The following is a 72,089-nucleotide window of genomic DNA, read 5'->3' on the forward strand; positions in this document are numbered from 1 at the left end:
AGCTTTTCCATTCTTTGAACCTACAGAACTTAAAATAATTCAGAAGGGGCTGAAGCTTTATGAAGCTACGAATCAGGGTGAATTTTGGTATTGAAATTGAAATGTGGTGTTGAAAATTAAATATGAACTAAAACAGGAAACACTGAAGGATTGAATAAAATAATAATTTATGTTGGTCTGTCAGGAAATGTACTTTTTGAAATTGTTTAGTTATTTTAGTAGTTGCTGAAATTGTTATGCACAGATGAAAAAACTAAGTGAATATACTGTATATATATATCATGTAATTGTTTCCGGTTTGCTAGATACACATTATAAAAACCAATTCATGAGTATACGACTACGATTTTATGTTCTACATATGTAAATAGCAAAATCCACCAACCATTTCATTACATAGAGGTTGGGTCTTAATAAAGAAACAACAGTTTTACTGAAGACAACTTCATCTGAGACTAATTTTAAGATATTAAACTTTAAAAAATTGTCTAATCATATGGCCTCCTCAGTACATAAGAAACTTGTGTACACTTAATAGTTTTTATGTGCCTAACAAAAAACTTGTGGGATGAAATTTTTTAATATTTTTTTTTAATCTCAATTGACAGATTGTAGATTTGATTGTATGTCAAACATTAACATACAGAATTAACATAACATTAACATATATATTATGGTAATAATATGTAATAGCAGCAGTGAACCAGCACACAGTATACGGTACAGCTGCCCACACCCGCAAAAACCATTCTGTCAAGCTGCTCACTGTGTCAAGTCGCACTCGCACTAATACCTACAAAAGCTGCATCCTCTTCACATGAATATAATCCTTTACTGAATCACTATCTTTACTGCATGGTGGTAATCTCATTTTGAATGAGTTAATCTTGTCATACATACATTATGCATTACACACAGCCCCTTCAAACCAATATATCACTCATAATACCATGTCAATGTCACCTGACATTTTATGTGACGTGTGTGTAGAGGCAAAATGGCAATAGTTAAGTTCAAGCTACAAAAATGTTTGAGGTAGTGAGCACACAAAAAAATAGTCTCGTTTTGATTGAATTACAATACGAGCATTTAATCCGACTTACTTTGTGGCAGCTCACCTTATCAATGAAGACAAAAGCCATCCGTGTTTCAAACACCAAGCAGCATTCAGCACCATGTTTGTGAAGAAATGGAGTTTCCAACTTACACCATGACATGCAAGCTTCTGTGCAACTCGTAAAAGCATTGTGATTGTGCAGTGTTCTGTGAGAAAACAAATGAAAGTTCAAAATTATTTTTCTAGAACTATAAATTGTAATTCCATCGATGGAGAAAAAGAAATAGATCCAAGATGAGTCCTTTATATCTTTGATATTGATTTTAATTATTGACCGATGATCAGTCGAACTTATTCTTTGATTTATCGGGATTTTACACAGTAATTCCAAGATTTCATTGCCTCAACACACCATTATGGACATTATCTTCTTCTGACCATCTAGTAATTTAGTTTATTTTGTGGAGAAATAACTATGAAAACTTTTTTCCCAATTGTATTAAAAATTCATCTGTCACTCTACACTATATGTGATTTACTGATCATTGGTCCAGAATAGTCATCAGTGAGGTCTGTATGTGTTGTCATAGTAATGAAAAAAAAAGACTAAATTCACTCTGGTTATAAAACAAAAAACACATTTATTGTCTAGATATTTCAATCACCTTAGATTAGCTAGCATTAGGACCATTTAGTATTTCTACATGTTTCTTTTCCATGTAAAACACCAAAAACATACAAAAACAGTGTCATTCTAAAGCATGTCCCGTACAAAAAAAAAACCCCATATATACATTTTTACAAACATTCAACAGACAAGTATAGATTTAAAAATTTTAAAAATAACAACGCAAGTCAGTGAATTTAGAACGGTTGAAACTAACTCAAGGAGCTGAAATACGACTGCATGTTTTCCAGCCTGTTTAAAACCAAAACCTTGACAAGTAATTTAATCTTCCTTTAGTCGTAAATCTTGGTCAAGTGAAAGGACATGATAGTTGTACATTTAAAGGTGATGTCACACAAACATTCAGGAACATTAGTAGAATGAACAACATTAAAAGACTCGGTTTAGTGAATATGGTAGAAAGGGCGGTCCACGTTTTAAACGCATGCTTAATTTACTTGTCAAGGTTTAACAGTTGGTCCCCGTGTCTGAAGCGTGGTTAACCGTCTAATGCGGTAAGACATCATGTGCTATGAAGAGTGACGGAGGCAGGGTCAGGGTAAATCTACAACATTAACCGAAGACTAATTGCAATTTAAGGGAAATAATTTAATTTGGGACCATTCATTTGAATCAGCTTGACTCTGACCAATGTGACCACAAGCAGATGAATTGCATTATGATCAAGCACAGGGCCAGACTTCAACAAGGCCATTTGTTTGTAAATCTGACTCCAGACCCAGCTGAGACTCATGAATGTTTCCAGGTCCAACCAGTAACAGCGTGACTAAAGCGGACATGTAAAGTTCATGGCACGCCACTGTGGCTAATCACCATAAAGGCTAAATAGGAGTGATTCCAGGCTGAAAGCTTGTATTGCTTTTGTAGTACAGCAATGTAGATATATTTTGAAACCAAATGATGATCCATTTAATTTGATGACTAACTGAAATAATGAAATATTTTCACCTAACTGGTCCCAGGATCACAAAATCCTTGAAGCTGATGAAGGAAACAACCCTAGTTCTGCCTTCTCTTACATCATACAGTATAGCATTTATTCTGCTCTGGAAGCTTAAATAGTTTTGAGAGCAGATTCCTCACCAAATTGTTCTAAAGCCTGTAGTGTTTTCCTGTAATCAGTATAAATTATAGAAACAGACTCCACTTCATGAATATCGAAATCACCAATGATGCGTGTGATTCTAGATAAGTCAGGGTGGCCTTCAGTATGTCTAAAACTGCCATTGTGTGTGTGCCAACATGTAGGTGGACCGCTACAGCTACAGCGCAGTTACTGAGAATAAGACTTACTATTCAGACAGAAAAGATACTTTTCAGACAGCGTAGGCATATCAGAACAGCAAGCTGAGGTTCTAAGGTCAGAGAGTCAGGACTGAGATATCAAGAAGCTGTGAGCATTGTTTGACTGGAACAAAATTCAACAAACATGTCCTGAATTTGCTGCAAAATTTCTCCCTTGTCTCCCCAAGGGTGTCAGTTTGTGTCCATAGTTTCTTCTTTCTGTCTCCAGAAGGTTTTTTTCTGTTCGAATCAATGCAGAGCCCATTTTGTTCAGTCACTGTCTGGTCCCTATATCTGATCCCAGTGTAACCCGTGGTAGAAAGCCAAAAAAAACAAAAAAACAAAAATCCAATCTCCTCCTTTAACATCGAGCTGCTCCAGTTACTTCCCAGTTGGTATAGAGTGACACACACAGCGACAAAAGATGCGTCCATGCGTAATGCTTGTCTCCTTTCTGCATGAGCTCACAGATGGAACAGAAAAAACAAAAACAAGTACCATCAAGGTCACTCCCTTTTTCCAAGGTCACTCCTTTTTCGTGTCTCCAGAATCCTGGAAACTAACGGGTCTGTGGGAAAGACCACATGTCCATGCTTTCTTTCTCTCTACAGTTTTAGTAGATGACTTCGTAAACAGTGGCCTTCTTGTCCCCTGAACCAGTGACTATGTACTTGTCGTCCACAGATATATCGCAGCTCAGCACAGAGGAGGATTCTTTAGACTGCAAAGACATTTGCAAAACATGAAAATAAGTCAGTCGTATACATAGAATGTCTTATAAAAATACACTAAAAGAGTGTGACATGATACAGTAAATGTTTAAAACTATTCTGTCAGAAAATTAGTATTACTATGGTTCAAAATCACAAAAATGATTTTGGCATTTCAAGCGGCTTTTTGGGAGGTTTTATACCAATTTGCCTTTTCCTATATGAAGAACAATGACAAAGGTAGGTAGCTCAATCAGGAATGGAACTACTGGTTGCTCACATTAAGATAAAGAAACTGTAGTACTGACATTTAGCCACGTTATAATTTATAAGAAACACAGTGTCCTTTTGACCAACCTGGAATATGCTGGCTCCATATGGTGTTCTCCACGCATTCAACAAGTTATCCTTACCCGTGCTCACAAACCATTTACCTGGGTAGAGAAGAATACACAAAAACTGTAAGCATTCTCAGAGTGAATAAAGCAGTCGTCAGAGGCATTATCAGCAAGACAAGATTGAGAAACACCATTTTTATGGAACAGGGGAAAAAAAGTGAAATTTAAAGCACGTTGCATGTCATACCCCTCTCTCTCTGTTTTGAATAGCTTCATATTACCCAATTTAATCAAATCCAGACTACAAAAGACCGTAAAGCCTTTTTTGAACATGAAAAATCTAGACATCCAATTTATAACTCCTGTTGGGGAACGCACAGCCAAGATGAGTAAAACTGCATGGGTCCTAGAGGGCCCTTCTGCTGCTACAAAAGGCTGCAAAGGACACAAAATGCATGCAGATGTGCCGAGTGTAGAGTTGCTACATGTCAGATGTCTAAAATTAAGACTTCAGAGAAACTGAAGTTGCTGACATTATTTAATGAAAAACAAAAATGACCAACAACCCAAAAGAGAGGAGGCACAGATAGAGGTGTGAGGGGAGGAAGAACCAAAGCAAAAAAAAAAGAAAAGAAAAAGGATTTGTGCCAACCTAAGAATGGTGCTGATAAATCTGCTTCATCCAGCATCTTTTACACCGTTACACTTTAGAAAAACATGGACAATATGGAGGGTAACGACCATAACAGAAACCTAGCTGGGATGAAACATCACAAACTTATCCATGGAGCTAGCAGACCTCACACATTGGAACATTGTTGTTGATAAGATAAAAAAGATTTTATTACATGACATAAATCAAACGCAGACACCAAGGAAACATTTGATTTCAAGACAGGAACATGAGATTTTCAGAAGCTTGTGTCTCCATGTTAAGTGATTTCTAAACTCAGGTCAACACAAAGAAAACCCTTCATTCAATTTTCCTTTGATGGTGTCATTCTTTTATTGACCAAAAGGATTTAATATATGATGCAAATTTAGAGATTAAGACTTTGTCACACTTGGTTTTCCATATTTGTTCTGAATAGCCACTGGATTTACCAATATGAGTTGGTCAATTACTTAATGTCTTCATCAAAGCAACCTAGAAGACACACTTAGATCGATTAGATGTGCCAGAAATGTTCCTGCAAAGCAACTATTACATTTCAACATGTGAGTAAAAATGTGAACAAAGTTGATCTTTTCTATCTTGCAAAAAAACACAAGACCATAATTGAATGTGTTAAACTGATCAGCCTTCAACTAGAGAGGATTGACTTAATGGCTGACATGCAATTTTGATTGAAGTCCAATTTAGGATCACTAGTTTTTAAAGGAAATGGTTTTAAAATGAGTGCAAAGTCAGAGGTGTACTGAACAGACTGTTGCGTATGAAACCAACTGCTTACCACAGTAGGCAAACTGGAGGGAGAGGACACAGCTCTCATGTAGATGGAGCTGGTATTTATCAGGCTTGGTGACATGAAGGACTTCAACGTTGCTGCTCTCCATTCCCACAGCGAGCCACTCTCCTGTTGGACAATAGCCTAGAGAGAAGATCTGGACAGAAGGTATTGCAAATTAAATCTCTCTGGAGCATTGTTTCTTTAAATGCCACATTTCACACAGTTTCAAAGACAAGTGATTGAATGAACACCGACTGCTGATAGGGGAGTGTGTACCTGTGATGTGAAATCATGTTGCTGCAGCTGCCGTCCCTCTCGCAGATCCCAAGAGCGCACCGTGTTGTCGAGGCCTCCAGTCCACAGCTTGGTGCCATCGTTGGAGATGTCGATGCAGCTGGCCCCATCTGTGTGGCCCTGGAACTGCCTGCAGGATAAGGCACATACATTTGGAATTCGATTGGAGCATTTAAAACAAAAAACATATTTGCATCACAGCATATAAGACGTGAATGACTTACAGCAGTTTTGCAACGCCATTGCTAAATATTCCACTCTGTCCAGCAACTTGTAATCATACAATTAAACTTGGTTCAAAAATGACTCTCTTAATCAAGGAGAGTCAATACTGTGGCTGTCAGGTGATTAGAGCATCCTGGCATGAAGAAACTGGAGATACCCAAAGTATTCACTTGACCCATACGTGTACTTTTGCGAATCCTATACAAAGAACCAACGATGTTTAAACTAAAAGCACGGTGACATGTCTGTCTTACCTTACGAGTGTCTGGTTGTGTAAGTCCCAGACTGCAATGTTGCCATCGCTGCAACAGGAGAAGCAGACCTTGGAATCCGGGCTGATGGCCAGAGCGTAACATGCTGGTGCTGATGATGTTAACTCGGCCTTAATTCTGGGAGTGGGTGTCGCCAAATCCCAGATGGACAGCGTGCTCGCCTCACCTCCCACAATCAGTGTCCGACCATCAGGGAGGAGACGACAGGAGCGGATGTAGTTGTCACGATTCTGATGTGGCAGAAAGATTACATAAATGTCACCTTTGTGTGTGTGTTCATACACACACATGCACACACACAGGAATGAAAAAGTTTGGGCACCCCTCAGATTTCAAATTTTCCTTTATAAATAACTGGTGGTTTGGATCAACAATTTCAGTTAAATACATCATATAGCAGATGAACACTGTGATGTTTGACAATTGAAATGACCTTTATAGGATTTGCAAAAAGTGTGCAATAATTACTAAGAAAATTAGGCAGGTACATAAATTGGGCATCCCAACACAAAAATTACATCAGTATTCAGTAGAGCCTGTTTTTGAAGAAATAACAGCCTCTAAATGCTTTCTAAAGCTTCCAAGGAGGGTCTGGATTTTGGTTGGTTATTTTTGACTGTTTGTCTTCACAACACTTCTCCAGTTCAGTTAGTTTGATGGTTGCCACAAAAACAAAATATTTTGACAATATTCAAGTCCAGGAGAGATGGCTGTTCCAGAACATTGTACTTGTTCCTCTACATGAATGCCTTAGTAACATTTGAACAGCGTTTAGGGTCGCTGTCCTGTTACCGTATCCAGCCCCAGCGTATCTGCTGATACAGACTAGAATCCATGTGACCTCCAACTTTAACAAGTTTGCCAGTACCTGCACTGGAGACACAGCCTAACAGCATGAGGGAACCACCAGCAAATTTTAATGTGGGCAGCGTTTGTTTTGGAACACTGTTTTCTTCATCTGCCATGCATACCGCCCCTTATGATCTCCAAATAACTCAATTTTAGTGCTAACAGTCCAGAGCATCTCATTGCAAAATGAAGCTGGCTTGTCAAAATATGCTTTAGCATAACTCAGCGGCTCTGTTCGTGGCACGTGTGCAGACAAAGCTTCTTCCGCATCGCTCTTCCATGGAGCATCCCTTTGTGCAAGGTGTGCTGAACAGTTGAACGATGCACAGTGACACCATCTGCAGCAAGATGATGTTGTAGGTTTTTGTAGCTGATCTGTGGGATGAATGACTGTTTTCACCATCCGTCCCCTCCGCTTATCTCACTTTTTCTTGGCTTACCACTGCGGGCCTTAACTGTGCCTGTGTTCTTCCATTTCTTCACTACGTTCCTTACAGTGGAAACTGAGATACCGTTTTGCATCCTTCCCTTAAACCATGATGTCGAACAATCTTTGTTTTCAGGTTGAGGCTCCTCTGTTGCCACTCTTCATAGAAAATGCAAAGAGGAAAACAACTTACAATTGGCCACTGTAAATACCCTTTCTCATGATTGGCTTCACCTTTGTATGTAGGACAATGAGCTTACTAAACAAATTTTGTGTTCCAATAATTAGTGCTATAGGTATTCAAATCAATCAAACAACAAGGGTGCCCAAATTTAAGCAACTGCCTACTTTTGTTTAAATGATTACTGTACACTTTTTGTAAATCCTATAAACTTCACTTCACTTCTCAAATATTACTCTGTCTGTTATATGATATATTTAACTGAAATTGTTGATCCGAGCAACCAGTGATCGCGGATTTTTGGTAGGCGGTCATGTGATACAGTATGCGCACTTGGCAGATGGCATCCACAAGTGCGCTACGTTCTGTGAGTCGCGAACTCACGTGAGACACAGAAGTGCTTTAAACAGTCTATATGAGTATGGTAAACGGTAATACAGCTAGAAGGTGGTTAAATATCAGTATGGGGAGGGTTCATAAACGTTTAAAATTCCGTAAATAAGATAATTCAGAGAATTCTTTAATCGTGTGTTTCCTGGAACGCATAAACCGTGAGGAACTAGGCCGCACTGTACTATACATTAATATATACAGTTGTGTTCAAAATAAAAGCAGTCCCATATCACTAGCAAGATGAATCTGTTTTTGTTAGAACTTCAACTTCTACAAGGTTTAGTGAAGATATATAAAACCAACAAGCTCAACAGGAATGACGTGCATGCTGCAGATTCTGTGAAACTGAATCATTAACTGAAAGGGTTGTGCTAAAAAAAAATCAAAGCGCCGAGTTCAATTAGTGAGGTTGTTATTACATGCAAAAATAGGTGTTAAACAGGTGACCTTTATTTAAGGATCAAGAAAACTGATGCTGTATATGCTGGCTGTGCATTTGTCCTTGAGAAACAGAGCAAATGGCTCGTACAAGGCATTGTTCAGAAGAAGAGTGTTCTTTGAATAAGAAGTTAATAAAAGAGGGGGAAATCTATAACGAACTAGAGGTAAGATCGGGCCTAAAAAATCCAGCTCAACCTGACCCAGGCCCGAGGGTATTAAAGCCCGACCCGACCCGAACGTAATTATGAAGACATTTTGAGCCCGACCCCGCCCAAATTTCGGGTCGGGTCGGGCTTGGACTCGGATTCGGGCTTAAGATCTTACCTCTATAATGAAGTGCAAAAAATGAAAGGCTATTCAGCTGAAATTATATCAAATGCTGTTCATGAGGCAAAACCAAGAAATGCATAAAAATTGTGGAACACTGTCCTAGGCTGCAATACCTGTTGACCAGAATTTAGTTGATGTGAAGCAGTTATCAGAAACCATAGTAATGCAAGTAAATACTAGTTTATGAAGACTGAACTTTCCCAGGAAAGTTTCTCTTCAAGCATTTCTTAGTTTATACAGAGAATTTTTGAGTTTGTAAATAAAGATATGAAGACTAATATTTTTTTTAATATCTCTATAATATTATCAAATTCAGTTACTTTTTCCAATTTTCATATTTGAAATAGAATGCATAGTATCTCCATTGCATTTGTGTGCATTAGAATATTATTTGTTTTAAGAATTTTGAGGTTTACTCACCTTTTTAAACACACTGCTAAATACACACACACACACACAATATATATATATATATACTGTATATATATAAAATAATGTACTCTGTATAGATAACACAAATCCACATACGCGCAAACATCCATTTGTTGTCTTTTTTCTGACACTTCCCCACCTCACTCACCAAGCAGTCCAGTTGTGACACTGGGCTCTTGTTTCCTGGGTGACTAATGTCCCAGACCTTGACGCAACCCTTCCCTCCTGTGTAAACGTGTCGAGTCGGGTTACTGATGGTAACAGCACACACAACCTCTCCATGGTTTAGTGTGTTGATCTGACGGGCATGGCGAGGAATCCCTGGGCCCACCAAAGCATCTGGGGGAAATGGTACTGGCTGCATTTGTCCGTCGGCCGCCACATGAAAAGAGTAAGCACTGATGATATAAAAAAAAAAAGGGATGACAGGAGGTTAAATATAATGAGTAATCATGTTAAATTATGCAAAAGAGGACAACAGAGAACACAGAAAGAAGAAATTAGAGAAAGAGAACGGAGAGCTAGAAATGAAAAAACAAAATGTTTTTCAGTTGTACCACGTACCAATTAAATCAGTCCTCAAACAAAAAACCAACCGCAAAAACACTTACGGTTTGCCACCAGGGATTCCTGTGAGACTAGGAGGCATTCCAGGAACTCGCATGTGAGGGTGGGGATCAAAACCAACCTTGAAGGGAAAACGCAGACGTCAGAAAGGACAGCGTGTACACGCACAAAACGCACACAGGTCAATACTAACCTGTGGAACGGAGCGCAAACACTCATGAGCACAAAGCAAACAGTGCTCTTGAGCACACACACCCTCTACATCTGACAAGTTTAAGAGTCAGCAAACAAAGAAGCAGAGCCGCCAGTTCTTGTGCTCCCTTGAATCCAACACACAGATACAGCTGATGAGTACACACCCCGAGGTTCCATCAAGTACTACTCGGCTCCCAGTCTTCTATTTAAACAGTGCAATGAACACTAAGCAAATAAAACCCAGTGATGAGGCCACTGAACATGAATAACAAAAGCGTACCTTTCACACAGACCAAGTACAGCTGTGCAACTATTGACACTTTCCACTTTATAAGATAAAATTTACAGTTACGAAAAGCTTAACTTCTTGATATTATAGTCTGTCAAAACACTGAATTGTGACGGGTTTAGTGATGTTTCCCATTACTGATCAACAAAAAAGAAATGGAGTAAAAGTGTTCAGGCTGAATACAAAATAAACTGAAAATGTAAGGATGAAATATAAAATACAGTACTGTAATTGCCTTTGTAAAGAATTCACTGCTACTAAAATAGTTGATAGACATTCCATAACAAGCCGGATGGAGATAATCTGTGTTTAATAAAGGTGTGACAAGATATTTATGCAAATGCCTGGAGGGTGAAAGTTTTCTTCCATTGTTTGACAGTTACTGAGATATACGGCAGATAGGAAGAATATAAAAATGGGTCTTGTCTGAAGACAGAATGGTGTAGTGTATCCTGTAGCATAGATTTCAATTAGCCTGGGACAGAGATTCGTGTGCACACAACAGTCATCACCTGTTGCTTGGGATCAACTGTAAAGAAAAAACCCATGTGAATGTTTTGCCTTTAAGCCTACTGTCTATGTTGCTCACATACTTTCAGCACCAGCACCAAGTTGTGTGGAAAAAAAAATGAAAAAGAAAAGTGTCGAGAAGTGCAAATCAGATTCTGAAAAGAATAACCACTGGAATTCCTTCCAAAAAACTTCTACCTTGTCTTGCAAGAAATCAGAATTTTGTTTCATATTCCCTAAAAGAAATTGTTGTCATTTTGACATTACTATTCATTTCCAGTGTGAAAGACTCAACTTGTGTTTTCATGCCAATTAGAATCCTTTCCCTACTCAGAGGCTTGTGACGAGAATGTTTCTCAGAGAAATAGTTTATTAAATAAATCAGTCTAAAACCAAAGATCTACAGATCTCAATTCCAAACAAGTGGAAGTCTGACTGTCTGACGCAACAGACTGACCCACACAGATGTAAAAACACTCATGTATGAACGCCTTTCCACGTACCATGGGTGAACGACCATAGGCAGCCACAGCAGCGGCGGCAGCGGCGCTCATCTGGGGCGACATGTTGTGCAGTCCTGCAGCGTAGGCCGCGGCCCCAGCAGCGCCAGCGAGCTCCCCATTCATTCCTGCTGGGTGGGGCAACATACCAAATGCACCTGGGTATGGTCCTGGAACAGCCAGCGGGGTGCGCAACCCTGCAGCTAAGGTGGTAAGAGAAACATATTCAACTCCGAGGTCTATCAATATCCAAGAATCAAGGTTTGAACTTCCAGTTTTCCAACACAACATGGTCAACTGACAGCAGTGGTCACCCTTTATTAGAACAGAACAGAACACAACAGAGAATGGAACAGGATAAAACAGAATAGAATAGAATACAGCCATGGCCAAACGTTTTGAGAATGTCATAAAAATTGCTTTTCAAAAAATTTGTTACGTCAGTGTTTTATATCTTTTTGTCAGATGTTATTATAACATGCTGATGTATAATTACAAGCATGTCATAAGGGTCGAAAGCTTTTATTGACAATTACTTTAAGTCTATGCAAAGAGTCAATATTTTCAGTGTTTACCCTTCCATTTCAAGACCTCTGCGATTTTCCATGGCATGCTGCTATTAACTTCTGGGACACATTCTGACTGATGACTGTCCAGCCTCACAGTCAGTGCTTGGAGTTTGTTAGAATTTGTGGGTTTTGTTTGTCCACCCATCTTTTGACGATTGACCACAAGTTCTCAATGGGATTAAAGTCAGGGGAGGTAATATTTTGTTCCCAGAGCTACATATTTATTACTTTTTCCTTATGGCAAGGTGCTCTATCATGCTGGAAAAGGCATTGTTCATCACCAAGCTGTTGGTTGGGAGGAGGTTGGTACCACAAGTTTTGGTACCACTCTTTGTTCATGGCCGTGTTCTTAGTGAGCACAGTCCCTTGGCTACTCTGGGCAAGAAACTGTATCTGAGTCTTTTGGTTTATGTTTTATGTGCCCTGTAGTGCTGGCCTGAGGGCAGATGAGTGAACATGTGTTGCCTGGAGTGGGATGGTTAAGAGCTAAGAGCTGGCAACATGATCCAGGGAGAGCAGAGAGCAACAAGTAATCTTCTGCATGGTGTCGATCACGGTCTGCTGATTTCTCCTGTCTGCTGCCGTGCAACCAAAGTCACAGCTGTGATTTGCTTTCTATCAGATTTAACTTGATCAATACTTAAAACGCCATTAGCTATCCTAAGCCCTAATGGCACTTCATTGAAAGGCTGAAATTTCCTGGAGGCAATTTTGGAAACGACTGATCACCCTCTGGCAACCATATCAAAATGCAAAAACATGGTGCGTATGTAATTTGCAAATACTTTTACTTACTGGGTGGATGTGGTACCTCCATGGAAGGGGGTTTTGATATGCTGGGCCGGATTCCAGGAGCCGAGCTCGGTCCAGGGGTAGAATCACCTCTTGGTGTGGGTGTGCTGGACTTTAGTCCGGGGGTTCCTGCCTTATCTCGCTGCCACATAGAAAGGAAACGGAGAAGGAAACTATAGAAATATACCAGAAATATGCAGCTACTGACAAATAAATCAAACTATACGCTAAATGAACTCAATCAGGTTTGCCCTATCCATCCACACCATTGGCATCTCTTTGGACTTGAGAGAAGAAGAGCTGGCGGATGAAGCAGTCGAGGCTGGACTACAGGGGTCTTTCTTGAGAAGACGTGTTTTATCCAGTCCGTTTTCTCTCGGGGAGGGTAGAGGCGTGCCGCGGGGGGAAACAGGATCCTGGAAGATGTCAAAAATTTAGTTAAACCTGGAAACAAAAATTACTGTGCCAAAGTAACGTTGGCATATTCCAATGAGTCCTTTCAGGTAGGGACCACATCCCTTCCACGACTAACAACCATCATCATTATCATCATCATCAACCCTAATTGAAAACAAAACAAATTCAAACATACTGACCTCATTTGAGACATCCACCACTAAATTATCATCACTTTTCTCCCCATCACTATCCTGCAAGGAAGACAATTAATTACAAAATTAAGGACAGCATAAAGTGAAACACTGCAAACATTCGATGTTCAACTATCATTTGACCACAGATGTATTCTAATCCACTTCTAAACATCTACAATCACTGGAACCATTGCTTACATAGTGGCTGGAGTCCTTGTCATCCACTTTGCGTTTCTTGGTATCGTTTGGAAAGTCAGGTCCATTGCGCCGCTTATCCGAGTTCCTCATACTTTCTGGCAGCATAGAGTTACTCTGCAAGCAAGGATTGGAGTGGACAGGAGATGGGAACAGACATTAGAGAAATAAGACAGGTGGAATAGAAAGAAGAAAATAAAAGCAGTTCAGAGGAAGAAAGGCTGTGTATTTTTGTGTGAACATGAGATCACCAAACCCCCTGATCCACCCACTACTAACTTACGAAAGTGTAGAGCAGGTTAGAAAAACAGACTCTTCATTGCAAATAGGTGAAAAGTTCACAAAAGCATGAATGAAGCAGCCCCGACACTTAAACAGCAACCTCTTTTCTCACTTGACCGCAGCCAGCTGCAGTCACACACACACACGCCGCTGAAGTTGATGATTACATTAAGTGGCTCTCAAAATCTATCAGTGCTCCCTCGCCTGCCTCTGACAAGCTTCACTAACAGCGGTGGGTCTGTGTGTGTGTGGGGGGGGGGGGTCCATGTATGTGTGTGTGTTTACGATTACGACAAAATGTGTAATCATCTGTAAAAGTCAGCATGTATGATCAAGCGTAAAACACTACTACTTGCATAACACTCATGTAACAAGACTGCATGTGCACGTATACACACAGACACAGACACACACACACACACACACACACACACTGGCCTCCTGACCAATGAATCCTATTGTGAATGGATTAAAGCTTCGTGTTGAGTCCATTATAGTCTCAGCCTGTCAATGAAATGTGCATCCAACATACACAAACACACAACCACATGCACACATCCAGCAAGCAAGCGCTTGGACTTTTTTGGGGGGTGGGGGTGGAAGGGTAAATGAAGGAGGAATAGCCAAGAGATGATGATGATGAGAAGCAGGAGGAGGGGTGAGAAAAAGGGGGCAGGGGAGGGGATAAGATTAGAGGACAGAGAGGATTGAAGGAGGGTGTGAGAGTGTGGAGGAGAAGAAAGGGTGACAAGAGACGAGGGAGGGAAAGAGAGGGAGGGTCTGGGGGTGGAAAATCTGTATTCTGGCAAATGCTAACCACCACTACCCCCCTACCCAACACACATACCACAACCCCCCCTTTTATTGAAAGGTTTTAGTGAGCTAAGCATAGATGCACTGACCCGCAAATCACAAGCAGCCCCCCCCCTCTGCTCACATTTAAGATGTTTGTTCTCTCTCTCTCTGTGTCACTCACACACGTAAATACACACACACACACACACACACACACACACACACGTTCAGTGTCATATGACTGTGGCCCAGCCCCCCTCCCCTTTCCAATCCCTCCCCTCGCAGCGGTGGTGATATTAAACACAATGAGAGTCTTTAAGCGCGGGATCAGGGGCAGTGGGAGAGGAAAGAAGGGGGTAATCTGTTCACTGAGGTGTTAAATAGGCACAACAATGCAAGCTAGGCTAGAGAGGAGGTGTGTGTGTGTGTGTGTGTGTGTGTGTGTGTGTGTGTGTGTGTGTGTGTGTGTGTGTGTGTGTGTGTGTGTGTGTGTGTGTGTGTGTGCAACCATGCTAAAAGGCTCATTTGGAGGAGAAAAGAAACCTTCAGTTCACAGCAGATCTAGGACAGAACCAAAGAGGCAGGCCGACGCTCTGCCCGAGATAATTCCCTTAAGACACACATAAAAAAAAACCACACACACACACACACACACTAAAAAATATTTAACAAAAAAAAGCTTAAGGACAAACACTATCTGTGTTTCAAACAAGATGTTGATGTGTTTTACAAGCAACAAAACAACAGCGAGATGTTTTTCGTGCATTGAGCCGTCTTCAGATGAATGGGCTACAAAGGAAAAACAAGTATAACTAAAGTCTTTATATTAAAATGAAAACAGAAACTGCCTCATCAAAAGCTGTGCATGATCTTGTACACAATATTACAGATACGTCTTTGTATTTGTGTGTCTCAGTGTGCAGCAGAATGTTAAGACAGTGTATTTTTAATGCAAATACTATCCCATGAGAACAAAACTTGACTGATAGGTACACAGCCACATCTATTTCGCATTAAGAATTAATAAAGGAATGTTTACTTTCTACCGCTTCTCTTCTGACCTGCAGCAGATTTTTTAGCACAAATCCAAACAATGATATCATTACCTGGAACTGCTACATGTAAAGTAAAGTTGTTTATATGGAGCACCCAGTTTAAGATTTTCGTTCAGCTCGAGTCAAGTTTGGTGATCCCACCAACATTTATCGGAGCGAGACAAAATGCAACAATGAAAAAAATAAAAGAAACTGGCGTATTTTTCATATCAGAAAACTGATGAAGACAGTAAGTACTCACCGTGCCGGGCTCTCGCTCTATTGCCATTGGAAATTCATATATGGTCGAGGTCGAAGGTTGAGGTGATTCGTAGAGCAAAGAAACAAGACAAAAGTGAGAAAAAATTATTAATGTCCATTTATAGATAATAATCAAAGTTCAAATAGAAAATAACTTGGAAGCAGCACTAAAACATTTCACCTTGATTCTTCAAAAGGAACCCAAAGTGATGCCCGCTGAACTAAACTGTCACTCATAAACTTCTAGACCAATCAACTACTCTGGGCTTGCACTAGGAGGTAGTATGACTAAGCCACTGTGGCTCACTGTAAAAGAATTGAACAAGCCAAAAAAAGCCACATTCTGCGTCCAAGACAGGGGCGCAGTGCACAGGGCGTGGGGGGGGTGCCCCCCCCCCCGGGGGGGGGGAGTCCAGGGGGCCTCCTCCGGGAAATGTTTTAGAAAATGGGGTTGTTTTCCTGCATTCTGAGGACAAAATCTTCTGTTCAGTTTACCTACAAAACTACACTAAAGTCAACAGTTCAAGCTGAACTATCTTTATTTCTGTCCTACTTTATGCAGGTATGAATGTGAGATTCAACAATTGAAAACTTGCATTCACTATGTGAAGATACAGTCATACAAAATATTAATCAATGTTTACTTGTAAGTTTTACTTGGACTAGAAGACATTTTAACTTTGACCACCACCAACACCATTGGTATGCCATAGTTTGTTTTTGTTTTTTTATTCAACAACATGAATTTTCCTTTCAATTTAAAATGCATATAAAATATCAAGCGAGGTGAATACATATTCACATGCATCGCTGGTTATTCCTGCCGGTCATAGGTATCAAAAGTCTAAGACTACAAACAAGTATTGATAATATCTTTCATTGACCTTCTGATCGGTCTGTCACCACTCCTCCCCCCTCTCAGCATTCACCATTTGTTTATTAATGAGAACTTCAACACAAACTACTATAAAACACTGGATTGTTTTGATCGATCGTCCTCGCCTTGTTGTACACAAATTTGCTGGTTCAGCTTGTAAAAAAACAATATTTGTTTTTCATTGGACGAAAGGAGGTCATGACCCAAGTGCATATTTAATGATCGGAATTTACTTTGCCTATGGCGAAGTGGCGAATGGCTAGCGCAAGCCCAGCTACTAGAAGTTGAGTCCTCTGGCTATAACCGGTGAGTTTTCTGGTGGTGGCGAGTGTGTCTCTCACCTCTCAGGTGCTCTGGGGCTCCAGGGTGTGAGTCTGGTCCAGAAAGGTGGGGCTTTTTGTCACCACCGTCTTTTCCCGCCAGATGGGGATGAACAGCACCGAGTGCTCCTGACAAGGCCAGGAGACCGGCTGATCCACCCAACTGAGCAGGGTGGAGGCCAGCAGGGTGTGGGGTGAGAGGCACTGGGGCCCCGCCATGGTTATGGGACAGATGCTGCTGTGAGAGAGAGAGAGAGAGAGAGAGAGAGAGAGAGAGAGAGAGAGAGAGAGAGAGAGAGAGAGAGAGAGAGAGAGAGAGAGAGAGAGACAGAGAGAGAGACAGAGAGAGAGAGAGAGAGAGAGAAAGCAAAACAAGAGGAAGAGATGGTTAGATGATTTGAGAAAAAAGGCATTTATTTAGCAGTAACACATGGTCAAACCACTCAGAGGTGGTGTTCAACAAAAACTGGCAATATCTCTATATAAATCCATTGTAGTAGCAGAGCAAGGAGATTTCACTGTAGCTCTCCAGATGGAGTCAAGTCTGATGCCCGATAGAAGAGGCTGAAGTGTCAATGAATGAAATGGAACCAAAAGGTAAAAATCAATAGCAATTTGTTAAGGGCCTGGGTAAAGTGGAAATTTGCATGTCTGATATTAATGCAGCACATACCACCAGAGGGTGGCAGTAATAAACCTAGAGGCTGTTCGTAACTATTATCAAGAGAAAAAGAACACAATAGGACCGCGTGGAAAAGAAAACGAGATGAAATGCCAACTCAGCCAACTTAACATGATATTGCAGCATTTCACGGGTTTCAGCAACAAATGCATCAGGAAAAAATTTCAGATGTAGTCAATGTTTGCGTGTCGGCACAGCCTGCTTAAAATGATCAGCATCATTCAAGACTGTTAAAAATAAAGACCACAACGCCACAACAGGCTTATAGATGAAATGATGTCAAGGAGCTGATACTTCACCTGTGAGTTGTCATGCTACCCTCATGTACTCACTGGTACTTACATTTTGCAGTGGTTGATTTTACATGAATGGCAGTCAGAATACTTAGCAACGCAGAATTTGGAGCCCAAACTTCCGTAACTAATGAATAGGGATTTCTGGCCTTATTGAAGACTTTAACAGATGGGACAGTCTCTTCAGTGTCTGCGTTTACGGCACTTCAACAAGCTGCAGCCGTCTAGAGAAGAGTGAACACATCCTCTCCCCTCTGCACACCGCCTCACACACACACACACACACACACACACACACACACACACACACCCCCACCCCCCCTCCCTCCCTCCCTCCCTCCCTCCCTCCGGGGTCAAACACTGAACAACACTGACAGCTGGGATCATAGCCCAGAGCCTGAGGATGTGGTGGTAGAAGAGAGAGAGGGAGGGGGGGGGGGGTGAAGAGGAAAAGGAGGAATGATCGAGAAGTGGAGGTGGGGGTGCCCAGCTGCTGGATCCACTGTCAGGTCTTATGAGGGAGTGAGGCTGCTGAGGAGGGAGGAGAGAGGAGGGTCAGGGAGAGAAGAGAGAGAGTGTTTGGCTGGCAGCCCTGCTCTCTCTTTCACACCAAATCAGGCGCTCCTCTGAGCGTGAAATGCCTTTGTGTTCCAAAACATCATTATTGCCTCCTCAGACAGTAGCCGCGGGAATCCGAGCTCAGTGATTCGCCGGTGGGTGGAGAGGAGGAAGGAGAGAGGTGAGTAGAAGGGGTGGGGGGGCACAGGAGGCGACTCGGCAGGGGTGGAAGGGGTGCTGAAGGTCAAACCGACTTTTATCTCACCTAACTGACAAACCCACTCCCCCTTTCCTGAGCGTCCGCCTCCTCTTTTCCTTTCTATCCATCCGTAACTCTCTTCGTCCAGCCCCACCGAGTGAAAGCAGGACAACCAGTCTTTTTGCCTCAACCTCAATGCCTGTCTGTACACACGAGCACATACACACACACTTGCCCAAGTTTGCTTGTCAAACAATCAAACACAAACACACCCCCACGCCACACTTGATCACACTAACAGGCATACAGTGTGTAGATAAACAATGCCGGCACACAGACCCTGAACCATCCAACCCCGGCATGTTGTTTTCTGGGGATAACAGCAATGCATGCTCCACTACACCCAGACGCGCACACAAACAGATGCAAACACACACACACACACACACACACACACACACACACACACACACACACACACAGCTACAAAAACAGAACCGTTGATGAGAGTAAATGGAGGGGAAGTATTGGCTGAGCAAAGGGAGCATGGTTTGTCATGGGATGTTAGTGTGTGTGTGTGTGTGTGTGTGTGTGTGTGTGTGTGTGTGTGTGTGTGTGTGTGTGTGTGTGTGTGTGTGTGTGTGTGTGTGTGTGTGTGTGTGTGTGTAAGGGCCACATGCTTCATTACACTCATTTAACTCACAAACGGGGTGAATGACAGGCTGGCGTGGGAGACGGGAGGAGTGGAAGATGGGAGTGGAAGGGCAACACTGTGACACCCCTCCTCCTCTTTTTTTAACAAACACTGAAATCCAGCAATTAAGTCTCAAACAGTGCGCGCGCACACACACACACACACACACACACACACACACACACACACACACACATACACACACACACACACACACCATCAGTCGACACCAACTAACAAGCCCACTTCACATTTAACTCTCCAAAACCCACTGCACACTCTTTTCTAAGCCAAAGCCTCCCCCCTTTTTCTCACATTCCCCATCAAGTCAACCCCCTGCCCTTACCGCCTGTCAAGCCCCACGGCTCCTATAAAGCAAACTATTCTCCTCTACCTCCCATCACACAAACAAAAAAGCCACCGCTAACAGCTCAACTTATTCTCCTTTTAAACCATAACATCACAGCAAAACGACCAGAGGAAAAAAAACGTTGATGCTTTTGGAACTTCTTTTCAACAGTCAGTAAAAAAAAAATTCCCTTTTGAGCTCCAGTCTGGAAGAATGAGCTGGTCATGCCCCATTTATCATAGCCTGATGACATCTATTCAATAAACAACACTGTGCACTTTTCAGTCAATGTGAAAAAGATCAATTCCACCAATCAATCCATTTCATCATGAAACTCAGTTAAGAAAATTAGATTTTATTTATTTAACCAATCATTGATTTACCAGCCCAAGAATTTCCAAATACAAATACATTTCCTGCACAATCCAGTGTAATTTATACATCAGTGATGTAAACATGAGCTGACTTCAGAATAAGAAAAGTAGAGGAATACACACTGTTGGTGGAAGGCCCGGCAATCCACGCACCCCAATGACCGCATTGAGCTCTGCCATGGTCACCTGTTTGGCTCGCTCCACAGCTTGTACCACCTGCTGCTGATGCTGCAGAACACACCAACACCATTTTTTGTGATTTATCAGTAACGTTAACATAGAAGACGAGAGTGTCTAAAATTGCAGAAAAAAAAAACAGTTGGTAGCTAAAAGTCACATGTACTTACCTCCTGTGAGAGGAAGGGAATGACTTGAGCACAGATGGTGTTTAGTCTCTTGGCAATCTCGGTCTGATGAAGGAAGAGACAGAGGCAGAAAGAGACTTCATTGTTAATAACATAATTACATTCATTTAGAAAAGACATCTGTTCAGTAACAGCAACAAAGGAATACGAGCGTAGGCAAACACACTGCAAAACATCTCAACAGCATGCAAGACACACACAAACACAATGAAACCCCAGTATACTAGACTCTGATACAATAATAACACAAGTCTCCTTTTTTTCTTTACAAATGCAGTGTGTGTCATTTTCAGCATCACTAAATGATCTCTGTCACACAGACTAACACTACAATGACATTGTCCTTTCTCATTACCAGGGTCAGGGTGAGTTCAGGTTTCTCTCATTCGTCTGTTGTCTTTATCTTTCCCTGTGTCTCTCTATCCTCGGTGCTCTTGTTCCTCTTCCCATCAGCACTTCAACATAATCTCATCAGCTCCTAACTTCATTTGCTCTCCTCCAGTATCCATGCCAACACATCCGCCTGCCGCCCAATCCCCCGAAGGTGGCACAATTGGCTGCAACCAGATACCCCCACGGTGGCACCAAATCAGATAAGGGGATTCATATTACATATCATCCAATCAAATTGATACGCAGAAGGCCAAGGTGAGGAGGAATTGGAAGAGCCATGAAAAGCGGTAATGGCCCCTTCAGACACACACATCCCACATAAATAGAAAAGGCTTCACAATGCAATGTCATGTTATTTGTGCCTAAAAATAGATCATTTTGAAAAATAATCAATAAGTGTTCAAACTAAACCAAATTCAATATCCCTTCACTTGATGAATAAACAAGTGGTGATACGGCAGGTTTCCTGATTTTTGGGACATACTACATGATGCATGGTGTCTGCCCCGTTCCACTATAAGCTGCATACAGGATTTATACTATTGCAATTCCATGGTATTTAAAAGGTTACCTCTCTAGAAAGCATCACTTTTGCTCGCTACTTGGCTTGGACTCATTTATTGTGTAGCATTACAGACCAATTACAATAGAGGCTTATAAGACGATACATTATTAGTCATGAACAGTTGTTAGTTGCATTCCTACACCTTTTAGCTGACCATATGCATGCAGTTCTCAATTTTCTTAAATCACAAATGTCTTCTGAGCCAAGGGAGGTATTCACAATAACTCTTATTTTGCTAAATTACCTTCTTTTTCAGAATTTTCTGATAATCTGATCTGATCATTTACCTTACTGACCACCTGTCTTGCACCTGATGTAACCATCATCGCAGCCATGACCTGGAATGAGCTCTGCAGAATGGCTTCTGATTCACTGACTTCCGCATAACTACAATTCAATCTCATTATGTCCAACTTATTCCATGTTTAGAGTTTCTAAACAAAGAGCTCTAAATAAAGGCCCATCAGACTGTCTGCACCTGTATGCCCTTTCTCAGAATCCTGAGTTGTAAACTTATAATTAGCTGTCTGTAAATAGTTTGACCAAGTTCTATCAGATCACCTCAGGTAATCCAGCTAAGCTAACTGACAAATATAACAAAGATCAAGCAAACACTGTCACAACACCTGAAGCTGCAATCCCTAAGTGAAGCATCATTACAAATCATGACTCAAGATCATTTGGGGTAAATAATAATAATGAAAAACTCACAACTGATGTGTGACGTATGTTCTTGTGCACCATCTGTATTGTGATGTGACTGGGGAGTGGGTGAGCAAAGCTCGAGGATACACAGAGACGATGGAAATGAACAAAAAATGTGCTAACAAAGAACAGGCTTCACATTACACATACTGTATAATTGGAGCACCACTGCCACACAACATACGCATACACTCGTAGCTTCCCAGCAGGAGGTGGGTTGTTCTTTATCCCTCATACCCTCCACCCACAGAAGCTTGTTGCTCTGACAACTACAGCCCAAAGCTAATGACCTCCCCTGGAGTTTTAGTGAGTGTGCGTGGAGAATAGATGCATCTGACTCACAATGGAAGAACAGTAGCTTCACATGGACATAAAACGAAAGAGGAGCAAAGGGAAAAAAAGAAGAAGAAATGATGGGGGGGGATGTGTAGCACACAGGAAAAAGAGATCCAAATGGAGAATGAGGGGTGACAAAAAGAAAAGAGTGAACTCTGGCTGTAAAAAGTGAACAATAATACAAGGATAGCATGAGAAAAAAATCTATGGGAGTATGAGAGGGTCAAGGGAGCATCTCAACTCCCTGGGGAATTCACATCCAACAGGGTAGGTGTAGAAAACATAATCCCTTCAAAATGATTACCATACACTTGAAGACTTTGTTCAACAAGTTCTATCTAGTATAATCAGCAGCACCGTTTAGAGTACTCTACACTGACAGTGAGATAAACCAGTAAAAACTCTTATAACTGTGGCATCAGTGCAACGTAATTCAGATGAGTCAAGTCAGAACAGCTATTATGACCCTGAGGTCAGCAGTCACTAACTCATATTACACAATCACAATGCAACAAAGACCCTTCTTTACATGACCTTCATTTCCACAAACACCAGCACATTGTTGCTACACTGTCTGACTTTAAAAGCCATCTCAAACAACAAATAAGCATTGAAAAAACGATTTTCCTTGCCTGTAAGAGAGTGGCTGATCGCCACTCAGACAATATAGAGTACCAATGCACTACCTCCAACTATTAAAAAAAAGTTTCAATAGATCTTTTGCTTTTATATATCTGCTAATAGCTGTATTTAATTCTCATGGTTGTGGGTTTTTACATACAATAACACAAGGCACAATTAAAGATGCAGCAGTCTAACTTTGAACAATCTATATAAAAGAGGTACATGATGCAGGAGCATCCAATGTAAGTGCGCAGGAATGATAGATTCACGCTTTACCCTAACATGCATTTCTTCATTAGCTTGGTTGTTTGACAGTCAGGAATAAAGAAAACCATCACACATTATCAGCCAGCAGTGAGCCGTTGGGTCAATTAGTGTATTGTATCTTTATATGAAAACAGCAGCAGGATTTCATGAGCTACAACAAATCACACAACACACCTACAAAATAATGAAGGTTAGAGTAAAACTGTATGCTCACTTCATGCAGGTTTGCCTTTTGGACTTTTAAACACATTGTATAGGCTTAAAATTTCAATAAATCAATGCTGTCCCTGAAATGACGCTTTGATAGTTACAGCAATAATGACGGGTAAACACTGTAAAACCATGCTCCACTCTTGTGCTGTTGTACATTTTTGTGCATGAAAAGTTATCCCCTCTTCATCCATGTGTCCACACAGTTTTTCTTTCAGTGCAACCTCATATGCACACTTGCATAAAAATGTTTGACTTTCTGTCACTGGGTGTATATTATTTTGCACGTGATCAATCATCTCTGTCGATAAGCCTATCACTACGGTGTAAAAGTGGAGTCAACCTCTGATGGCGATTCAAAGGAAGGCGGGTTTACAGCACTTGTTTTTCCGTTTACAGACCTAGAAGTGCAGTGTAATTTAATACTGTACATTGCTTGCGTGTATTAGTCTTAATTCTGCATCAATGTCCTTTCTTAACAGTACAGTAAGCAAGTGTCATTCCTCTAATTCATGTGTAAACAACTAAAGCCCAACTAAAGCCAATGCTGGTGTGTTTTCGACTCCCTCGTTCTAAAGGGGGGAGCTCCAGTCCGTGGCCTCTCCTCTGTCTGTCTCACCATGATCGATTCCTCTGCCCTCCCCAGCCCTGCCCCTCTAATGTAATAAAGCAGGCCGCTCCCCTAGACAGCACCAATCAATCTACAGAGCCATTCATCCTGCCCATGGGCTCAGGCGGCCAGCCCTAACTGGGGAAATGGAGACAGAGCCCCATCGATCATGAATAAACACACATCCACACACACAAGCATACAGTAAAACACACCAACAAATGAATGCACACATGCATTTACGTACATACACACACACACACACACAAGGACACATCAACAGGCATACACGCCAAATACATCAAAAGCATGCAATAAGAGGGAGGAAAAAGACAGGGGGTGGAGGAGAGACGAGAAGATGCAGAGAGCAGACAAGCGACAGGCAGATAAGCTTTGGTACCTGTTTGTGCATTTCGATGTTGAGGCCATAAGACATCTCATAGTACTGAAGGGAACAAAGTGCCACATGGTTAGAATAGCCACAACATCATTAATGAAAGCTGTTACATGTACATGTGTGTTACCACAGGGAAGTATGTTCATAACTGTCCACTTTTTTATGTCGGTTTCGGGACACACTAAGATTACTGACCTCACTTTTTTTAAGGTAAAACGTCTATGCAAATGTGTCTCCCTTAAAAAGGGAGACACATTTGCATTGGAAACATTAAAAACAAATGTATATTCATTTTGAAGTGTAGCTTTTCCACATGCATTGTCCTCTTCCTTTGGTTAGTAACACAGCCTACAGGGTTGTCATTACAAAACGACATGGGGCGGCAGTAGCTCAGTCCACTAATTTTTCGGCTGGGGACTGGAGGATCACCGGAGGTTAGCCAGGTCAAATCCTGTATGGACTGAAAAAAACCTGGAGTGTGAACAGCCAGTAGAGGGATGTCTCTCCACCTTGTGAGCACTGCCGAGGTGCCCTTGAGCAAGGCACGGTACCGCACAAGCCGCTCATAGGGCACACCAGTGAGGAGCTGCCCACCGATCTACCCCTCACTATCTACCTGCATGCTGTGCAGACCCCTTGTTTGTGCATGCTTCAGGGCCTGTACCATATACCTATATGTGTTGGAAAAAAGGACTGGAGTGGAAAAAGTAATTTCCCTACGGGTATAATAAACAGTATGTCTTCTACTCAGTGATTATCTACATGTGAAGTGGAGGGGAAAACATGCGCTGAACATGTCACAAATCTCACCATGACATAGTGTCTCTGCATCTCTGTCTTTTCACTGGCCAGCTTCTCACACTCCATCTTGAGACTGAAAAACAACAATAAAACAACGTTTTAGTCTGATTTTTATTCAACCCAAACATGATGGTGTAAACTGGATTCCTATATTCCAGTAAATGGAGCACAAATGAACAAAACCATAACTCCTTGTAAGAGGTTAAATACTTGTTTTGAACCTGGTATTACAGTTATGCTAATAAATGACTAACTATCAACAAGTCTTTGGAAAACAAACAGATGTGTGACTGTCATCTCTAAAACATACAACACACAAACTGAGTTTAAACAGAGAGGATACTGAACAGTCTCTATTTGATGATCTTCCAGATGTTTTCCTAGGCAATTATCAAAAAGTAAAGCAAACAACTTTAACAGCTTAAAATTTTCCCATGATCCCACTGTTTCCCTTAAAGCACACATGAATGTAAATCTAAACAGTGCAGGGAACAGAGCAGGTTTTCAAAAGAGAGCAATTGAAATGAAGAACCTTCCTATTGAAACATCATAACCGCTGTCTGTTGGCTGCATGACGTGTGTTTTAACCCCGGTTTTTGCATTTGTACATCAGGATAGACGTTCTCACCTGTTGCAGCCAGCCTTTCCCTTACAACCCAAATAAGGAACGGCATAAAGTAGGAAGAAAAGAAAAACATGACTGCACACATGCTCAGGCAGTCTTTTCTGAACACATGACTACACACACACACACACACACACACACACGGACAGGGGAAAATAAGAAGTGATTTATGAAACCCTGAGCCCACACGCCATCCTCTGGCTCTCACCCATCACTAAAACCTGGACCCACCACAGTGTAAGCACCAACACTGATGACTGCTTCTGATGCATGTGTGTGTGTGTGTGTGTGTGTGTGCATGTGAACTTAATCCAGGTTTATTGGTTAGTGTGAGGCCAAAGCTGGGGTTTGTTCATATTGTAAGGGGGATGACTGTGGTTAGAGTGAGGTTTGGGGCTAAAGGGCAGATGACAATGAGAAACTTGGAAAAAGGGCAGCTCGTATCGAAAGAGGACCCTTCCATGTGTGTGTGTGTGTGTGTGTGTTTGGATTATCCACCTGTGGTACTGCGCCTGCAGAAACTGGAACTCCTCCTTGATGCGGTCCAGTGACTCTGGGATGGTGAACTTGAAGGGCTGGCCCGGAGCCTGGTGGGGCGTCTGACACACACACACACACACACACACACACACACACACACACACACACACACACACACACACACAAACACGATTACTAACCTAATAGCGCCTCATTATGTGGCCTCTAGGCTCACATGTAAAGTCAACAAATTTAACAATTAACCGTTACTAAGCAAACAACATTATCAACAAGCCCACGTTGCTTCTCACGCCGACGGAGAGCCAGATCCACCGGAAGGAGTTCGACCGAAGCATGTGCTCCTTCTCGGGGTTATTAAAACTCAGACAACAGGAGGTGCGGGTCAGACAAAGAAGTGAAAACCGGTTACAACCAGGCTGCTACAGCAGGACGGGAAGAGTCTTACCGGGTGTCGCCCCTGGGGGAACATTGTTCTCTCCTGGAGGATGTGGCCGCTTTCCTTCTCAAAGACCCGTTTCGAAGGCTCCAATGAGGGGCTCCGGATCACCAAGACGAACCCATCCGTCTTTATGGGTCCAAGTGTGCTTAATGTGGAATAAAAAAAAAAGCGCCCGTTCCACCGTCCACTGGCCGTCTAATCCGAATCCCTCCTCGACCGATCTGTCTCCTGCTTGTCTCCCGGTCGTTCGCTCCTCCGCGGCCGTAAATCAACCGGAAAAAAACACGGGAAACGGCTCATTAGCTGGGAGCGGCGAAGAGAGGAGGGGGAGGGAGAGGTGAAAACCAGGTGAGAAGCGAAGAGGCTGGAACCACTTCAGTCACTCCTGTGTTTATCCCGTGTGTGTGATCAGAGGAGTACGGAGAGGCGACCGGACCAACAGGAGCGCGTTCACAGCCCGTAGACCCCCCGCAGGACGGCCGCGATCCGTCCGAGCATCGCGGGCAAATCCACGCAAGTTAATTGAAGCTTTTCGCACTTGACTCGCCGCTTGACGCCAGCTGCCGTTTGGGCAGCGAACAAGAATAAATATTTACTTTCCTGTCGACTTTCGATGCAAACCAACGTCCCAAGTTCAATTTCAAGAAAAATAGAATATATGTTGTGTTTATATCGATAACTCCCACGAACACTGCAGCAGACTACCGTCCGAGCTCTGCTTTACCTCAATGGCAACTTTCTCACGCGGTTTCACGTTCACAGCTAACCGAAACTGAAGACCCGCCCCGAAAACGTCAACGGACCAATCAGAGTCGTCCATCCACGTGGGGACATGAATGAAGATTATACAGCCGACCAATAGTCGTTCTTGAATCTGCCACAAGACCGTTGACCTGGATGAGCTACGCAAGATCGAGCCAATCAGGACGTGGGGAGGAGCTCCGAATCCAGAGGCGCGCGGGACGGGAGGTTTGGTGGACGGGAGGCGAGGCTCACCTGTCAGTCAAAGTAACGTGGGACCATCAGAAGGAGGCTGGAAGATGTTCGCGTACACACACACACACACACACACACACACACACACACACACACACACACACACACACACAGACAGAAACACAAATACTACTGTCTTTCTTTGTAGCTGCTGTGAACCTTCCTAACAAGTGTCATGGTGAATCAACAGAAATCTTCCTCCTTCCTGGTGTTTATGTAATAATAAACCGCGTGAAAATTTATTTAGTTAGACTTTCATCATATTTTGTTCTCCCCTTCTCTCAAAACAAAGCACAATTAAAGAAAATGCACTTTGAAAAAAATAAAATATTGTATTTTTGGACTCCATTCCAGCTGCATTCTTTAAAGATCTTCAGTCATTTCTATGACGGTCAATGTAGAGTATTGTAAATTTATCACTTTATGTGTATGTTGTATGTATAAACTGATGAAACCACACACAGAATGTCTTTAAAAAACTAAAAGTTAATCTCTAAAGAGTTTAATCTCTGCAACTCTGTGCCATATTAGTTCACATAATTATATATTTTGGCCAATTCAATTTGTTTGAAAGATCTGTGTATTTTGTATCATAACACTTCATGGACTAAATAATTCGGTGACACAAGGTTTCATTTTTGATCCACTGCATTTCTCCCATATTGGTGAAATTATTTGATGCTGTAGATCAAATATTCCTTGTTGTCCTAATAATGTGCAAGTAAATGCAGGCGATCATTCTGTAATTACAACTTTAGTGACTTTCTTGCGTTCCGTGAAACAATGGAAGTCCAATATTTTTCCTGCATCTAATTTGTGATAAAGTTGAAATGCTGGATATTGGTTTTGCTTGGCATAGACACCAGTTTGATTATAAAGCAGTAATTCTAGGTAATTGCCAGGAGTCGATTACATTTGTTACACTTGCTCCTACACACTTTATTTATTGTCAGACTTTAGGGAAATTGCCAAGATAACATTTTTTTGTCCCTTGCACAACATTTCTAAATTGGGTTTTTACTATCCATGGCTGTTGCACAGTTGATAATTCATGCCTTTGTCTCATCCAGACAGAATCACCATAATATTTCTTGTTTTATCTGCAACATGGTGACAATAAGAGTCCCCAAATGGTTTCAGATTCTGCCGTTTATCTCAGAAAAAAATTGATCATATTACACCAATCTCAGTCCAACATAAGCTTTTTATGACTTACTAAACTGTTAATGAGCTTGTATATTCTCACCAATCAAACTGTTGATCCAATCTGTGCATCAATATAAGTCTCAAAATATAAGGCTCCCTCTGTCCTCAGACTTAAAAACAAGCCAATGTTTCTTACTGTGAACTTTTCATTCCCCGTTTACTGTTACCATGTGACTCTTTACATTTTTTTATTCCCTAACCTCTAAATCATACTCTTCAATTAGCCCTCACACCTGTTATTAACACTTTTTTTTTGTGGAAGGCTAAATCTCAATGAATCGCTCAACCCTAATCCTCTGGGTGGGCCAAAGCAATTATGGTTGGACCTTTGAATTATAGAGGACACTTTTTTGCCACGTTTTCATAGTTTCTAGTTTCATCCAACAGAAATGACTGGTTTCATGCTGTGGAAGTGGACAGGTGTGTCTGGTTCATTGTAACACTTTCTCAATAACAGTTTCAGTGCTGACACGTATATTATTTACCCCAGACAGTTTTGTTAGAATATTAAGCACTGCATTTAGGCGAATGTATGAATACAGCAACCAATCTATCATATTTGTTTTTGCCGTAGATTGTGTAGGCAACACATTATATCATTTAGAATGCTGATGTTTTTACTCTTTTTTACAAAATACTGTAGGCATCGCTAGAGCAATTGGACTGGGTTTGCTCCAGTATCGATCTGCTGCATCCCGGAAAAACCTTCCCATTCAAGTGCCTGTATTTCTTAGTGGAGTTACAATGCCTATGGAAAGTATTCAAACCCAGTCCCTGAGCAACCTGATAGAGCTTTACCTGAGTCATCTTCTACAACCAAAGGTGTAACTACAAAATACTGACCTGAAAGGGTTGAATATTCATGCAATAATTTGCATCATATATTTTTAATGGACTCTTTTTTGTAAAAATCTGTTTTCACTTTGACAGTTTTTTTTTGCATATTCTTGTCAAAAAAGCCTAGTTGTATTATATGAATCATGTACAAAAGCAACAAATAGGTATTGTAGCATTATCTGGTTCTAGGGTTTAATGAGTGTAAAGCAATCAAAATGTATCAGGGATGAAACATAACCTCATAACCTAATGATTTTCTTTTACTTGTGCAGTGGTTCATCATGTTTTCAGACACAGTCTGGTACATGATTGATAGGCATATATTAGCAAAAGAATATTACTTGTTGTAATTACACAGCATGTAGTTTATGGATTTAATTTAATTTTATAATGTTTATATTTTAATTTTATCCTGTTTATATTTTAGTTATAGTTTAGTATATGTCCTGTTAATGCCAAATGTGTCTGTTAGTGTAGTGTATGTCTTCTGGTATGTCCTGTTTTTGTTTTTTCCTGGTGTTTGGCTGAGCAGTGGATATGTGCAATTTCCTCCGGGATTATGAAAGTTTCTATCTATTTATCTATGCTTATAGCAATATAATCTTTTATTGCAGTGATCCAAGACTGAAACTTGGGTAATGCATACAGAACATTGGGCCAATAGTCTCTTGGTCAGAAATTAAGAAATTAAAACTACAGTCAAGATTGGGTATTGCTGTTGGCTCATAACAAGAAGGTCCTTGGTTCAATTCCACCTTGGGCCTCTCCATGTGGACTTTGCATGCTTTCCCCATGTCTGGTTGGGTTTTCTATGGGTTGCTCGACTTCCTCACCAAACTTAGGTCAGTGCAAACTTGAGTGTGTGTCTTCTTACGTGGCCCATCAATGAATTGCCGACTTGTCCAGGGTTTAACACGGTTCTCATACGTTGTCAGAGGGCATAGGCTCCAGCGTAACCCATGACCTGTATCGGATAAGCGGCTGAAGATGAGATGATGACGATTGTCTTCTCTTCAAGGAGATGAATAAATTAACTTTCATTTGGCTCAAGATCTGTCTTTACACTAAGTGTCAGCAAAATTCATTCACAAGTGTTCAAGATATCTTAAGGACAAACAAACATGGGTGATCACATAACTTTCAATCACTTGATATACAGAAAACAGAGACTTGGTCCAGCACCTATAACTTACATTGTTGGGTCCTCGCCCTCAGGTAACAAACATATCTTTTCAAATATAAACAATATTGATAAGTGATATTCACCTCTAGGTCCACATGTACAGCCATGTTTACTTTGTGTGTTCTGAGAAACCAGATCAAATAATTTACCAATTATATACTAAGTGTCTGAATGACAAAAGGTGTGACCTCATCATGATTAGTGGATTGTTGAAACTGTGTCTTAAAGGAGGCTCGGGGTTTTCTGTTCCCCACTTATCCCATTTAAGCACCACTCACTTCACATGAAAGACCCTCAGCTCCAAGCTAACCTATGATTGGCTTAGACAGTTCAACCCCTGACCCTGTGACCTCTGACCCCTGCAGCAGCTGATCCAGTCCATATGAGAGACTCCTGACTGTGACCAGGCGTGACTTTTTCCCCTAGTTCTCATGAACACACACGCACACACACACACACACACACGCACGCACGCACGCACGCACGCACGCACACACACACACACACACACACACACACACACACACACACACACACACACACACACACACACACATAGATGCAAGCACTCACACACACATACACATTTGCATTGATGGAAAACAAAATGCTTGCACTTTTGATAAAAACTGTAAAAAAAAAAAATCTAGTATCAACAAAAAAATCATTATTCAGTAGTTACTTTCAATACAATACAATATGAGCACTTAAAGTGCTTCAACTGCCAAAGGGTGATAGTCTGCAAATTAAACAGTAGATGTGTCAATATGTAATGCATTTACATTTAAAGGTGGAACCCACTGCCTGAGAGGTTTTACTTCTTGAAGAACCTTGTGAGCTTGAAGGCGTATTAAATATCTCCCATTGCCTGTTTTATATTTACAATACAGGATGTCAGGAAAAGAAGCAGTTGTTGCTCCAGGTCAGTCAATGCATGGATTCACACGCTGCTTTTTTCACTGTCTTTAAATATCATAGTCTTTTTTGTTTGTCTGCATTGCACTATGCGATGTAATCTGAGTTATCCCAAACTCATTATTCATCACCTTTTTTCTCTGCTGAGTATAGTTCCTTCATCCTGTTATTTTTTCCATAAAATATAAGGCTTGCATTTCATCATTTTTCTGAGATGTGATATTGTACGAGTACTTGTGCCTCATTTTCATACATCACATGTGGCTATAAAACGTTGTTGTAGTCTTACAGATTTGTTCAGGTTCTGGGGGTGCGCCATGAGAACAGGCAAGAGTTTGAGGTCCCATAAAAACTGTGGGAGAGGGGCCTCTCATACAGCCAGTCATGTCAGTACAATTTGCAAAGGAAAACCATTACAAACCAACCGCCAACCCCACAAAACTACCATAAGTCAGCCACTTGTAGTTAACAAATGACAGCTGGATACTGTTAAAGCAAACATACCTTTTTGGTCCTACACAGAGGTTGAAGGAGGCCAGATCATTAATAAACAGAGGAATCTGATTAAGAGGAAGCTGTGGGATGTTGTTCTAAGACCCATTCAGACTGCAGGCATATCAGATTTCCTTCCATATCTGATTTTTTGGGATGACTGTTCACACTGTTTTTAGCAAGTGTCCAAATACGATGTGGATCTGTTCAGACTGAGCCACATTATTGGCCAGTCTGACAGGTTGCTGTAGCAATGACGTTGGGGCAGAGGCATCATTCAGTGCACGTAATTTGTGAGGTCATATAATTGCGACAGTGGCAACAACAACGACGACGAACGTGAAGTTTTGTTACCTTAGCCTATTGGTGATATTACTGTCTGGTAGAGGTGGAGAAAATCTCACACACCAGATATTGTCAACTTCTTATTCTGTGTTTTACCGCTCTGTAATGCACGACGCTCTTCCTTCTGGCGCCTTGCTCTCGCGTCGCGAATATGACGTCCCAGTCCACCATATCTAATTGGAGTGTTTGGAGCTGTCCAGACAGACGCATCTGTCCCTGTCCAACATGAAACTACCTCCCAAATTTGGTTTCAATCCGTCTGATATCACGTGGTATGGGACTGTTCAGACTACACACGAGATAAGTGACATCAGTCTGGATGGGCTAAAAATCAGATATAGGCGACTAGTCTGAACAAGGCCGAAGAGTGGGATATCTGTTCCAATCCAGAAGGCAACAATGCAGTTTTGTTGTCATGGATATATTTTCATCACAGCCTTCACAAAGGTGTTTTACTGGAGATCTTTTCAGCATTAGGTAGCTCGGAACACTGTGAAACTCCTGGCTTAAGGTCAGGTTGGCTGCATCTTGGTCAACTCCATATGAGCAGTGACTTAAAGAATCAAAGTAGAACTAATGGGTAATATAGTTAGAGAATTCAGCCCCACTTCAGGAAATTGTTCCTCCGGGCTTTGTTAGGTATATAAAGTATATGTTTCCACACTGGGTGTTTTTGGACAGTTCTGCTTTAGTGATCAACAGTCACCAAGCAAATGGATAATTGCCCATGAGCTCACTGGCCACCTGATTTCCTTGACAAATAGCCCATCCCCTCATTCACTTCAGAAGTCTCTCACTCTCTCTACCATTCATTTGTTTAGAGTGGAGAGGCCCACAATTAGCCTCTGCTTTGGATGAGATACAACAACCCGCCACACAAGCCTCATTTGGTTTGCAAATGTCCCATTTCTTTCTGATTTTAGCGGCTAAAACAAATGGTTGAACTTTGAGCTTTGCTTATTAAAAGAGGGGAGAGCGAGGTGTACGGAGAAAGACGGAGAGAAAGAGAAGTGGAGGGAGGGAGAAGAGTCCATTTTAGCTGTGACCCGGTCATCTCGTCTGTAGTGGATAGAAGAGGCTCTCCCAGATAATGACTGAACAAGCAGCTTTGTGTGGGACGACAAACGGAGTGATCCCACTTTTGTCCCACTTACCACAAGAAGAGCGTTGGTGTGATGTGCATCTCTTTGTGTGTGTGAGCTCATATGCAAAGATAATATGTTTTGTTAGGCTGTGTGCTATTTGAATGTCTATGTGTGCAATGGTTAGTTTGGTTAGGCTCAGAGTGTGCGTGTGTGTGTGCGTGTGTGTGTGTGTGTGTGTGTGTGTGTGTGTGTGCGTGTGTGTGTGCGTGTGTGTGTGTGTGTGTGTGTGTGTGTGTGTGTGTGTGTGTGTGTGTGTATGGGTCTGTCAGAGGAGGATGTTAAAGAGTGTATTCATGATCATGAGGTGGTGTGTGTGTCAACAGCAGATAATTTACATAAGGGTTCTGGCCGAGCTGTCCCATGGAGGCCTTTTGTTTGGTTCTGACTCTTCTGTGTTTAATGGACAACTAAGGACATCATTTGAATACAATCGCTGCTGCCTGTCTGCCACTTTTCAGGTGTCAGGTCAGGCATGGTTCGAAGAACTCAAGTCAAATCTGGTCTTCTTATGTCCAGTAATATTAAGTTCTGTGTGTAACGAAGACTATATGTTTGAACTTTGGTACTCATTGGAAAGCTATGGATCTGATTCTGTTACCAGCTCCTGAAGGAGCACCATTCCCAATTCAGTATTTGGCAGGATCAGCTATGATCAGAACCACATGCACTAATCTAGTGTCAACACAAAGAAGGATGATGTTTCAAACAGACCAAGTGTATTTAATTTACTTGCAGGTCAAGCTCACTAGTTGTAGTTTGTCTATTTTTCAAAGTGTCTTGGGGTAAGGGTGGGGCTGCATGTTGACACAGTGGTTAGCAGTTGTTGCCTGACAGCAAGAAGGTTCAGGGTTGAGATACAGACCTGGGGCTGTTCTATGTGGAGTTAGCATGTGAATATAAGTGTAAATGTTTGCTTGACTCATTGTGAGTCAACCCTGTGATGAACTGGCAACCTGTTGAGGGTGATCTATAAAGCTCTCAGTGTCAACTGGGCTAGATCACATCAGGCAGATTAAGAAAACAGATATATACATTATATACATTATATATGGACACACACACACACACACACACACACACACACACACACACACACACACACACACACATACAAAAACAAACACACAAACACGCACACACGCACACAAGCACACACAAACACACACACAAACACACACTGCGGTGCACTGGCGTCATGCCCGGAGTATGTCCTGCCTCAAGCCCCAAGTCAACTAGGATAGGCTCCAGCACCCCACGACCCCCGACGGCAGAAGACGTGGATTTGACAGAGAAAGAGAAAGAGAGAGTTTTGTATACTTTCTAAGACTGCTGGTAATTATTATGTCATTTGTGCCTAAGTTTCACAGTGCAGCAGCACACATGAGCAAAATGAATCACAAGAAGGTTATTTCCATATTTGTTTACTGAAAATGTTTTCCTATTTATGCAACAGGTTTGCTGAAACTGTGAAAGTTTTCCATTATAGCTTTAAAAAGGTTCTACAATTAAAACATAATATTTAAGAACCAATTCTAATCCATACGGATGAGTTGAAAACACTGTACTATTCATGCACAGAGTAAGATCAAAGTGGAGGTACAATAAATCTACATCAGAGAGTGTAAATAAAATCAGCAATATGCATCGCAAATAAAACTAAATAAGCCAGTCATGTTTTTGTTGTTCAAGTCCAGTGTTCTGTCCATGAGCATAAAGTGGTGACAACGAACACGAGCAAATAGAGAATAATTTTCAGAGCAGTTGCATTTTTCCTATTTACATGACTTCACTAATGGTAGCCACAAAAGTTTATAGAATCCAAACCAGTCTCTCAATGTGACCTGAAAATGTGACAAATTCTCATTCAAAGGATCTTTTTTTTTAAATAGCAAAATACCTTAGATCTTTAGAGGCAAATTATTTCTTATATGAGAAAATGTTCTTATATCTTTATTTACTTACTACTAGGGCTGTCACTTTAACACGTTCATGAGATCAATTAATTACGCTGCAAATTAACGCGAGTGGCAAATTTGGCCTATTGAGGGACCCGTACGCTGCAGTGACGTCACTTTCTACCTGCGCCACTAGTCAAAAGCAGGGTGACTGACAACAGAGATGCGCGCGACACAGGAGATTTTGATTTTTGCAAAAACAGTTTCATCACATTCAAACATTTTGCAATTTTACATTAGATGAAGCACTAAAGTGCTTCAGAAGAAGATTTTTAGCAAAACTTCAATCACATTTAACATTTAGAAGATTTTACAATTTTTCATTAGATGAAACTTCAAAAACACTAAACACTCAAAAACACTAAACACCAAGAAACAAAGGGAAATACAATATAAAAATTTGTACATTATAACAGGAAATTTGCAAAAGTGAGGTGGTCATCAACTAAAGTGCATAGGACATTTTTGTAACACCAGATGTTCCTAAAGTTATTCATGTCTTTTGTCAATTTATAGAAACCAAATTCTAGTTTTAAGCGACACCTGATGTTACAGCTAAAAACAGTAGCTGGTTCTTGAACAGTATTGTTTTCAATTCTCCTCTTCCTGGTCACATATATTGAAAGTTTTGCCTCCCCAGAAAAAATTTTTTAAAGCTGCCACTTTCTCTGATTCAATGTATTGTACCCAGCACCATAGATGAATTTCCTGATACTAAAATTTTCACTGAACAAATTAAAAACATTCGTTAGAAGAGTGAAGAGCACTGCAAGTCTCCCACACTCACTGAAAGCATGAAAGACTGTTTCACGAAGGGGACAGAAGGGACACTGGCTGGACACAGCAGGGTTAAAAACAGAGATAAAAGCATTGGAACCGATGGCACCATGTAAAATCCTCCACTGGAGGTCGGCTGTTTTTTTCTTGAGGGGAGGTTTGTACAGGAGTCTCCACTGTGGGTCAGGTCCATTTCCCGTCATCCTGTTGGCCCAGGTAGTGGGTGCTCTGTCACACAGGCTTTTCTTGTTGATTACTTTTACACATTGTTTGTACAGTATTTCTTTGTTAGCCTTGTGCAGGCTGATCTGTCGTTCATCTCCGAGGAGAGGACCCTCCAGTTCTCCAAACAGGGGACTGATGTGGACCTCTGGGAAAGGATCTTTGCTGTCCGGCACAGTCCCTGTACTATAGTCCAGGAGGAGGCTTCTCTCCTTCCTGGAAAGTCTTTGCCTCCACAGTTGTAGCACCCTCTGAGCCACCCTGGTGGTCTGGATGTTCAGCAGGGAGCTCACAGCCTGGGCATCCGCCAACGCAGGCCCGGCGTTGTCCACCAGCTGCTGGAGGGTCATGGTCCTGGTTCTGCATAGCGCTGCAGACAGCCCAGGCGTGGCTCCACTGCAGACATCCAGCCTGGCTCCATGCACTAGTGGATCCTTCAGTAACCAGAACAGAGAGTCAGAGCTTTTTCCTGGGCTGCTGTTAAATAGGGCCCATGACTTAAAAAGTCCATGATAAAACAGAGGCAAACCGTTTAACTTTAGAAACTCAGAGTCCATTAAAAACAGTGCAGCATCCAGGTCCAAGTTGCTCACACGTTTGAATATGCAGCCAGCCACCTCTCTCCACGTCAGATCTGCTGGTCCGGTCAGAAACCGCTGGATGAACTGCAATCTGAACGTGGCTGTTCTACTAGCCAGGTGGATGAGGACCTGTCCCCCCTCCTCTCTTGATAAAAACAACACTCCTTGAGGCACCCAATGCATCCCATCCCACAAAAAGTTAACAAGTTTGGTCTGGATTTGGGCTAGAAACCCTGATGGGGGTTCCATACAGGCCAAGCGGTGCCACAGCTACGAGGCCACCAGGTTGTTTATCACTAAAACTCGACCTCTGTACGACATTCTGGGGAGCAACCATTTCAATTTTTTAAGTTTCCCTTCTATTTCTTCAATGACGCTCTCCCAGTTCTTCCTGGTTGTTGTTTCATTTCCCAGGTACACACCGAGATATTTGAGACCATCAGTCTTCCAACACAAGTGTTGAGGAAGAACCGGCAGGTTGCCATGCCACTCACCAACAGCAAGGGCTTCACTCTTGTTCCAGTTTACTTTTGCAGCAGTTAAAACATTGAATGAGTTTGTCAAACCCACCAAAACATCAACATCCCTTTGGTTTTTGAGAAGAACAACAACATCATCAGCATAGGCAGATAAAAGAATGTTCTCTCTAACACCAAGTAAAATCAAACCGTCGATGCTTTTGCAGATTCTACAGAGGAGGGGTTCCAGAGAGAGTGCATAGAGCATCCCAGACAGGACACAGCCCTGTCTGGGATGTGTGCCCCCCCTGAAGGTGGCACACAAACTGCCGTTAAACTTCTGAATACTCTCAACATCACTGTACAACACCTTGATCTCGGCAATAAACTCAGTGCTGAACCCAAATCTCTCCATAGTTGTCCAGAGGAAGCTGTGCTCAACACGGTCAAATGCCTTTTCCTGATCTAATGAAATGAGACCAGCGTTTATACCCAATGATCTGGAAACCTCCAAAACATCACGAATTAGGTAGACATTGTCTGCCATGGACCTCCCGGGCACACAGTAGGTTTGATCCTGGTGGATGACCTGCTCCATAGCTTCCCTCAGTCTGGTAGCCAAAGCCTTGGACAGAACCTTGTAATCGGTGCAGAGCAGTGACACAGGGCACCAGTTCTTGATGTCCTGCAGATTGCCTTTTTTAGGCAGGAGGGCAACGACCGCCCTCCGGCAGGACTGTGGCAAAGAGCCTGAGGCTAGACTTTCGGTGAACACTTCTAGCATATCACGTGCTAGAATGTCCCAGAAGGCTGTATAGAATTTGGCCGTCAGACTACCGATATCGTCGTCCCTGCATGTTCTGCAGAGCAGTGTGGAGTTCCTCTAACTCCAGTGGCCGGTCGAGTTGTGAATTTGTTTCCGTGGAGACCTGAGATAGCTCTGCACAGAACTCCTCTAACAGTGGCTGGTTTTCTCGGTATTCACTGTCATACAAAGATGAATAAAAACTCACAGCTCGCCTTCTGATCTGTCCGGGCTCTGTCAGCTCCTGTCCTGTGTCAGACAGCAGGGAGTGGATCACGTTGGTCTGTCCATGCTTTTTTTCCAGGCCGTAGAAGAAGCTAGAGGGAGCATCCATCTCTGTGATGTTTTGTACCCTGGATCGAACTAGTGCACCCTGTACTTTAGTATCCAACAGGTTGGCTAAAGCCATTCTTTTGGACTTGAGGATTTCAGTACACCTCTGATTTCCTGTGGAAGCGCTTGTCTCTAACTCCACAATCTCAGCCTCTAGGTGTTTCATAGACCGGCAGGTGTCACGTGTGATGTTCAGAGTATACTGTTGGCACAGGACTTTTATCTCTGTTTTGCCATAGTCCCACCACTGCCTAAGAGAGGTAAAATCAGCTTTTCTAAGTCTAAAAGTGCTCCAAAAATAACTGAAGATCTCTCTAAAGCCTCTGTCCAAAGCTAAAGTTGAATTAAAATGCCAGTATGTACTCCTAGGTAAAATATTTCTCATCACAACGTGACATAAAACCAGAGAATGATCAGTATAAGCAGCTGGCATTATATTACAGTCCTTAAAAGCATTGAAATGGTGTTTAAAACAGTAAAAGCGATCCAGCCTGGCTAAAGACACCCTACCTTCTGTCAGGTGGGACCAAGTGTACTGTCGGCAGTCTGGATGCATCCTCCTCCACACATCCACTAGGCCATGAGAAGAGACAAGCCGTTTCAGAGTGTGTTGGGATGCTGGGTAAGGCTCTGCGTGGTTACGGTCTAACATCCCATCCTCAGTACATTTAAAATCCCCACCCAAAATTAAAAAGTCTTCCGAGCCACAGCTATCCAGCTTAGCTTGTATTTTTTCTAGAAAGCTCTTCCTCTCCGCACCGTTTGTTGGAGCATAAATATTCACAAAAACCAGGGTGCGGTGTTCAAAATGTGCCTTCACTAAAAGACACCTCCCCTTTACGACATGCTCGATTTCTAGAGATGTTGGGTTAAAAGTTCTAGAGAACAGGAAGCCCACTCCACCACTCAGAGTGGTGTTATGGCTCAGGATCACCTGTCCTTCCTACTCCTTCATCCAGTCCACCGCATTGTTGTCATCACTGTGTGTTTCTTGTAAAAACAGAACATCAATAGTTTTTCTCCTTGTGTCAAAAATTAGTGCTCTTTTCCTTTCTTCTCTGGCTCCATTTACGTTTAATGTCCCCACTCTAAAATAATCCATGATAAGGGAAAAAATTAAAAGTACCTTAAAGTAACTACATACAGACAGCCCCATCAAACCTCAGTTGTTTACGGACTTTACTCATTTTCTTTTTGAGTCGGTATATCTCTTGGTCACTGAGTTCTGATGTTGCTCTGTTTTGAATAAAATGTTTTGCCGAATTATAAAAAAATTATTTATCAGGAAAAAGCTGTTCCAGGTTCAGACCTTTCATGCCTTTAGTTTGCTGTAAAAACAATTTAAACATTTTTTCAGGGTACAAATCGTGGTTTTGACTGGCAGTGACTGGGGTATGAGATAGGTCACTGCAATCAGACATACATTCATCACTGTCACTACTGTCTTGAGCACTCGGTGTGCTCTCTAGTCGACCAGCTTTACGTCCCTCAGGAACAGTTAAAACGTTCTTCCGCTTACCGCGCCGCCCGGTAGAAACAGGAATCCATTCAGTCTCACGCTCGTCTGTGATATCTTCAGGACCTGTCTGGCTTCCTGTCTCAACATTCTCCTTTTTATCACCAGTCCCCTTCCTATTGTCACCTACTGCACTTGTCACCACCTTAGTCTCACCCAGTGTACTTTCCTCACCCAGTACACCTGCCACCTCCATACTCTCACCCATTTCGCTCACTGCCTCTCCAGTCTCCCCCTGTTCACCTGTCAGCCCCCCATTGTCACCCACCGCAACTGTCGCGTCACCCATCTCGCTGGGCGCCGCCCCACTCTCACCCATCTCTCCACCTGCTCTCTTAGCTACCCTGCCACCATCCTCATTTGTCCTACCTTCACTCCGCCCCCTCACGATATTACTGGTTATCACTGCTCCTACCTGCATCTGACTCTCAGTCTCGCCCCTCGGAGCATCCCTCTGCTCCGCATCCCCGATGCTTCGGCGCCGCGGAGCTGGAACGGGACGCCACAGAGCGGCGGTGGGAGCCGCCCTGTCACCAGGACCCGGAGCATCGCTGACGCGCTTTGAACAGGCGCTAACAATGTGTCCCTCCTCTCCACAGCCAAAGCATTTCATTCGAGAGAAGGTGGCGTACCACGGGTAGTCATAGTTGTCCACTCTTAACAACAAAACGGTAGTTAAATTCTTCCGTCCTCTTGTTCAGGATCATGAAAACCTGTCGGCGGTAACAAATGAGATGCCCCAGATGCGGGGACTTCCACCCCGTCGTGATTCTGGTAACTGGCGACACAACTTTTCCGTGTCAAGAGAGTTTTCTGACCAGGAAGTTATCAATGATGAAACAGGAGACGTTCAACAGTGTGATCGTAGTCGCTGGTTGCGACAACAGCAAAACGGGTACAAACAGTCCGCCAACGTTTATCCCCCGTTCCACCAGTAGCTTTGCCTGTTCTACCTTCACTACGAACATGACGATTGCCTTGTTCATCCGGCCGGCAGACTTCAGTTCCTTATACACGATAACTTCACCCACCGCTAGTGCTTCCTCCTCCATGCTGAAATGAGACACCACTCTAATCCCGTGGTCCCTTGTCAGCGTAGTGAATTCAAACCCACCACCCGCCATGACGGCGTCTGAGTGGCCGCCAACCGGCACACGCCTGGTCGGCTAAAAAGACACAAAACCTGAAAATAAACGACGTTAAACACGCAATACAAACACAAAGAATAAAAACACAAAGACAGAATGTGACGATATAAAAAACACTGAAAATCACTCAGCAATGTCTCTACTCACCTCACTCGCTCCTCACAGGAGAAGATGAAAGAGAAGAGAAGAGCGAGGCAAGCCCACTTAGACCTTTGGGCAGAAAGTTTATTTCTAAAAAGAACAAAGACGGGACTATCAACAAAAACGCAGTGATTCTGCGCTGCCAATCTGCGCTGTAAACACCTCCGTCAGTCTGCCCCAGGGCAGCTGTGGCTACACACGTAGTTTACCATCACCGAGTATGAATGAGGAGTGAATGAATAATGGATCCGATGTAAAGCGTCTTTGAGTGTCCAGAAAAGCACTATATAAATCTAATCTATTATCATTATTATTATTATTGTTATTATTATTTGTACCTTTTGTAAAAGAGAATTTTCATATCACCAAAGCAGCTCCAGCCTAACGTTAGCTTACCCTTTAGCCTTATTTAGAGGCATGTTATACTATTCATTTTGAATTGCTGTATTGAGTCAGCTTTAGTATTCATTTTGATTGCGAGTCTGCTTATGTGCCTATTTGAGACTCAACCTTATTTTATTTCTGAATTTTATTTTAACTTTGTTTGTATTGCATTTTTGAGAAATGCACCTGGCCTAATTGGTTTGCTGATGTGCTTGGCCTTTTTCCTTTTGAATTTCGTTTATAAAGCACACTTAACCAATAAAAATGTGGATTTCTAATTGTCTCTTCTTGGTGCATTCTATTGATTAGTCATGCATTTTCTAATGTTCTTTATTTGGGGTCCTTTAGCAGGTATGAGATTAAAATGCGATTAATTAGATTAATTAATTACAAATCCTGTAATTAATTAGATTAATTTTTTAATCACCTGACAGCACTACTTACTACATAATTAATATATTTTTTTGTCAGGCAAATTTGTTTTAATGCTAGTATTGACTGAACTCAAGTTCCAAACATTTTTTGGTAAACCTTCAGCACTTCCACATACCCTGTGGAGCTGTTTGGACTGAAGACATACTGCAAATGCTTCACCACATTAAAGTTCAGTGACTGTGAATTCACTGCAAACTTGTTGGATTTTTATTGTACAACACACTAAATCCTCCCATACCCTCAGTAAATCACCACTGTCATGTGCACAGTCTGTCACACCCAAATGTTGGTCTACGGTTGACATCATCTCCACAGGTTCTGGTTTCAACCCTTCAGAGAGTTATGTTGTGATCAGTTACGAAAACCGAAACATCACAGATGATGGAGGAAACATATGCCAACAAGGTTTTAAAGCTTTATTTTATTCATTGATATTCTCTATTTCTTCTTTTTTTCCTTTCGGCTTTTCCCTTCAGGGGTCGCCACAGTGAATCAATTGCCTCCATCTAACCCTGTCTTCTGCATCCTCTTCTCTCACACCAACTACCTTCATGTCCTCCCTCATTACATCCATAAACCTCCTCTTTGGTCTTCCTCTAGGCCTCCTACCCGGCAGTTCAAAGCTCAGCATCCTTCTACCAATATATTCACTATCTCTCCTCTGGACATGTCCAAACCATCTCAGTCTGGCTTCTCTGACTTTATCTCCAAAACCTCTAACATGTGCTGTCCCTCTGATGTACTCATTCCTGATCCTATCCTTCCTGGTCACTCCCAAAGAGAACCTCAGCATCTTCATCTCTGCTACCTCCAGCTCTGTCTCCTGTCTTTTCCCCAGTGACACTCTCTGTAGACCAAACAACATCACTGGTCTCACCAGTTTTGTACACCTTTCCTTTCATTTTAGCTGAAACTCTTCTACCACACATCACACCTGACACTTTTCTCCACCCGTTCCATCCTGCCTGTACACGCTTCTTCACCTCTGTTCCACACTCTCCATTGATCTGGACTGTTGACCCTAAGTACTTAAAATCCTCCACCTTCTTGATCTCTTCTCCCTGTAACCTCACTCTTCCACTTGGGTCCCTCTCATTCACACACATGTACTCTGTCTTACTGCGGCTAACCTTCATTCCTCTCCTTTCCAGGACAAACCTCCACCTCTCTAGCTTCTCCTCCACCTGTTCCCTGCTCTCACTGCAGATCACAATGTCATCTGCAAACATCATAGTCCATGGAGATTCCTGTCTAACCTCGTCTGTCAGCCTGTCCATCACCATAGCAAACAAGAAGGGGCTCAGAGCTGATCCCTGATGCAGTCCCACCTCCACCTTGAACTCCTCTGTCACACCTACAGCACACCTCAACACTGTCTTACAGTCCTCATACATGTCCTGCACCATTCTAACATACTTCTCTGCCACTCCAGACTTCCTCATACAATACCACAGATCCTCTCTGGGCACCCTGTCATAAGCTTTCTCCAGATCTACAAAAACACAATGCAGCTCCCTCTAGCCTTCTCTGTACTTCTTTATCAACATCCTCAAAGCAAATACTGCATCTGTAGTACTCTTTTTTGGCATGAAACCATACTGCTGCTCACAAATGTTCACTTCTGCCCTTAGTCTAGCTTCAACTACTCTTTCTCATAACTTCATTGTATGGCTCATCAGCTTTATTCCTCTGTAGTTGCCACAACTCTGCACATCTCCCTTGTTCTTAAAAATTGGCACCAGCACAATTCTCCTTCATTCCTGAGGCATTTTCTCACTATCTAAGATCCTGTTGAACAACCCAGTCAGAAACTCTACCGCCACCTCTCCTAGACACTTCCAAACCTCTACAGGTATATCATCAGGGCCGACTACCTGTCCACTCTTCATCCTCTTCAGTGCCCTCCTCACTTCATCCTGACTAATCTTTGCTACATCCTGGTCCACAACAGTCAGCTCTTCTAGTCTTTGTTCTCTCTCATTTTCCACGTTCATCAACTCTTCAAAGTACTCTTTCCATCTTCCCATCACACTACTGGCACCTGTCAATAGACTTCCATCCCTATCCTTAATCACCTGACCTACTGCACGTCCTTCCCATCTCTATCTCTCTGTCTTGCCAACCTGTATAGATCAGTCTCTCCCTCCATACTGTCCAACCTAGCATAAAAGTCATCATAAGCTTCTTGTTTGGCCTTTGCCACCTCTACCTTCACCTTACGCTGCATCTCCCTGTACTCCTGTCTACTCTCCTCAGTCCTCTCAGTGTCCCGCTTCTTCTTAGCTAACCTCTTTCTCTGTATACACTCCTGTACCTCCTCATTCCACCACCAAGTCTCCTTATCTACTTTCCTTCCAGATGACACACCAAGTACTCTCCTACCTGTCTCCCTGATCACATTAGCTGTAGTTGTCCAGTCATCTGGAAGTACCTCCTGGCCTCCCAGAGCCTGTCTTAACTCCTTCCTAAAAGTCATGCAACACTCTCCCTTTTTCAGCTTCCACCATTTCGTCTTCTGCTCTGCCTTTGTCCTCTTCATCTTCCTCACCACCAGAGTCATCCTGCACACCACCATCCTATGCTGTTAGGCTACACTCTCGCCTACCACTACTTTGCAGTCACTGATCTCCTTCAGATTACACCATCTACACAAGATGTAGTCTACCTGTGTGCTCCTACCACCACTCTTATAGGTCACCCTATGTTCCTGCCTCTTCTGGAAGAAAGTATTCACTATAGCCATTTCCATCCTTTTTGCAAAGTCAACTACCACCTGTCCTTCTGCGTTCCTCTCCTGGATACCAAACCTGCCCATCACCTCCTCATCACCTCTGTTTCCTGCACCAACATGTCCATTGAAGTCTGCACCAATGACAACTCTCTCTCTTCTAGGTATACTCTGCATCACTTCATCAAAGTCCAGCCAGAATTTCTCCTTCTCCTCCAGCTCATATCCTACCTGTGGAGCATACCCACTAACAACACTGAACATCACATCTTCGATTTCTAGCTTCAGACTCATCACCCTATCCGACACTCTTTTTACCTCCAGGACATTCCTAACAAACTTCTCCTTCAAGATAACTCCTACTCCATTTCTCTTCCCATCTACACCATGATAGAACAACTTGAACCCTGCTCCTAAACTTCTAGACTTGCTAGCTTTCCACCTGGTCTCCTGGACACACAGTATGTCTACCTTCCTCCTTTGCATAATGTCTACCAACTCTCTACCTTTTCCTGTCATAGTTCCAACATTCAACGTCCCTACTCTTAGTCCTATACTCTTGGCGTTCCTCTTCTCTCTCTTCGTGCGAACACACTTTCCTCCTCTCCTTCTTTGACCAAAAGTAGTCCAATTTCCATCGGCGCCCTGTAGGTCAACAGCGCCGATGGCGGTCGTTGTTAACCCGGGCCTCGACAGATCCGGTATGGAAGTCATAGGTTTGATTCGCATCTTTGATTTGGCAAAAGTTTTACGCCAGATGCCCTTCCTGATGCAACCCTCTGTATTTATCCGGGCTTGGGACCAGCACAATAAGACACTGGCTTGTGTCCTCTTGTGGCTATATTCATTGATATTCTCTGTTTATTCATGGTAATAGTACGCTTTCATCAGAACGAGGGAAACACCTATATAAATAAGAAATGCAAATCTCATGGAAAGCAGATAGAAACTGGTTGTGCTGAATATCAGAGGGATATTTTAATAACATATTTTAGATCCTGTTTCATCTTCATCAGTCTGTCATAATATGTACAAATTCACAACTGCTGTTAATAGTGACCATCTTGTTTTTGTTGTACTTTCTGTACTCATAGAAAGTACCTTTTCCTCATTATTAGTCACTATTTTATCTTCTTTTTTTCACTGGAGTATATTATTTGATTCTTGGCTGATTTTGCTACAGTTTCTTCTCTTGATGCCTGAAAGCACCCCCGTGGTTGGGGAAAAACAAGAGCCATGATGAGTCTTTAGGAATCAGCATTTTGATTGTGGGCTCATGATTTCAATTTTTCTTTGTGAAAGAAAGACTATAGTGTGGAGAAACAGTTAAATAGTTTGTGTGCTGGGCTGATAACAACTGTAGAAAGCAAATCATTCTTACCTTTTAGAGTCTAATTATGAATACAGCATCTAGAACGCTAAAGTGTACACAAATCGAATGGTATTATGGAACACTAATGTTGTCTTCTCCTTTCAGCTTTTCCCTTCAGGGGTCACCACAGCGAATCAGTTGCCTCCATCTTCTCACTATCTAAGATCCTGTTGAACGACCCAGTCAGAAACTCTACCGCCACCTCTCCTAGACACTTCCAAACCTCTACAGGTATATCATCAGAACCGAGTGCCTTTCCACTCTTCATCCTCTTCAATGCCCTCCTCACTTTATCCTGACTAATTTTTGCTACTTCCTGGTTCACAACAGCCACCTCTTCTAGTCTTTGTTCTCTCTCATTTTCCTCATTCATCAACTCGTCAAAGTACTCTTTCCATCTTCCCATCTTGCATCTGGCACCTGTCAATAGACTTCCATCCCTATCCTTAATCACCCTAACCTGCTGCAAGTCCTTCCCATCTCTGTCTCTCTGTCTTGCCAACCTGTATAGATCAGTCTCTCCCTCCTAACTGTCCAACCTAGCTGAGAAGAGTTCTGGATTGTCGCTTGTTAAGGCTGGGCGCAGAAATTAAGCTCACCAAAAGAAGTCTGTGGTTGTTATCCTTGTCCATATTATATGACACCGGGGTTGCCAGAGTATCAAATAAAGTAATATCTAATATTGATATAATGTAATCTAATTAATTAGACCTATATTATCATTTTCTGTACCATTTTGCATTCTAACTCAGTGAGTGACAGGTGTCCAGCCAATGATACGATAAGGTTCACTGATGCTACACAGCCAATCAGAGCATTGACAAGCTCGTTAACGATTGGAAACGAACGGACAGCAACACATCCACTCACCAAGCCAAAGTAAAAAACAAATGCGGTTCTTTTAAGATGGAATGGCTGTCAGAGTACATGTGTAGCTGCAAATAGAAGAACAAGCTGTGAAAATGAGTGAGATTTTTTTCTTTTTGAGAAAGTTCAAAGCAAGAAGCAGACAAAACCATTAACCTGGACAAAGAGTACAACCATGTGAAAAATACGGTAAAATTTAAGTCAGATATGTGCATATTCTAATGACAATTTGACAATACGTATTTTATTTATGGATATTATCATTAAATGCTGTTACTACTAGATGATGTATTGGTAGTAGAAATGCTAATAAAAAAAGTTGTAATTAGTTTACAAACAAAGAGTTGCAGACATTTACTCTATATCACGAGCAACAGCACACGTCATTGTGCAAAATGTGAATGTTTTAATGTGAACAAAATGTTATGTCTGAAAGATGTATATGTGTCATCTTGTCCAGAACAGGACCCTAAGGTTGCGTTGAGGGACCCTAAGCCTGGCCACGACTGAACATCACCGGCCTAAACAGGTCTCTTCCCATGGCCAAAGCAGGACCCTCACATATAACATACTACACAGCTCATGAAAAACAAGATTTTTGTCTTTTTCATTTCAAGTGGGTCAAATCACTTATATTAAAAAATAAACAAATGAAAATTGCTGCTGTAATTTGATTCTTTTAATAAGCCATGTATCTTGCTATGATCCAAGGGTTTGAACAAGTGTGATACTTTTGTGTGGCCACAACGTGCACATCTGATGTTGCTCACAGTGGTCCTCAGTGCGCCCAGGAAGCTTATGTGTTTGCCCAGACACATGAAAAATTAGAGGGAACATTGCTCTGAGGGGTTTCTTCTCATCTTTGAGGGGGAAAATCCATTTATTCCATAGTTCAAGGGTGTGCTGGATCTAAGCTATGTGAAACAGGTTTTGGCATTTTTCTGAAGCCACAGTATGGTGTTCAGTCCCAGTTTGCAAAGTTGTATAATTTATGACCGTGCATTAAACAGCCTAGCGCTGGGCACCCCATCATGTAAACAGATCAGGGCTTTTACAGGCAGCTTGCTGGCTGTTTAAACAAATGAAAGGAAAAGGGGTGAAGGAGGGAAATTAAAACCTAAATGGAAAACATGTGTGACTGTGTGCATGTGTGTTTGGGTAGGTGTGTATTGGTGGGGGTGGGTTACGACTAGACAATGTGGAAGTGACACAGTATGAGGCGAAAAGCACACATAAAAACTTGCAAACACATATAATCGCACACTTACAGACAAGCAGGCATGCACACAAACACACACACAAAACCAGCACACCACAAAACCACAAGTTTTATCAAGTCCAGCTGTGACCGGAGTTGTATCAAAGACAGCATGTGGAGTGGGGCTGTGGTGCTGCTGAGGAGATCAGGTCCAGATGAGTTCCAGTCTGTCAGACAGACTTGCTACCCTCCACTCGATCGTATCCTGCTTTGTTACACCATATATGACCGATCTTACTGCATCTGCTCCGTCCTTTTGATTTCATCCAGGACTTGCTTGTTTTATAGGAATGACAGAGGTGACATTCAAAAAAGGAGACAAACCGGCTCCGAACCCACAATATGTCTGTGTACCTTGGCTGAGAGCAACCAGGGCGTCCGTCTGTGTTTCTGATAACACAACAAACTGGCACAGGGTTAATTATTGTCATGGGAGAGTAAAGAGAGCAGAGGAGGGTGGATCTTGAGTATGTTTTTTTAACAGAAGTTTTGGTGGTTAGTTTCCGTGTCCTAACACGTGTAGTGGCAGTCAAAGGCTTGATCTACAGCAGATGGTTGAGCAAAAGGCTGGCTAATCAAGAGGCAACACACCAGTTCAAAGAGATGCACAGGAAGAGTGAGGGTTATGGTATATATCACAGTGTATAAAACATAAAGTATTACTTTAAAAGCTGAAACTTTTTAATGAAGCCACCAGTGTCTCTGTGATCATTACACAGCAATTATCTCAAACTACATCAGGCAACGTTTACAGTTTTTGATTCAAAAGAAAGGAAAACACTGAAATTACACTTAATATGAAACACTAGAGCAAGTCAGTAAAATATGCAAATAAATCAAGCCAAGTCCGGTCAATACATTTACTATTTCTTATGGTGACAGGCGCAAGCCACTGCTACAAGGAATTCCATGTTTGCCTGTTTTTCCAAAGATGTATATGAAAAGGTTGTATTGAAGTGGCTCATTTTTATGACTGCAGAAGAGACAGTTTTCACCAGTTGTTTGTCTGTCTGTCTGTCTGTCTGTCTGTTTGTTTGTTTGTTTGTTTGTTTGTTTTTCTGGACTAGTCAGCATTGAAGAGCTATGATTTGTAAAACTTTGACAGGATCATCACCTGGATTTTCATTTCTTAAAGAATTTTTTTCTGCTGGGGCGTCACAGTGGCACAGCAGGTAGTGTTGATTCAAATCCTTCTTATGCAGAGTTCTCTCTGTTCTCTCCGGGTTCTCTGTCTTCTTCCCATCTCCAAAAACATGCAACTTAGGAAAAATCAATCGTTTACAAATTGACGCATGTGCGTCAAACGGAGACAGAACCACCATATGAGTTTCTTCAATAATTATAAAACTAATCATACAAATTTGATTTCAAATTCTTCGCCAGTGAGTCATGAGGGTCAACCTGTCAGGATGCAATCACAGGTCCCTTCACAGCTCCACGTATGAAGGTTTTGTAACCAAAAAAGCCTTATATCCTTAAAATGACGTGAGCTTTGATTGCTCTGGATGTTGACTTCAAACTAACTAACTTGTCAGTCAAGTGACCTGACTGACAAGGAAAACAGCCCAAAGTAAATTAATTCATAAAGCTATGTTAGGGGGTGTTCACTGGAGCTACACAGCAGTTTATTAACACTAGAGGAGAACATTTGGAGAAGAACTAAAATCTTATACAAAGAGACTTTCAGGAGCTCACGCTTATAGAAACACATCTGTTTATCTTTCCTTTATGCTCTCCAACAAAATGTATTACTGTAAGAATTTGCAGATACCTTGTCTTGTTGGTGTGGATACCTGAGCTGTGAAAGCGTACCATTGCCACCTTCAAACCTCAGTACTCAAGCTGTTGAATCATATCGAAACAGCTCATAAGTAAGATTTGTAAACTAATTGGGATGAAGAGTGTTGTAGATGGAGTGCTAACTTTTGTGTGAGAAAGCATGAAAGATCCTGTTCTTTTAAATGGTGTTCGTATGATCTGACACAGATATATTCACTCTTTGTTATTCAATACAGAGAGCAACACACCAACTCTGAAGCATGGAGTCAAACCTTACACCAGTGAAGTATTTTGATCTGTGTTTTTGATCTGCATTTGTGATCTATCTATTCTTTTTGATGGACTCTACTCTGGTTTTCCTCTCCACTTTAACAAGGATTAAACAGAAAGCAGAATCGTGGCTGTCAAGTCGCTCAGCCACAAAAACATGAGGTCTTTTATGATGAGTATGGATGGAAAGATCAAGTTGTTCTAATTCTATAGCTTCTGAATTTGAGGCAATATTGTCTGAATGTATTCTCTTTGTTGGCATTGTGTGCATCTGTGTGTGAGTGTACATGTACATTTCAACACCTCCAACTGTTGAGTGAGTATTTCACGTTTATTTTTATCATACGAGTTTTCTAGCATGTGGTTATTTGTCGGGGCAATGGTATTAAGTGTGTATTGACAGTCATCAAGTGTGTGTTCCATCTGACAATTACAAGCTACTGATAGGGCCTTTGTGTGAAAAAGGAACACGGATGTCTAAATACACAAACACCCAGTTTGTTTAACAGCCATGCAAAATAGTGTTGGGGAAATACCCACCACGAGTGATAATTGAAGGTTTGTGATGGTCATGAGAATGCAAATAGAAGCACACGCGCGCACGTGTGTGTGTGTGTGTGTGTGTGTGTGTGTGTGTGTGTGTGTGTGTGTGTGTGTGTTTGTCTGTGTGTGCAGGCTTGCCTTGAGTGTTATGCTTATCCAAGAGACAAGCTTAGCCAGACACTGAGATTCTTGTGACCCTTTAAGTACTAATGCGGTTATACCACAAGTGACACATTAGGAGAGCAGATAAAGATAGAAACAGCTTTTGTCTGTGCACACCCTCACACACATGCACCTATTGTACAGATCTCCAATCAACCTCTTTAGAGTTTTGGGGGTTTTTTTAGCGTGCGTAGTCAGGATGTCTACATCAGAGGCCAATCAGGTGTTGCAGCAAAAAGCCTCATGATACCGCCATCCACCCTGTTTACATGTCTCAAGCAAGAGACGAACTCCCTGCAGGTTACGTCAGAGATGCTGGATTTTTATAATCACTTTACCAAATAGATTACTAAACAGCAAAAAAAAAAAAATTGGGATTCCTCTCAGTCAATTCAAATCAAATCCTTTATTCGTTACCCATAGGGGAAATAATTGTATTATTTTTCTACTCTTAATATATCACACATATACACAGTATATGGGGTACAGGCTCAAAACATTGTGTGAAAAAGGAACACAAGAAAACACAACACATAATACAGAGATTAGAATAATTACTATATTACATTTTAAAGACTTTTTTTTGTAAGAGCACAAATAGAAGGGATCTAGTGGTCTCATACCAATCATCTCATCCTGGACTAAAAATTACTCCAGTATCCTCCATAATGGCAAATCATATTTTGGTTTATAAACCTCAGATGACAAACATATGGATGCTAGCAGTAGGTTCCCAGATGCTATAAATGAGGTGATATTTCTCAATTTGCCATGAGAGAGAACAGAGTAAAGCAACATCATTCTGATGATATCTATGAGGAGTGTGTGCTCAATGTTGTCTTCATGGCAGCAGAAAATGCACTTTTTTGTGAAATCATACAAGAGTACACATTACTTATGTCTGAGCCTTTCTGATAAAAAATACTTTTTTGACATAGCATGGAACCTATTTCTCGATTTTTTTCAAGCGTTGGTGACATAGGCCTTAGCAGAGGAATCCACTCTAGGAGTGCCTTCTAGTTTAGCATGTTCTTATGAGAGCACATCACGCCTTTGGTATTGGTTATATATACAATAACATGAGGTCATGTTTAGCAGTAACATTACATTACCCTGTCATCATTTAGTAGCTCTTTTTTGACCTTTTGTCAACCTTCCTAACTTCTTACCAGCCTCACTGATCAATGCTAAATCTATTAAAACAGATTATCATTAAGGCAGTGTGTAATGGCTAGCCTTGTATCTGTGGGGATCTCAGGTGTAAATACAGACTAATGCTAAAGCTATTACTAGTATTAGACCCACTGTGGCCAGTCCTAAAAGCCATTATAAAACCAAGGTAGTTTTAATGAGGTCAGCGCATGTGGGCCAATTACAAAGCTTAGAGGGAGTCACATGACAAAAGCAATGAGAGAATCGAGGACAAACATGATATGTAAGTTGAAAGTGATGTAAACAAAAACATATGCTTATATAATTCACACAAGAATAAAATAATGAAAGCTTCTGAATTGCTTCATTTCTATTCTTCCCCCTGTCCCATAAACAAGTCATTGGGCCATCAAACTTTAGTCAAAAATCCATAGATTAACCTTTTCTGAATTAGCAGCATATATTATAAAATGGATGACTGAAAATTAATGGGAAGAGGGTGAGTCACAGAAAAAGAGAAAAGATGGTTCCCACCAAAAGGTGTACAGTCTATCATGGTCACTCAAGGATTCGACATTCCTTCGGTTATCCCTGAAATCCTCGAGTGCCCCAAAAACTTTGTGACATTGAATATACATTTTAAACAACTATTAGATGAATTTTCATGAGTTTTTTTAAACTTTGGAAACCCCTAAACTTTCCCTTATTTGATGTAATTTTCATTTCTTCCATTCAATTTATGATACGTACATACATGAGAAAACTTTTCCAAACGTCCTACGCTGTCCTTTGTGACAAATGCTAATTGAGAAGTGTTGCAAGCCTAATTTACTACAGTAAAAAGATGCAAAATATATTGTTTTGTTTTTTTCATATTTCAGTGTGGTAGTACATCTGTGTTGTTTACGTTTACTTCTCATTTGGTATTTATAAAAATTAATAGTAATCAGTTGTGCCACTGACAAACTCACCAAGTGATTATCAGAGAGCTTAACTGTTTGCCCCGCTTAGTGTCATGCTCCAGGAGATGCAAAGTCATGAAGAGCAAATTGTTAAAAATTGTGGTCTTTCACATCCTGTACTGTAATGCACACGACAGACTGATCTGGTTAAATCAGGTTTACAATGTATTTGAAAATATATTTCTGTGAAAGAAAACAAAAAACAACATGCAGAAAAGAGGCCTCATCCCTGAAATGTAGGAAGTACTCAAACCATAGGAGGTTGTTTTGAAAAACTTTTGAATTTTAAAAGACAATTAACTTAATTAAGTAAACTTGTCTTTTAGATCATTATAATTTGATACTAATTTAATTTATATCAACTTCATGTTGTAATTTTATTGTCATTTTATGAAATTATTATTTTATGGCTAATATGCATGGCTTTTTAGTAAAAGTAATAAAGAACTTCTTTCAAATGCATTCAAAGACTCAGATTAAAGTTTATTTCATGAAACATCCCCTGACCTGATGTTTACCAGACAAAATTGTCATTTGGGAGCAACATTGGAACCACTGTTATGAAAAAAAAAAGTCGAAGTGGAAAAAACAGTGATTATTCACACTTCTTTATTGGCATAACTTTACAAGAACACAAAGTATTCAGTATGATTGCTGTTACTGATCAGTTACTGAATACTTAGTATTTTTTGCTTTCATTAATTAATGCTATGAATAACCATTTCCAAGGTCAAGGAAATGGAAAACACACCAGCATTGTTCTGAAAGACTGGTGGCAATGTATGTCTGTTAGGCGGTGTATCGAAATAGCCTCCAACATTCAGCAGAAAGCAGGGTTTATCTTGCATAAAACCGATCAGCCAAATTCAAACCTTTTGAGTGAAATAACAGCTGTTTTCTGTTTCCATACTCAAACATCACCACTACATTTATCAGATGTTTGATTGTAGACAGCCCAGATATCAGCAGCAAACATCAACAAGAGTTGACGGTTCTAATGTTGGTAGCATTATATCCTATTTTATAATTCATCTTTGTCCTAAAACGGATTTGTTTGTGTTGAACACAAGTGGAAGTGAAATGTCAAAAACTTTATCAACAGAAAATCTGTTGAGAGTGGCAGAGGTAATACTAAGTAATAGTCTGGCTAGGGGGCGAAACATCAGTGAACGGTGGCACCAGCTGACAACCCTGCAGCTGATCTCAAAGTGCACTGGAGGAGGTGCGACAGGCAGAAAATGCCAAGCAGTTAACCTGTATCATCTAAATTACCCGTCTGGGGAACCAGCGACTACTGTGAAAGAGCAGTTGGCAGCCAGGAAAGTCTGGTGGGCAATCGGGAAAGACCGGTGGACGACAGGAGAGACCGTAACAGGAATGGGCGGTTAGTCACTTTACCCACTAGCTTCTCATGAGGAAGCACCTTCAATCTGACTACGACAAGGCAAAAAGGAAAACAACCCGAAGGCCCTCCGAGAGGCGGGATGAAAGATGGGCCTACTCTGATGGATCAAACGGTAACAAACGGAATGAACAACGATAATGAGAAGGTTCTCCGAATGTGTAAATGCGGGTGGCAGAAGGTGACTTCATTCAAAGGGCTGTGGATCCATCAAGGGAAGATGAAGTGTGGGAGGACTCCCAACCAGCATGACCGCACTGCTTCAGCAGGTCAGACGGAATAGACCCAAAACCAGGGGAAAAATCACAGTGCAGTGGGACCTAGCAATGCTGAGGGGGAAACCTCAGAGGAGGCAGGAGAGGAGGTGGCGGAAGCTCCCAAGAGTGATGTTCATGCTGTCCCCCCGAGAGTTGCACAGCCAGAGAGCCAGAGGAAACATCCAGAAAGGCGCGAGAAGATCAAGTGGCCAAAGGCAAAGGACAAAGAGGAGTGGCGCAGGCTGGATGACTATCTGAAAGAAGTGCTGGAGCATTCATTACAAGGAACAGCTGAACGTAAGCTATCCTCGATGAGCAATGTCATCTATGAGGAATGCAAGGAGAAGTTTGGAGAATACGCGACCAAGTGAGCCTCAGTCCAAAAGCAGAAAGGCCGGAGGGAGAGATCCATTGATGACCTCGTAAGCAAAAGGCGCCAACTGCATAAGAGGTGGAGGAGAGCAGCCCCGGATGACAAAGAAGGCCTCAAGGTGCTGTGGGAGGACATCAAGAAGAGGCTTGCCAAACTGCGTCGGGCGGAGAGACTTAGGAAGCGCCGGAAGCGGAAGGAGAAAGAACGGAAAGACTTCTTCAAAGATCCTTTCCGGTTTGCCCGTCAGTTGCTGGATGAAAAGAGAAGTGGCAAGCTATCAATCTCGAAGGAGGATCTGGAGCATCACATCAAAGGCCAGTACACGGATGCAGCTAGAGCACTACCACTTGGCTCACCAGGTCAGGTGCCACATCCAGACTCCCCAAGGTCCCCTTTCGACACCTCTCCATCTAGGCTGAGTGAGGTGAATGAAGTCTTGAAAAGGGCCAGATCAGCCTCGGCACCAGGTCCGAATGGGCTCCCGTACAAGGTCTACAAGAGCTGCCCCCAAGTGACAAACATCTTGTGGAAGCTTATGAGAGTTGCATGGAAGAAACAAGAAATTCCAGCAGAGTGGCAAGAGGCAGTTGGAATATTTATTCCTAAGGAGCAAAACTCCAGAGAGCTTAGTCAGCTCAGAACAATTGCTTTGTTGAACGTGGAGGGAAAAGTCTTTTTCTCGGTCCTGGCAAGGAGAATGGCGAACTTCCTCAGCATCAACAGCTACATTGACACAAGTTGCCAAAAAGCTGGACTGCCAGGCTTTCCGGGCTGCGTTGAACATGCATCTGTGATCTGGGAGCAGATACAGCGTGCTAAGAGGGAGAGGAGTGACCTACATGTGGTATGGCTCGACCTAGCAAATGCCTATGGCTCAGTACCACACAAGCTTGTTGGGTTTGCCTTAGAATTCTTCCACGTGCCTGAGTGTGTCAGTAACATCATAGCCAAGTACTACGACAACCTGCACATGTGCTTCTCCATAAATGGCTATATGCCTGAAATCACCGTCAAGAGGGACACTCCCCGCTCTGAGAGGATACATGGACGATGTGACAAGCATCCTTCAAACCGCCCCATGTACAGCACGACTCCTCAAGCGGTTCGATGAATTGACAGTCTGGGCAAGGATGAAGATCAAGCCTGCAAAGTCCAGGAGCCTTTCGATCAGAAAAGGGGTGAGGGATGACAGGATGGTGTTCATGGTGGGAGGAGAGAACATACTCCAGAGCAGCCCATCCGAAGCTTTGGGAGGGAGTACACACCAGAACTCTCGGATAAGCAGGTGGGGCAAGCAGTTCAAAAACAACTGAGAGAGGGTCTTGCAAAGATCGACAATAGCCAACTCCCAGGGAAACTGAGGGTGTGGTGTTACCAATTCACACTCTTCCAGCGTGTGATGTGGCCACTGAAAGTAGGGGAAATTCCATCTTCCCTAGTCAGCAAGATGGACGGCATTGCCAATAAGTACATCAGGAAGTGGTTGGGTCTTCCCCGCTGCTTCTCGGACACAAGCCTGTTTGGAAAGAACATCCTGCAGCTTCCTCTGAAGTCGATCAGCCTAGGATACAAGCAGGAGAAAACCCGCCTGGTCCTTGAACTGAGGGAATCCAGAGACGAAGCGGTGAAGGACGCAGCGATGGCTGTCCGTACTGGGCGGAAATGGAAAGCCCAGGAGGAAGTGGAGCAAGCCATCTCTAGGCTTTAACACAAGGAGGTCCTGGGGAGAGTCCAAGTCGGCCTAGCAGGGTAGGGCTGGGGGCAACCTGTCCAGTTCTGGTCCAAAGCCACAGGGGAGCAGAGGAAGACCATGGTGGTGGATGAAGTCTCACAAGGGGAGAAGGTCAGCTACCTCATCAAGGCAGTGTCCCAGGGTAAGCAAGGAGCATGGACTCGCTGGGAGGATACTATCAACTATCATAACCTGGGATGACATCTGGCGAACTCTACAATCATGACTCAGCTTCCTTGTGAGGGCAGCCTATGACACCCTCCCATGCCCCCAAACCTCGCTCGGTGGTTTGGAAGTGAGGGCAAGTGCTACCTACGCAGCAAGGACAATGCAGGTCTCCAACACATCCTGTCAGGGTGCACCATTGCACTGATACAGGGCCGCTTCCGGTGGCGGTACAATCAGGTGCTGAAGAAGCTGGCAGAGCAGTTGGAAAGATGCAGAGTCAGGGCAAACAACTCCTCTGAGTCCCATCGCCAAAACATCGCCTTCATCAAACCAGGACAGGCAGGTCGGAAAGTGTGGGAAAGATCGGAATGTCTGCTTACACCTGGAAAGAGATGGGAATTGCGCGTCGACCTGGACAAGCAGCTAGTCTTTCCAACAGAGATCACAATGACAACTCTTAGTCCGGACATTGTGATGTGGTCCACAGCTGCAAAGAAAGTCCTAATCATTGAACTGACTGTGCCCTGGGAAGAGGGGATACCAGGAGTGCACGAGTTCAAGCGGTCGAAGTACAGCGACCTGGCGGAGGAGTGCAGAGGAGGAGGCTGGTCCACGACTGTTCACCCAGTGGTGGTAAGATGCAGGGGCTTTGTGGGGGATTCTGCAATTCAACTCCTCCGTGCTGCGGGAATGGCTGGTCGCAGCCTGAAGAGGGCCATCAAGGAGCTGGCAGAAGAGGCAGAAAAAGCAAGTTTCTGGATGTGGCTACGAAGGAGGCACAGCAGTTGGGGCTCAACACCCCAGTGACATCAGTTGCAGGGAGTGGCATGAGGAGACGTCCCCACAAAGCCACTGCCCCCCCACCGGGAGGTGTCCTGGCTAGGGGGCAAAACATCAGTGAACGGTGGCACCAGCTGATGACCCTGCAGCTGATCTCAAAGTGCACTGGAGGAGGTGCGACAGGCAGAAAATGCCAAGCAGTTAACCTGTATCATCTAAATAGTCTTACTGCGTTCTCTTCATCATTGCTTCCATACAAGTTAGCTGTACCACATCATCATTTCTGGTAACATTGCTCTGAGCCCTTAAGCTGTACCTGTTATGATGCACAGATTTCTGGTGTCCTGTTTATCCTAAATGTATTAAAATTGAGTGTGTCACAAAACGCAATTGTCATAAAAGTCGAACAAATGCTTCTCCGAGCTCCCAGCATCTTTCCTGACTGAAGGATATCAGACAAAGGGATTTTATGATAAATTAAAGCCAGATTATTTTCATTATGGTAGTATGATTTAATCTGTACAAATGCACCATCTACACCCTTTAGTCCTATACTTCCTTCCGTACTTCCATATCCAGAAGTTGGAAGCAGCACAGAACGATGTACGATGCATGAAAAAACTTTCGACATTTTAATACTCAAATATATCATCAAATAAAGGGTTGGATACCCTTATTTGAACAATTGTGAAATACTGTCCAGTTTAAAGTACTCTAGGTTTCTGCTCATCGTATATCTGTCTGATCCACAACTGTTGTTTTTTCCATTCTAAGGACCATATGGACTAGAGACCCTTCCCAACAGAACAAATTGTTATTTCTGAGGTCCTGCTGATGATACAAGATTAGCTGTGACTGGAGGCTTCAAGGTCAGGCATGGGTGTTTGTTATGCATTTGACATAGTTAAAGGAAAATTTCCTATGTTGAGAGCAAAGCAGTCGAGTAATACAAAGAAGCTGTTGACAATCGTGTGTGTGTGTGTGTGTGTGTGTGTGTGTGTGTGTGTGTGTGTGTGTGTGTGTGTGTGTGCGTGTGTGCGTGTGTGTGTCTTTCCATCACACTTAAAACTCTTGGAGAATTTAGGGTGTAATGAAAGCAAATGCACTCCAAGTGGAAAATAGTGATCTCGAAATTCCATGGTTTGGATTGTTTGTGTAGGGAGCATTGGGAATCAACATTTTGACATCCTACGTGGAAATGTATTCAGAGAGAGATGCTGACATGAAACGGCATTGTTGCAAGTATGCAAAGTAATATTGATATTTCACCTTATTCAATTTCTACAGAACGTAACTGGAAAAAGGAAACATACACTGTTAGAAAAAAACCCACTTCAAGATGGTGTAAATTTAATTCACTACCACTAAAACACACAATGTAGAACAGCATCTAAAAGGGCACACCAAAAATATTAGTTTTATAAGAAAAATTAAAATAAATGATGACCTTTAAAACACTTAAGAAGCTATAGTGGAAATATCTGTACAATCAAACTATCTCAAGATTAGATCTGATTAAATGAAGCAACCATGTCGTCCAATTAAAAGAAATACAACAACCACTAAAAGCCTCAAACAAGAAAATAATAAAATCAATAAATTGCGGTGCCGACCCATATTGAAAACAAAATAAAATCAAAATTCAAGTGACTTTAACACAAAGCAACAATGGCAATTTACAGTGGTTCTGGAGAATAAACATTTAAATGCAATAATCTTTTATCATGTATTATTTACTCACAATCAACAATAATTTTCTCGTTGAGAACATCAAAAATAACAACACACTATTAAATCAATGTGAGAGGTCAGCATATTACCTGCTACACACCCCAAAGGAGTTTAACAGTCAATTTTTATGCATATAACTATTATAGTCCATAAATGTAGCCACAAGAGGACACAAGCCAGTGTCTTATTGTGCCAGTCCCAAGCCCGGATAAATACAGAGGGTTGCGTCAGGAAGGGCATCCAGCGTAAAACTTTAGCCAAATCAAAGATGCGAATCAAACCGAAGAAGGAGAGGAGGAAAGTGTGTTCGCACGAAGAGAGAGAAGAGGAACGCCAAGAGTATAGGACTGAGAGTAGGGACGTTAAATGTTGGAACTATGACAGGAAAAGGTAGAAGTTTAGGAGCAGGGTTCAATTTGTTCTATCATGGTGTAGATGGGAAGAGAAATTGAGTAGGAGTTGCCTTGAAGGAGGAGTTTGTGAGGAATGTCCTGGAGGTAAAAAGAGTGTCGGATAGAGTGATGAGTCTGAAGCTAGAAATCGAAGGTGTGATGTTCAGTGTTTGTTAGTGGGTATGCTCCACAGGTAGGATGTGAGCTGGAGGAGAAGGAGAAATTCTGGCTGGACTTTGATGAAGTGATGCAGAGTATACCTAGAAGAGAGAGAGTTGTCATTGGTGCAGACTTCAATGGACATGTTGGTGCAGGAAACAGGTGATGAGGAGGTGATAGGCAGATTTGGTATCCAGGAGAGGAATGCAGAAGGACAGATGGTAGTTGACTTTGCAAAAAGGATGGAAATGGCTATAGTGAATACTTTCTTCCAGAGGAGGCAGGAACATAGGGTGACCTATAAGAGTGGAGGTAGGAGCACACAGGTAGACTACATCTTGTGTAGACTGTGTAACCTGAAGGAGATCAGTGACTGCAAAGTAGTGGTAGGCGAGAGTGTAGCCAAACAGCATAGGATGGTGGCGTGTAGGATGACTCTGGTGGTGAGGAAGATCAAGAGGGCAAAGGCAGAGCAGAAGAATAAATGGTGGAAGCTGAAAAAGGAAGAGTTTTGCATGACTTTTAGGAGTTCAAGGTGGAGGTGGGACTGCATCAGGGATCAGCTCTGAGCCCCTTCTTGTTCGCTATGGTGATGGACAGGCTGACAGACGAGGTTAGACAGGAATCTCCATGGACTATAATGTTTGTAGATGACATTGTGATCTATAGTGAGAGCAGGGAACAGGTGGAGGAGAAGCTAGAGAGGTGGAGGTTTGTCCTGGAAAGGAGAGGAATGAAGGTTAGCCGCAGTAAGACAGAGTACATGTGTGTGAATGAGAGGGACCCAAGTGGAAGAGTGAGGTTACAGGGAGAAGAGATCAAGAAGGTGGAGGATTTTAAGTACCTAATTAGGGTCAACAGTCCAGATCAATGGAGAGTGTAGAAAAGAGGTGAAGAAGCGTGTAAAGGCAGGATGGAACGGATGGGGGAAAGTGTCAGGTGTGATGTGTGATCGAAGAGTTTCTGCTAAAATGAAAGGAAAGGTGTACAAAACTGTGGTGAGACCAGTGATGTTGTTTGGTCTAGAGACAGTGTCACTGAGGAAAAGACAGGAGACAGAGCTGGAGGTAGCAGAGATGAAGATGCTGAGGTTCTCTCTTGGAGTGACCAGGAAGGATAGGATCAGGAATGAGTACATCAGAGGGACAGCACATGTTAGAGGTTTTGGAGATAAAAGTCAGAGAAGCCAGACTGAGATAGTTTGGACATGTCCAGAGGAGAGATAGTGAATATATTGGTAGAAGGATGTTGAGTTTTGAACTGCCAGGTAGGAGGCCTAGAGGAAGACCAAAGAGGAAGTTTATGGATGTAATGAGGGAAGACATGAAGGTAGTTAGTGTGAGAGAAGAGGATGCAGAAGACAGGGTTAGATGGAGGCAACTGATTCGCTGTGGCGACCCCTGAAGGGAAAAGCCGAAAGGAAAAAAAGAAGAACTATTATAGTCAATACAATGGACTACAATGGTTGTTGGGTCGTTAACGCTGTCACCTAGCATTCAGAAGGTTCTAGGTTCATATCTTCACTCAGACCTTTAAGTGTGGATTTTGAAATGTTCTCCCTTGTATAGCTCCTCCTCCACCTTCTCTGTAGTAATGTTGTTACGTTCTCCTGCCATGACTGGCTGAGGCTGACAGCCCGTGAGTTTACCCAAAATGAAGCCTGATCTTTTCTCATGTGTGCTGCTTTGTCATAATCGGGATTGTCTAGGATCATGACGAAAATGACTCAAACTTCTGACGAAAAAAAAAACCTAATTTCAACCATTTCAACTCAAAACATTCTGAATAGAGTCATTTTAGTCTGGTCACACAAGTGTGTGTGTGTGTGTGTGTGTGTGTGTGTGTGTGTGTGTGTGTGTGTGTGTGTGTGTGTGTGTGTGTGTGTGTGTGTGTGTGTGTGTGTGTGTGTGTGTGTGTGTGTGTGTGTGTGTGTATTTCCTGACTGTGGGTGGGCGCATTTGCCCAAAACCTCTCATAGCTCATGGGTCAGCGGTTTTGGAAAAAACGCTACGAACCACAGCCACAAAAATACACACTCACACACACTGACTAACCACAACACACATATCCATACAACAGTACCAAAGAGTATATATAAACATACACACGGACACACGGAATCACACACACACACACACACACACACGCACATGCACACGCACACGCACACGCACACGCACACACAGACAAACAAACCCTGATCATGTGACACACATCTTAACAAACATTGGCCACATTATTGAAACACCCTGTATGTAGGAGTTGGTGAGCATGTCTGAGGGTGTGTGTGTGTGTGTGTGTGTGTGTGTGTGTGTGTGTGTGTGTGTGTGTGTGTGTGTGTGTGTGCGTGTGAGCTTGACTTTATTGAAGTTTTATGGTGAAACATGAAGACTGACCCTAATTCAAACCATATGACGCAGCACCGTTTGATCTCTACAAGCTCTCTGAGTCACAGAGGGGTTTACCATGTGTGTGGTCACACATTTTACACATGTAATGGGTTAATGGTCATTCACACACACACACACACACACACACACACACACACACACACACACACACACACACACACACACACAAACAAAATTCTGTAAACTCAACATATGAGCTGTGGAGTTTTCTTGACTAGAAGTGTTGCAGACTCCAACCAAGACAAATAGACTAAAAAATTAAGAGAACTGATCAAATAACATTAATATTAGGTGGACATGAAATATTTTATCATCACATTGATCACAGTATAGAAATAAAATGGTTTAGTAAGTGAATTCAGTCACCAGATAGAGAAACAGCTGAGTGAGTCCTTTTCTACATAAAATATGAACCTACTGTATGATTGTCATTCATAACTGTTCGCTGAACTTTTTGTATTGTTGTTCAATGTGAGAAATTTATCCTAACATCATCATTATGAGAAACAAGGAGATAATATGGTGCCAAAAGTTTATCTCAACTTGTCACAACAATTGGATAAAAGTTTCATTGATTATACAAAATGTGTTAAGTTGTGCAGAATACACAGAAGTTGGTTTGATTCGTGTTAATTTTGATCTTGGCAAGTTCTGAAGGGACTGATTAATATGATTGTAAAACCAATAAATATTAAACTGTGACTTCATGAGGATGCTCTGCTTCTGGCACGCATGACTAAGGATGCTGCTGCCTGGTGCACGCCCTCTCAGTCTCTGAGCTTTATTTTATGCTAATCAAAGATTGACAACACACAACGCTGCCCTGACAGACAAAAAAAACCCTCACTCACACATTAACAAATAGAAATATGAAATACAGACTCATGCTTGGCTTGTAACTGCAGACATGGGTTGAATGTCTGATCTTGTGAAGGGGCAGTCACTCTGACAGGTGACATTTGAGTTTAAGTGTTGTATGTTGTGCTTTAGGTTTGTGCGGCTAGGGCAGTTTAGCCACTATGACTGAGACTTTCTGGTATGTTTACTTATCAAAGCCAGTTTTCTTTTGTGCTTGGTTAAAAAATAAAACTCAGACAGTAATTGGTGAATGGTGATGTTAAGAGTCGGAAAAAGGCACTAAGTATGTTTTATACTAGATACAAGAACTTAGATCTTTGCTGGACTAAAAATCCACTTCAATCTGCTGGCAACAAAAAAAAAACAGTAAATGGATTTGAAGTGTTTAATAGTGTTTTGGCTACATTTCTATCATATTTTCTCAATTTGTCTACTTCCAACTCTGTTATATGAGCATGCTGACAGTTCATTTCCACTCATTTGTCTGTGGTCTTTACTTTTTCTTTACTATAACTGCTCGTAGAAGCCTAGAGATTGGTCCTATAGCCCTGTGAAATGTCTACACCACTACACAAAAGATGAGAACCATGAAATGGTGAAATTAGAAACAATTTATGAGCCAGAATGTTGTCAGCACAATTCTCTGCCATGTGTTTTCAGGCTACCTGGTCATGGCAACAAAGAATTTCTGCAGGCACAAATATCTGGGGGCTGCCCCCCCTCCCAAAGGTTTGACCCTAAAACCGCCCATGGCTGTGATCCTTGCATTTGGTTTAAAAAAGAAAGTAATCCGTCAGAACTAATCCTTCAGGAGTGTTTCACTCATTCTCTCTGTTCCTCCATCCACTCCTTTACACTCTCATTCCAGCTTCTTCCTCAATTCTGTTCCTCTCTTTCACAATCTACCTGCCATTGCAGCTTTTCCTTTCCTGTTTCACTCTGTCTCCTGAGATCTTGCCTCTCTTTCCCTCTGTGCTCCTTCACAAGTTTTCTCACACTTTCTCACCAGTGGTTCTCTTGTACTGGTGGACTTCTCAGCAGAAATCTCACAGGAGACCAGTACAAAGCTGCACTGACTCTACGACTCCATCTCTGTTTCATATCACATCCTTACAGGATGAACAAAGAAAGCACGCACGCACCATGTAAACATGCAATAACATGAAGACACAATGAACACAAACAAACACACACACATGTTCATCTCTCAGCATGTTTGTGTGAACCCACAAAAGAATAAAACATTGTTCTGTTTGTATTTACTCTGTTGACTCCGAGCAATGCTATAAGGATGTTTGTCCTCCTCCACTGGGTAAAATGAGGTTAGCATCATTGCTTTTTACTGAACTGCAACATGACTAGCATTGTTCACATTCATGTATTGCATGTTTTCAGTGTACCTTAAGGATTAGAAAGTACATTTAATGGCTTACATCAGAACATTACATTTTACCCAACATAGTGATAACATAGTGATAAAGAAATACAGTGCGAATTCAACAAATGTAATAAATGTAGTAATTTGAGAAACCCACTGTTCTAATGAGACATCATTGCAGAGGACTACAGAGATTTTTAAGAATTTGACATCACTTTGTCCCATCATGCAACAACTGCTAAATATCAGCAAAAACCAATGAGCTCATGGCAGTTTTCCTTTTATTCTCCATTTAATTTAATTAATTTTTTTAAATTTAATTTTAATTTAATTTTTTAATTTAAATTTAATACACGGTTATAATCCCCAAAGGGAAATTAAGAACGCACACTATAGTTTTTGTTAGTCAATCAATCACACGCATGCATATTAGTGAGTACAGGCCCCTGTAATTCACACAGCCACACTCAGGGGGGCCTGTAAGCATGCAGAGGAGGTAGAGTGGCGGGCAGCTCCTTCGTGGTGTGCCCCATATGAGCAGCTTGTGAGGAGCGATGGTGCCTTGCTCAAGGGCGCCTCGGCTCTAGAGGTGAGCTGACACCTCCCACTGTCGGCTCACCTCCGGGTGTTATTTTTTGGGCAGGAGCGAGAATGGAACCACCGATCTCAGAACATTGGACGACCCGCTCTACCGCCCGCTTTACCACTGAGCCACTGCCGCCCATTGGATCCCCATTAGGTTTTACAAAGTCCACATTCTTCACTAATGAAGATCATACTACATTTAAAACCAGCTGAAAACAAACCAAAATACATGTTGTACAAACAGGAAACGCAAACTAGAAAAATCATGGCATAAGCAATGACATAGGGAAAGCAACAACACATAATAATAATGCATAATGACAAACGTGTAAGGTACATGAAAAGAACAACCGGGGAGAAGTGTGGCTTCTCTTTTCTGAGCATTTACTGTATGTCTCGTAGTCTTAGCATATTAAGATAAATGTACTGTGTGTGCTCATGTTTTTAGCCAATACAGCTGATTTGCATAGGACAACAATATAACATGTGGATATGGATAGTCCAGCTGGCAGTGCTCTCAGTGTTCAGGCCTCAGGCTGTTCATTTTGATGCAGCTCAATGGAAATGTATTATTCCAAATGCCACCTTGTGTGTTTCACTTGCAAGTTATGTTCAATCCGAGTTTGAACAGAATTCATTATATAGAAGCCTACAAATAGTGTTGGCACAAGCGTTCTGTTTCTGTGGCTAGTAGCTTCAATTTTGCTTTTAATCTGGGGGGCACGAAATATTTAATGCACAAGCATCTCAAAACTACTCTGACAAAAGATGGAAGAACCTCATTTGTGACTCTGCCTATTTGTGTGCAATATAAGTGTGCTTGTACAAGCGTGAATGTGTGTCATTCATGTGCATGTGGTGGCCATTTAGAAGGATCAGAACTGTCAGAGACATCAAGCACGACTAATTATGCTGTTAGTACGCTACACTGCGTGCGCGTGTGTGTGTGTGTGTGTGTGTGTGTGTGTGTGTGTGTGTGTGTGTGTGTGTGTGTGTGTGTGTGTGTGTGTGTGTGTGTGTGTGTGTGTGTGTGTGTGTGTGAAGGCTGGAGGCAGAAAAGGGAAAGCAAGATGATAGCAAGATGATAAAAAGATTTAGAGAGATGGGAGGGATGGAAAACAGATGGAAATGAAAAGAGTGAGAGGAGAACAAACTTCCACTATGATATATTTTCTGTATGAAAGATGAATTGATAGAATGATGTGAGAGAAGATTTGGAGGAGCATTACCAAATTTCACCATGTCGTAATATTTGGGTGGTGTAGAGCCGGGAATGAAAAAAACAAAGAGAAGGAGAAAAAAAATCAGTAAAGGATGATGCAAGGAAGGAAAAGGTAAGACAGAGATGTTTAAAAAAAAGGAGGAGGGACGGAGAGATAAGAAGACGGGTGACCTACCTCATGCCTTCATGGATGACTGCATTTGTATCCAAACATCCCAACATGCACTGCTCTGCCACTCGGGGCAGAATCAGCCTCTGGCACCCAATCAGCCATGGCCTTTTACCACCTCGCCGTGGGCCAGAGTGTGTTGAAGCTGAGAAAGTGATTGTATTTGTGTTTGTGTGTGTGTTCGCACGTGTGTGAGTTCAAGCGTGAATGCGTTCACACACATCTGTTAGTGTATGTGTGTGTGTTTAGGGATACTGCACTGCCTCTCTGATTTATCTTCAAACAGACAGCACAGCCATCTCCTCAACTCACCACAACTCCAACTCTCTCCTAAACCCCCCACCTCACCCCCCAACTGTCTCTCTCTGATGCTCACAACCAATCTATCCATCTTTCAAATACCTTCCCTCTCTCAACCCAAGCTCCCATCTTTCCCTCCACGCGTTTCTCTACCATCCATCTATCCATCCCACCATCTGCATTTACATCCTAGACTATTTCCTGGATCCCACTGAGGTGAAAAGATTTCAGATTTAACACATTCTCAACTCATGTGATGTGCACAAGCTCCAGAGGGAAAGGTAGTGGGGTGGTGTGGGGAAGGGTGGACCAAAGGTTTAAAGAAAGATTTGTGGATTGAAGCCTCACATAAATCAAACATATTGTTCAGTCTTCAACCTAAAAATGAAGTGTAATGCACTGTTCAGCTGGACTATTGAGTTTTCAGCCGTGTTGTAGATCAAGTGTATCTGGATGCTAACGCCGCTACACCCAAGGATGACAGAAGCATCTTTACGTCTGTAATATGTAGATACAAACCAAATTTCTGACAGTGTTAAATTTTGACCTGATGATGATGATTATTTTTTGGTGCCCATGAACATGTATGTCTATGAGGGTTTAAGTGAGTACACCTTTGAATGAATTTGTAAACTACCAAATTATACGTTCATAATTAGCTACAGTATATTTAAAGGGGGTGGGACTGAAACCAGAAGAAGGCAATGCCTGAAGTAACAAAATGTTAATTTAAGAATGAAATCGAGATGGTTGATAAGTAGATGTTTTTATCATTTATCAGTGTGGTGTGTGAGCTTGGTTGGTGTTCATTAACCGCAGAGAAGGAATGTGACGGCAGTTCAGGGAGCAGGATTAGAGAGGTGGGATGTGATGATGACAGATGCTTGTGGGTTGGACTGATTGCTGCCTGTGATTGCAGTGTGGTGGACTTGGAGAGATGTGAGACGAGAGAGACATGCCTGGATTGATGCATTAAAGTGTGTGTGGAGTTCGGAAGCTGAAAGCTGTTTTGTGTTAAAGTTTATTTATATGTAAACTGAAGAGTTCCCACACAATCCATCCTCAGAGCCATCACTGAGAAAAGCCACACATAAGTGGAAGAAGAGAGCTTAGCTGCTACAATCAATAACTATGTCAAATATAACCTCGGTGCTCAGATTCAGATCAATGTTTTGATTACAGGAGTAAAAAAAAACAACAACTAGCAATTTACATGTCATTTTTTTTCAGTCAGTTATTGTGCGATTTGCACCTCGACCAATTTGACTGACAATCTAAAAAGCCATGGCACAAACGTTAAAGACATACGACATGTTAGAAGCCTTGGACGTGTAAAGTCACCCTGATTCCCTTCCACACACCTTCTTAATGTATTTCTTAACAAATCAGCTTCAATCATTTTCAATCAGATGAATATTCACATTTTCAGCCTAAGTAGATATTAAATGCCAGCAAGGCATTTTAAATTATTAACCAACAAAATCAACAGCTGTCAACTAGTAATGAGTAAGTGTACACATTCGCATGAAACCAAGGAGACATTCCTTTAAACATGAAAGAAGTTTTACAAAAAAACCCCAACAACAACAGAAAAATGTTTGAAATATTTTTATTCTCATATATCGCTATATTTTCATGTTGGGGTTAAATGTGTTTCTTAGTATAAAAAACAAATTTAAAAAAAGGTAGCGGATTGGTAAAAATGGAAGGAGATGAAAACTGAGTAAGGATGAAAATCTGAATAAGAGGGAACAGGAGGATCTGATTAAGTGGTCCAGAGGGTTAAGCAGAAAACTGCTGTCACTTTGTCCTGTTTTTGTTCCTCAGGTTAATCTGACAGAGCGACAGTCACATCACATCACTTATGCTGCTCTCCTGCTTGTCCATCTATATTTACATTTGTGACAGTGTTGATGACTCTACAGCGTAAACACACACACACACACACACAGTGACTTGCATCTGAGTGATGGCTGTCAAGATGATGAATAATGTCTGATTAACCTCAACTTCATCTCTGTGGAAACAATCACTGAGTCTCACTTACTGTTATGGTTTGATAATCTTTGGCATTTTAAAATATGTTCTGTTGTAGTCAGGTTCTCAACAATTAGCTGCTAGATGGTTCACAATAACAACTGCATTAACTGTGTTTGGAAAGTGTATTTTCTGGCAGCAGAAGATTTCTAGGAGTCGTGTCTGTCAGTCATATGAGGAGAATTAGATGAGATTCACATATGAAATAGTAATTCTCTGTTTATACATGTGTTATAAGAGGACCCAGCTACAATCAGAAGCATCTTCAAAATTGCACCCACTTTATCTAATGTAGAATAAATGACATCCACAATGACTAAAGTTCATTCACTGGAACAGGCCTACACGAAATCCAAACTTCGATCTTTTGTTTTTGTTTGAATTTTAAAATGTTAAATTTTTTCCAGTTAAATTTAATTTGTAAATTTATGACTAAACAGTAGGCCGTTCATTCCATCTTTACACTGAACATTAGTAAAACTCCGCGGTGCACTGGCATCGTGCCCGGAGTGTCCCCCGCCTCACGCCCTGAGACTGCCAGGATAGGCGCCGGCTCCCCCGCGACCTGTGTTTGCGGATTAAGCGGGTTAGAAGATGAATGAATGAATGAATGAATGAATGAATGAATGAATGAATGAATGAATTAGTAAAACTGTATTTATACAAAGGAGTCCTCCAGAAAAAAAAAATTCTGAACAGAATATAGTACAGATAATATAATAAAGTTGAAGTGCTACCATTCAAGATGGACACTCGAACATTTTTAAGCCCTTATTTGATCCCATATTTGATTTGCTCTGATTTGATTTGATTTGTTCTGGGATCATGAAGATTACTTCACGTTTAAAGCAATGTAACTTAAATTTTGCAGGATATAGCGGTGGTAATCTGAAGATGACTGACTGACTATAATCACCAAGTTAATATGCTTAATGAAGGTTAAATAAGCTAATAATAATAGTTAATAGTCATAGTCATCTTTATTGTCAAATGTACCATATATGCACTACATACAGCACAGATGAAATGTAAAGCTTTGAAGAGGTAGGAATGTGTTTGCGTCTCCACACATCTTTTCACTCAATTTGCTCTATATTCAGTATATACTGTGTATATATATACACACACATATATATATATACATACTGTGTATATATATGTATATACATACTGTATATATATATACACACACACATATATATATACATACTGTGTGTGTGTGTGTATGTGTATGTATATATATATATATATATATATATATATATATATATATATATATACATACACACACATACATACATACATACATACATACATACATACATATATATATATATATATATATATATATATATATATATATATATATATATATATATATATATATATATATATATATATATATATATATACCTACGGTTTTGTGTCCCATAATTTAACCACGGTTACGTTTTGGGAGTTTGTGAGAGTGGATACGTGCGTTTTCACTCCGTCCTTAATGCTTTTTTGTATACGTGTGACTTCACTTTCGGTTACCGAGGGTTACATCGCAGATGCGTTCGGTAGTTTGTGGGGCTTTTGCGGAGATCAGGAGGCACTATGGGAGCCCCGAGACGGGGTAAAAAGCCGCACTGGTGGATCTCACACGGCAGTATCCCGCCACAGCGGATGAAGCGGTAGACGATGAAAGCATGAATATACTGTATTTTATCGACTGGTGTTTACTCCCCTCTGCTGGTCAGACGAGGAAATGTTTTTGCTTTGCAATTGTGAGAGAAGGAGACTTCTCTTACCTCGTTCACAACCCCTTTTATTTTTCCATACAAAAACAAGTTATTGGTCATAATTCAGCAATTATGTCACTTATCTGCAACTCTTGGTGTTCTATGCTGACTAAAAGATAAAAACAATAGAAAGGAAGAGACAAGTGTCCTTTTTAGAGTGCAAGAAATGTTGGAATTGAGGAAAACTGAATACTAAAAAGGAAAAGAAGGTATAGGGAGCTGCAGGAAAACTATTGCCCTGTGAAC

General features: G+C 41.9%; 1 protein-coding gene across 2 annotated transcripts; it reads right to left on the minus strand.

The window, feature by feature from the left end:
- Positions 1-1,678: 1,678 nt before the first annotated feature.
- On the minus strand, positions 1,679-28,380 carry LOC137592370 (transducin-like enhancer protein 1). Of its 2 annotated transcripts, none has more exons than XM_068310499.1 (20): positions 27,145-28,380; positions 26,697-26,797; positions 25,583-25,646; positions 24,776-24,820; positions 20,648-20,710; positions 20,424-20,528; positions 17,173-17,386; positions 15,956-15,972; positions 13,586-13,699; positions 13,391-13,444; positions 13,061-13,210; positions 12,798-12,936; positions 11,437-11,636; positions 9,984-10,060; positions 9,521-9,770; positions 6,302-6,549; positions 5,805-5,952; positions 5,532-5,682; positions 4,097-4,173; positions 1,679-3,750 (listed from the first exon to the last, which is right to left on the minus strand). In XM_068310499.1, the coding sequence occupies exons 1-20, from the start codon at positions 27,166-27,168 to the stop codon at positions 3,643-3,645; spliced, it is 2,349 nt and encodes a 782-aa protein (XP_068166600.1). In that variant the 5' UTR covers positions 27,169-28,380; the 3' UTR covers positions 1,679-3,642. The 2 variants fall into 2 exon arrangements, with proteins under 2 accessions (XP_068166600.1, XP_068166599.1); XM_068310498.1 differs by having other exon boundaries at positions 17,173-17,389; positions 27,145-28,379.
- Positions 28,381-72,089: the final 43,709 nt, after the last annotated feature.

This window comes from Antennarius striatus, chromosome 3, assembly GCF_040054535.1.
Source record: "Antennarius striatus isolate MH-2024 chromosome 3, ASM4005453v1, whole genome shotgun sequence".
Classification (NCBI taxonomy): domain Eukaryota; kingdom Metazoa; phylum Chordata; class Actinopteri; order Lophiiformes; family Antennariidae; genus Antennarius; species Antennarius striatus.

Excerpts from the sequence above, each read along its gene's own strand:
- LOC137592370 (XM_068310498.1), bottom strand. The coding sequence starts at position 27,168 with ATGTTCCCCCAGGGGCGACACCCG. Across the intron at positions 25,647-26,696 it reads CTGCAGGCGCAGTACCACAG|TCTCAAGATGGAGTGTGAGA; the intron begins GTGGATAATCCA and ends GTTGTTTTTCAG. Across the intron at positions 20,529-20,647 it reads TTCCCTTCCTCTCACAGGAG|CATCAGCAGCAGGTGGTACA; the intron begins GTAAGTACATGT and ends TGTGTTCTGCAG.